Source organism: Tinamus guttatus, unplaced genomic scaffold (assembly GCF_059628265.1).
Source record: "Tinamus guttatus ecotype Peru unplaced genomic scaffold, ASM5962826v1 Tinamus_guttatus_pri_ptg000903l, whole genome shotgun sequence".
Taxonomy (NCBI): Eukaryota; Metazoa; Chordata; class Aves; order Tinamiformes; family Tinamidae; genus Tinamus; species Tinamus guttatus.
Window position 1 is genome coordinate 14,846 of NW_028289437.1, and position 70,149 is coordinate 84,994.

The following is a 70,149-nucleotide window of genomic DNA, read 5'->3' on the forward strand; positions in this document are numbered from 1 at the left end:
AAAAACCCAGCCCCACCATGGGGCAGCTCTCAACTCTCCGGGTGCTGCACACAACATGTCCCCGCAGTGCCCAAGCCACAGGCAAAGGGAAGCTGTCACACCCCAGGGACACGGGGTCTGGAGATGCAGGGACAAACTCCCCAAGCCCCTGGGGGACACAGGGCCCCGCAGGGCTGGGACAGGCTCAGGGACCGCGTCACAGCGTCAGTGTCCCTGGAGGCGGCTGGTGCAGAAATGGGCTGCTGCCAGGAAGGGCCCCGTGCTGGGGACCACGGTGGAGGCTGCTCTGTCCCTCTGCTGTCTGCAGGGCCATCTGCCAGCTGCTCATGGTGACAATTTTGTGCCATGGGAGAAGAGGCCTTACAGCCTGACAAAACCCCACCGCTGCCCTTCCAACATCGCTGCTGCCCTGAGTGCCCACGGAGCCCTCCCCGGTCACACAGTCACACAGTGCTTGACGTTGGAAGGGACCTCTCCACATCATCAGTCCAAGCCGCCCCTGCACAAGCAGGGAACCCTACAGCGTGTTGCACAGGATCACACTCAGGAGGGTTTGGAAGATCTCTAAAGAAGGAGCCTGCATAACCTCGCTGAACACCCGCTTCCAGTGCTCCGTCACCCTAACAGGCAAAAAGCTCTTCCTCATATGCACATTGAAAGTGTGTTGCAATTTGTACACATTGAAACTGTGTTGCAATTTGCACCCTCTAGCCCTTGGGCTGTTGCTGGGCTCCACCAAGAAGAGTTTGGCCCTGTCCTTTTTACATCCTCGCCTCAGCTCCTTGTACCTCTTGATAAGTTTCCCTGTCACTCTTGTCTTCCCCAGGATAAACAGGCCCAGCTTGCTTACTCTTTCCTCATAACATAGATGCTCCAGTTCCTTCATCATCTTTGTGGCAATAAGCTGGTCACTTTCTGCAAGTTCCACAGCCCTCTTGTCCTGTGGAGCCCACAATATTTCTGCCCATAAGAGTTCAGGTGTGGCCTGAGCAGAGCTGAGGAGAGGGGCACGATCAGCCCCCTCCATCTGCTGCCAACACTCCTCCTCATGCAGGCCAGCATCCCTCTGGCCATCCTTGACACAAGGGCACATTGCTGCCTCCTGCTTGACCTGTTGTCAAGCAGACCTCCCAAACCCCTCTCCACAGAGCTGCTTTCCAGCAGCTCCACCCCTAATCTGTACTGGAGCCTCAAGCTATTTCCTCCCCCAGTGCAGGACCCTGCACTTGCCTTTCTTCAGTCTCAGGAGGTTCCTCTCTGCCCAACTCTCCTGCCTCTGCAGCTCCCTCTCAAAGGCAGTGCAGCTCTCAGGAGTGTCGGCCACTGCGGCCAGCTTTGTCTCACGTGCACACTTGCTGAGAGGGCACTCTGTCACCTCCTGCAAGGCACTGAGCAAATAGGTGAATAGCACCGGACCCAGTACTGACCCCCTGGGGAACACCACTAGCCACAGGCCTCCAACTAGACTCAGCACCGATTAGAACAACCCTCTGAGCTCTGCAATCCGCACACTGGATGTGTTCTCCAGCCACACACTGTCCACTCATCTGAAGCACACTTGCTGATCTTCCCGAGGAGGGTTAGGGGCAACCATGGGAATGAGCAGCTTCCTTTAAAGCCCTGCTTTTCCATGCCTGTATTCCTGCCTGCTCAGATAGCAGCAGCTCCTCCAGCACTGGGGAGATCTCCTGCTCCGTCCACCTTACCTTGATCTGAGGGCTGGCAACTCAGCTCCTTTAGCAAGCTCCGCTCAGATTTGGACATGCGTGCACAGACCTTTGTCAGTGATGCTCTGGAAAGTCTGCAGAAGGATTTGGAACAGCAACATCCACTCTTCCAAGGCAAGAGCCTTACAAAACAGCTCAGCAGAAAGCACTGTGGAGAGGGTGCTAGTGCAGCAGCCGGGAGAGCAGCCTGGCCGGCCTCTGACTGCAGCAGCTTCAGCAGAGAACTGTGCAAGTCGGGTGGCAAAAGAGCCCATCCCCAGGGAAGGGAGCAATGCGAGGCAGGACAATGGAAGGCCAGAAGGAAGGACAACTCCTCTGGGAGAATCCAAGCTGAGTAAGTCAAGAACAAAGCTCCCATCTATCATCCTGCCAGGAACTCTCAGACTTTCAGAGCATGGAGAGTAGGTGAAGAAGCAGCAGGGGAAGATTCAGCTCACCTGTTCCTATCCATGCGGCAAAGATCTGAGTAAGATGGGCAGGGCACACCCGAAGGCGTGCAGGAGCCCCTCCATTCACCCCAACCACCTGCAGACAGACCTTGTACTGCAGTGTTGAAAAATTACTCTGAATGGAGGCCGTGGAGCAGGAGAGACCCCTTCCCTTCAGGAGTCAGCAGGATTCCAGGCAGCCTGTCCCTTCAAGCAGCTGCAAAGCACCTTCCCAGAGAGGACTGTCCAAGTGGACCCTGGTGGCCCAGCCATGAGGCAGACGAGCCGCAGCTTCTGTGCAAGCAGCCTGCGTGGGGCAAGGGCTTCCCAGCACCTTTCCTGCCGACGGGGGCACTGCGCACGCCTGGGCTCTGCAGGCGTCACGCGCGCAGGCAAGGGGGCTCCCAGCACTTGCCCTCACAGCCACGGGGCTGAGCTCGCTGCCCAGCCCTCTGCTCGTGCCTCCCTGCAGGGAACACTGCTCTGCTTCGCACTTCCCCTCCAGCATTCCCAGGGCAGCAGACAAATGCCTGCCACCAATTCCCCGTGCCACCAGCCCTGCGGCTGCTTGGGAGCCACCCAGAGCCCTCCGCGCACCTCTGGCGTCAGCCCCTTCCCAGCAGCTGCGCTCTGCCTCGCAGGGGCACTGCGGCATGCCAGCAAGCAAGCTTGGCCAGCACCAAGATTCTCCTTTGGGCTGCAGCACTTTGGTGGCAGGGGTTGCACTGCTTGCTTTTGGAGGGTTTCCATCAATGGGAGGGCTACACCTGGCAGCACCTTGCCCAAAGGCACCTAGCGTGTCCTTTCCCAAAGGCTGGGAATTCACCTCTGTTAGGAAGTGACTCTTTTACCCCAGTGCTGGGCAGAGATGCAGCAGCTGCAGGTCCCTGCTGTGGCTGAGGGCACATTTGTGCCTGCTCTGCCCTCTGCAGCCCTAGGAAGCCGTGGCAGGGCAACCAGTGCAGATGCCGCACCAAGGCTGCTCTCAGCCACAGCACATGGCGCCTGCAAGGTGCGCGGCAGGACAAGAGAAGGAGCCCAGCAGCGCACCTGGGGCTCCCAGGACACCACCAACTCGCAAGGGCTCTGCTGAGGACATGCACACCTGGCCCCGGGGCACAACGGCCCTTTGCGCTCATTGCGCTACCAAGGAACACGTCTCAACCATGGAAAACAAAACTTTCTCTAGTTCGTGGGGCTGTAAGGGCAGGAGTGGAGCAGGGAAGAAAGAGCAAGGCGTTCAAGGCTGCTTGCAGGGGTGGAAGCAGAACCCCAAGTGGAGCCTGGCCTCTGGGCAGGCAGCCGCCAGCAGCACCATGGGGCTGCGTGAGGAGCCCTCCTTGGCACCCAGCAAGCCCAAGGCCACGCACTGCTCTCTGCCGCCAGGCTCAGCAGTGCCAGGGGGAGTCCAGCACACGCAGACCCTTCCTCACGGCAGCCCCCCTGGCCCCTGCCGCTGCACTCCTCCCCCCACGCAGCAGTGGAACATCCCGGAGGGGCAGTTATCGCCATGGGAACACGGATGCTTCCCAGGGCTGCGCCTCACAGTGGCCCCAGTGCTAGCCACGCAGCAGCAAGGCCAGGTGAGCAGCAGGGCCGCGCAGCACCAGGGGCCACCCGTGGTGCCCACAAGATGCAGGGGAGCTGCGGGGCTGCAGGGCAGCCTGCGCGATGCCTCCCAGGGGAGGCCACAAAGCCACCGCGCGACACTTGGTGCTCATGGCTGCAAACGTAAACAATTCCATTCTGTTGCAGACTCAGGACATTGAAAAAAATGAATAAATGTGAAGTTGAAGAAATGGAATGGGAGAGCTCAGTGCAGGTACTGTGCGTGCAGGCAGAGGCTGCGCGGGGACGGCTGGCGCTTGGCTCTGCGAGAGCAGCCGCAGGGCTGGTGGCAGAGGTGGCAGGGAGCTCTGGCAGGCCTGGGTGCTGGGGCAGAGCTGTGCCAGGGCCAGGAGTGGCCTAGGCCTCGGGGGCTGCTGCCTGAGCCTGGCGCCCTGGCTCTGCGCACCGCCTGTCCCGTGCACGCAGGGGACACGAGGCCCCGCGCACAGAGCCAGCGCTGCCACCATGACCGTCCCCACAAGCTCTCCTGCTCTCTTCCAGAGTTGGGGCACCCTCAATCGTGTCGGCTGCAATGACGAGGAGCCCATGGAATGGGAGAGTTCAACCTGCACCCTCCAGGTATTGCCCATGCTGCCAGCTGTGCAGGGAAAACTGGGGCTCAACCTGGCCCCTTTCCACTTTCCTGCTTCCCGCTGCAAGAGGAACTGTGGGGCCAGAGCCCCCCACCTCTGTGATCTGTCCTGCAAATGCTTCCTTCTCTCTTACAGGCTCCACATATGGATGGGGCGCTGTCAGGGAACGAGTCGGAGCCAATGGAGTGGCTCAGTTATGGCAGCAGCCAGGTACAGTCATTGCAGCCACTGGACGCCCTATCCTTCCTCTTCCCCACGCACCATCCCCACCAAGGTCTCCTGCTCTCTTCCAGATGATGGGGAACAATGGCCTGGTTGGCTGCAGTGCAGACGAGTCCATGGACTGGGAGAGCTCTGTGTGCAGCCCCCAGGTATGGCCCCTGCTGCCGGCTGCACGGGCAGAGCTGGGGCTGTGCCCGGCCCCTTGGCGCTGCTCCGCGCTGCCTTTGGGGAGCAGCCGCGCGGGAGCCTGGCCCAGGTGTGCGGGCGCTCTGGCGGGCTGCGGCGCCGGGGCAGAGCTGCACAGGGCGCAGGAGCGCCCAAGGCCTGGGCACCTGCTGCCTCAGCCCCTCTGCCAGCGTCTGGGCTGCGCTGGCCACGCCAAGCCTCTGCCAGGGCACCAATGACGGCAGCGCTGCTGCCAAAGAGCCCGCGCAGCCGCCAAAGAGCCTCTGCTCCACGGGAGCCCCCGAGCCGCTCCTCGGCCCTGCTCACGCCTCCTTTTCCCTTGCAGGCCAAGCTCCCCTTCACCCTGGCTGCTGCTGGGAAGCGCTGGGCACGAGGACTCCGTCCCTAGACTATTGCATTTTTTTCTTTGTAGTGTCACAGTAGTTCTTAGATGTTGATATTGTTGATACTGTTTTTCATATTGTTGTTGTTACTGTTATTGTTGTTGTAGTTGTTATTGTTGTCGTTATTTTTGTTATTGTTATTCTTTTTTGTTGTTGTTTAAATATATATTCCTGTATCATTGTTCATATGTTGCGTATTTTTTCCAAGTGAGCTCAGGCACAAAAGGCATCCCCACCACAGGTCTGTGTGTGGAGCCCTGTGTGCACCAGGGGCAGGGGAGCAAAAAGTTCCTTCTGGGACTTCCTTTCACGTGTGGCGGTGGGGATGCCCAAAGGGGAATAAAACCCAGCCCCACCATGGGGCAGCTCTCAACTCTCCGGGTGCTGCACACAACATGTCCCCGCAGTGCCCAAGCCACAGGCAAAGGGAAGCTGTCACACCCCAGGGACACGGGGTCTGGAGATGCAGGGACAAACTCCCCAAGCCCCTGGGGGACACAGGGCCCCGCAGGGCTGGGACAGGCTCAGGGACCGTGTCACAGGGTCAGTGTCCCTGGAGGCGGCTGGTGCAGAAATGGGCTGCTGCCAGGAAGGGCCCCGTGCTGGGGACCACGGTGGAGGCTGCTCTGTCCCTCTGCTGTCTGCAGGGCCATCTGCCAGCTGCTCATGGTGACAATTTTGTGCCATGGGAGAAGAGGCCTTACAGCCTGACAAAACCCCACCGCTGCCCTTCCAACATCGCTGCTGCCCTGAGTACCCACGGAGCCCTCCCCGGTCACACAGTCACACAGTGCTTGACGTTGGAAGGGACCTCTCCACATCATCAGTCCAAGCCGCCCCTGCACAAGCAGGGAACCCTACAGCGTGTTGCACAGGATCACACTCAGGAGGGTTTGGAAGATGTCTAAAGAAGGAGCCTGCATAACCTCGCTGAACTCCCGCTTCCAGTGCTCCGTCACCCTAACAGGCAAAAAGCTCTTCCTCATATGCACATTGAAAGTGTCTTGCAATTTGTACACATTGAAACTGTGTTGCAATTTGCACCCTCTAGCCCTTGGGCTGTTGCTGGGCTCCACCAAGAAGAGTTTGGCCCTGTCCTTTTTACATCCTCGCCTCAGCTCCTTGTACCTCTTGATAAGTTTCCCTGTCACTCTTGTCTTCCCCAGGATAAACAGGCCCAGCTTGCTTACTCTTTCCTCATAAGATAGATGCTCCAGTTCCTTCATCATGCCTGCCACCAATTCCCCGTGCCACCAGCCCTGCGGCTGCTTGGGAGCCACCCAGAGCCCTCCGCGCACCTCTGGCGTCAGCCCCTTCCCAGCAGCTGCGCTCTGCCTCGCAGGGGCACTGCGGCATGCCAGCAAGCAAGCTTGGCCAGCACCAAGATTCTCCTTTGGGCTGCAGCACTTTGGTGGCAGGGGTTGCACTGCTTGCTTTTGGAGGGTTTCCATCAATGGGAGGGCTACACCTGGCAGCACCTTGCCCAAAGGCACCTAGCGTGTCCTTTCCCAAAGGCTGGGAATTCACCTCTGTTAGGAAGTGACTCTTTTACCCCAGTGCTGGGCAGAGATGCAGCAGCTGCAGGTCCCTGCTGTGGCTGAGGGCACATTTGTGCCTGCTCTGCCCTCTGCAGCCCTAGGAAGCCGTGGCAGGGCAACCAGTGCAGATGCCGCACCAAGGCTGCTCTCAGCCACAGCACATGGCGCCTGCAAGGTGCGCGGCAGGACAAGAGAAGGAGCCCAGCAGCGCACCTGGGGCTCCCAGGACACCACCAACTCGCAAGGGCTCTGCTGAGGACATGCACACCTGGCCCCGGGACACAACGGCCCTTTGCGCTCATTGCGCTACCAAGGAACACGTCTCAACCATGGAAAACAAAACTTTCTCTAGTTCGTGGGGCTGTAAGGGCAGGAGTGGAGCAGGGAAGAAAGAGCAAGGCGTTCAAGGCTGCTTGCAGGGGTGGAAGCAGAGCCCCAAGTGGAGCCCGGCCTCTGGGCAGGCAGCCGCCAGCAGCACCATGGGGCTGCGTGAGGAGACCTCCTTGGCACCCAGCAAGCCCAAGGCCACGCACTGCTCTCTGTCGCCAGGCTCAGCAGTGCCAGGGGGAGTCCAGCACACGCAGACCCTTCCTCACGGCAGCCCCCCTGGACCCTGCCGCTGCCCTCCTCCCCCCACGCAGCAGTGGAACATCCCAGAGGGGCAGTTATCGCCACGGGAACACGGATGCTTCCCAGGGCTGCGCCTCACAGTGGCCCCAGTGCTGGCCACGCAGCAGCAAGGCCAGGTGAGCAGCAGGGCCGCGCAGCACCAGGGGCCACCCGTGGTGCCCACAAGATGCAGGGGAGCTGCGGGGCTGCAGGGCAGCCTGCGCGATGCCTCCCAGGGGAGGCCACAAAGCCACCGCGCGACACTTGGTGCTCATGGCTGCAAATGTAAACAATTCCATTCTGTTGCAGACTCAGGACATTGAAAAAAAATGAATAAATGTGAAGTCGAAGAAATGGAATGGGAGAGCTCAGTGCAGGTACTGTGCGTGCAGGCAGAGGCTGCGCGGGGACGGCTGGCGCTTGGCTCTGCGAGAGCAGCCGCAGGGCTGGTGGCAGAGGTGGCAGGGAGCTCTGGCAGGCCTGGGTGCTGGGGCAGAGCTGTGCCAGGGCCAGGAGTGGCCTAGGCCTCGGGGGCTGCTGCCTGAGCCTGGCGCCCTGGCTCTGTGCACCGCCTGACCCGTGCACGCAGGGGACACGAGGCCCCGCACACAGAGCCAGCGCTGCCACCATGACCGTCCCCACAAGCTCTCCTGCTCTCTTCCAGAATTGGGGCACCCTCAATCATGTCGCCTGCAATGACGAGGAGCCCATGGAATGGGAGAGTTCAACCTGCACCCTCCAGGTATTGCCCATGCTGCCAGCTGTGCAGGGAAAACTGGGGCTCAACCTGGCCCCTTTCCACTTTCCTGGTTCCCGCTGTAAGAGGAACCGTGGGGCCAGAGCCCCCCACCTCTGTGATCTGTCCTGCAAATGCTTCCTTCTCTCTTACAGGCTCCACATATGGATGGGGCGCTGTCAGGGAACGAGTCGGAGCCAATGGAGTGGCTCAGTTATGGCAGCAGCCAGGTACAGTCATTGCAGCCACTGGACGCCCTATCCTTCCTCTTCCCCACGCACCATCCCCACCAAGGTCTCCTGCTCTCTTCCAGATGATGGGGAACAATGGCCTGGTTGGCTGCAGTGCAGACGAGTCCATGGACTGGGAGAGCTCTGTGTGCAGCCCCCAGGTATGGCCCCTGCTGCCGGCTGCACGGGCAGAGCTGGGGCTGTGCCCGGCCCCTTGGCGCTGCTCCGCGCTGCCTTTGGGGAGCAGCCGCGCGGGAGCCTGGCCCAGGTGTGCGGGCGCTCTGGCGGGCTGCGGCGCCGGGGCAGAGCTGCACAGGGCGCAGGAGCGCCCAAGGCCTGGGCACCTGCTGCCTCAGCCCCTCTGCCGGCCTCTGGGCTGCGCTGGCCACACCAAGCCTCTGCCAGGGCACCAATGACGGCAGCGCTGCTGCCAAAGAGCCCGCGCAGCCGCCAAAGAGCCTCTGCTCCACGGGAGCCCCCGAGATGCTCCTCGGCCCTGCTCACGCCTCCTTTTCCCTTGCAGGCCAAGCTCCCCTTCACCCTGGCTGCTGCCGGCAAGTTCTCGGCACAGAGACACCAGCACTAACTTCTTCTTTGTATTTTTCTCTATACACTTTGATATTAGCATTTATTGTTGTTAATATTTTTGTTGGTTTTATTGTTGTTATGGTTTACTATATTGTTGTTATTTTTCTTGTTATTGTTTATTATATTGTTATTTTTGTTGTTGTTTAAATATATATTCCTGTATCATTGCTTAAGCATTGCGTCTTGTTTCCAAGTGAGCACAGGCACAAAAATCACCCCCACTGCAGTTTTGTGTGTATGTATCCCAAAGATTGGAGACCCTAGGGACAAGAGAGGGCCAGCAAAACATCCATCTATGACTTCTCTTCACACATGGCCCAGGGATTACCACATTCCCTTTCCCATCTTCGTCTTTTACTTCCTGTTTTTCTTTTTTCTCGTCTTTATGCTTTTATTTTCCTTCTCCTTTTTTATTCCTTTTTGTTCTTCTTTCTCTTCTTTGTTGTTTCTTTCTGCTTCTTCTTTTTTTCCTCTTCTGTTTCATTTCTTTCTCTTTTTTCTTTTTTCTCTTTCTTTTTCTTTCATTCTTTTCCTTTCTCTTTTTCTTTTCCTGTGTCTGTTTCTGTTTGTGCTTCATTGTTATCTGTTTCTCTTTCTCTTTTCCTTTTTCCTGTTTTTTTTTTTCTTATTTACCCCTTCCTTTCCTTATTTTTCCTTTCACTGTTTAGTTTCTTTTTTTCCCTTGCCTTGCCTTTTCCTTTTCCTTTCATTTATTTGTATTCTTTTTTTCTCCTTCTTTATTTTTCCTTTATTTCCTTCAAAGTGTATCTGTGAGAGAAAATTATGGCAGAGAAAAAGAGTGTGGGACATCACGGAGCCAAAGAGCGTTCCCCACAGGCAGCAGGGACCGCAGCTCTGCTCCACACTCAGGTGCTCCCCTTCTAAATGCCTGCACTCAAGCAGTGCCAGGAGAGGACAAGCTCATCCTCAGGAGAGCAGGCATTGTTCTCTGGAAAGGAAGGGAGCTCCAAGGCCAAGCCTGCAAAGGAATGACGGTTCTTTTCCAGCAATGTGTATCCATGTTCGCCTAGTCCTGCTTCACTGCTTTAGCCCTCTCCTCAGCTTCTCCCAAAGAAGATGCCCTGCTTCTGCTGCATCTCTGCATGGCTCTTGCTTCGGTAGCAAGGCCAAGAGGGCAGCCTCAGATCCTGAAGGAACAATGAGTGTCCAGAGCGAGGCATGATGTCCACTCCTTCCAGCAGCCTGGAACACAGGGATACACCGCGCTCGCACCCGGCACCAAGCAGGCCTGACGCACAGTGCGAGCAGGCTCCTGCCGGCCTCCTGGTGCAGCTTGCTGAGCACACCTCTGTGCTCACACACCTCCTGCTCAGCAAGCATTTGCACCTGGCTCCTCACACCACCTGCCCCAAGGGAAAGAGCCCATGCTGAGCCATTCCTCTGGCCATTCCTTCCAAAGGGGGCCCATGCCTTTGTAGCAACTGCCAGCTGCAGCTGCGCACACCCAAAGCAAGTGGAGCTCTCGGGCTCTCCACACACGACAAGCTGCTCCACACAGCAACAACATGCTTTTCTCCTCAGGCCTAGAGTAATCCACTCCCACTACTCATCTCTCCCCCTCCACCAATACATATGGAATGGGTGAGTAAAGTGTTAACATCTGAAACAGGCACAAACCGGCGCTGATGCCGCACAAATATGTGTTAGAAATCGCAGATACTTTTCAAGGGCTGCTCAAATAGGGAACGGAAAAGTCTTGTAGAGGCACCCACTGACAGGGCACAACTCGACTCACTCATGGTGCAAAGCCCAGAGAATCTTACTCAACTTGCCTGCAGATTCTGGAAGGATCACCTTATGAGGATGACCATATCATGGCCGTGTCTTCTTCCTCCTAATGCTATAAATGACAGGGCCTAGCACTCATAAGCTGAGTAGGGGCCGGGAATGACACCTGAACAACTCCTGAGGCTGGGCCGTGAGAATTCCTCACCTCCCCTTAACCTGGCACCCTGCGCTAAGGAAACTCCTTGCATGGAGGAGAAACCCCTGCACATTCAGGAAGAAATGTGCTAGCATTAACCAGGTATAAGCAGTGTGTCCTGTTTAAGTGCCTCTCTCGCATATAGTATTTGCACTTTCGTGTTAACAGATGAGTTTCATTCTAAACTTACATGGACAGGAACCAGGTCGCCCAGGAAGATCCACCTGCTTCTTGGGAGACTGGCGTTTCCTGTGCAGGGGGCATTTGCTCTGCTGGAATTGAGTGACGCTCGTGTCCTCTGGCTGTCCACCCAAGCCTTTCCCGTCCCTTGCAGCACCCTGGCTCCTGCTCCTCCTGCCTCCCGGCTGCTGCTGCCTCTCGCTGCCTCTGCAGCCCACGCCTCTGCCCTGGGCCGCCTGCCATTTCCTCTCCAAAGCGCTCCAGGAAGGCCCACGCTGACAGAATCATGAAATTATAGAAGTGTTGAGACGGGAAGGCATCTCTGGAGATCACCTACTCCAAACTCAATCACGTTGCATAGGATCATATCCAGGAGGGTTTGGAAAGTCTCCAGAGAAGGAGAGTCCACAACCCCCTGGGCAACCTTTGCTGATGATGTGTCACCCTCGCCGCCAGCCGCTCTTTCCTGCTATTCAGAGGGACCTTCCTGTGCACCAGCTTGCGGCTCTTGCCCCTTCAGCTAGCATGGGCCAGCAATAAAATGAGTCTGGAGTCCTCCTCTTGACACCCTCCCTTAAAGGCATTTTTACTGCTTAATAACATCCCTCTCGGCCTTCTCTCCTCCAGGCTGAACGGACCCAGCTCTCACAGTCTCTCCCCACAGTAAAGATGCTCCAGTCCCCTCATCGTCTCCAGAGCCCTATGCTGCACTCTCTCCAGTAGCTCCATGTACCTCCTGTCCCGGGGAACAAACAGCTGGACGCAGCCCTGCACATGTGGTGTCCCCAGGGCCTGAGGAGATGGGCAGGATCCCCTCCTTCGACCTGCTCCCAACGCTCTTCCTACTGCAGTACAGGGCAGCAAGGGCTGCCTCAGCCACAAGGGCACATTGCTGGCTCTTGGTCAGCTTGTTGTGCACCCCAGGTCCTTCTCTGTGCTCTCTGGCCACAGCCTGCACCATGGGGCGAGAGGAGCTGGGGCTGCAAAGGGGCCTTGGAGCCTCCAGGGTTTCCTGTGCGGGGCCCATTTTGAGAGCGCCTCTCGGCTCTGTGAAATGGAGGCCGAGCGGCGGGTGCTCCAAGCCCTGCTCAGCCAAGCACGGGCAGCGGGAGCCACGAGTCCCTCCCCCATGCAGGGAGAGGAGTCTGCAGAGAAGCAGAGAGCGCCTTTTTCACAGGCCCCTTTTGGCACTCTCCTTGCTGGGGCCTTCCCAGAGCCCTCGTGGGAGCTGCTCTGCAGGAAGGCTCTGCAGCCTGCGCTCCAAAGGCCCAGGAGCGCCTCTGTCTTGGAGCCAGCACGCAGCAGGCAGCAACTCAGGGAAATTCGACTGAGCTGCTGAACTTGCCGCGTGAGGTCAAGATCCCTTTGGAGCCAAGCTGCAGCCTTGTCTTCTACAAGACTAAGCTGGGGGAAGAGGTAAAAGCAGTCAAAAAGGGCTAGAAAAGTTCCCTCTTCTTCTTCCTTTCCTTGTCCTGACACACCGAGCATCCTGCAAGAGGGACATTACGAGAGCAAAGCAGTGGGACATCCTGCTGTCAGCGGGAGCTGCAGTCCTCAGTGGGACAGGGGCTGGTGCATGCGCTGCGAGGAGGCAGGAGGTGGCAGGAGCAGGAGCCAGGTGGTGTCCAGGAGTGGGAGAGCAGGTCCCAGCACAGCTCTGTTCCGGGGCAGAAGCTTTTTTTCTCTATACACTTTGATATTAGCATTTATTAGCATTTATTGTTGTTAATATTGTTGTTGGTTTTATTGTTGTTATTGTTTACTATATTGTTGTTATTTTTCTTGTTATTGTTTATTATATTGTTATTTTTGTTATTGTTTAAATATATATTCCTGTATCATTACTTAAGCATTGCGTCTAAGCACTAAGCGACTAAGCACTGCATTCCTTTGGCTTTTCAAGTGCACCTAGAAACCGCGGGTGCTTTGCCCCTATCCTCTCAAAGGAAGGGAAGGGAAGCACCAGCAGATTTCCAGATTTCCAGATTTCACCTGCAGCCCCTGGAGGAAACTGCACCATGGACCACGTGGCTGGAGATTCGCATTCAGTGCCCAGCTCAGCCCTTCCTTTACCAGAGAGGTTTGCATATGCCATGGCATCCAAGACAAGACAAATTCACTTCCCACTGCAGCTATGAGCAGCCATGCAGTTTGCTCTCACGCAGAACCCCCTTCAAGTTGGACACATGCAATGAGAAGCGAGTGATTTTTGGAAGTACGAGCTTGCCTGAACTTCCCTACATTCACTGCCATTCTCTAATCAGAGCCATGACACTGTGCATAGACGCGCAACACTCCTGTTTGGTGGTAGCTGAGGGTGATGGGAGCCAGTGCTGCCCCGGTTTCTTTCCTTTTTTGTGTGCGTGTGTCTTGTTTTCTTTGCCTTTGATTATCACAGTATTAATAGACAGTAGCAATGCTGTTCCTGCCATACATCATGCTGCCTCACAGTGACAAAAAGCATCCTCACTTGAGATGCCCCTGAGACTACTGAGAGCAGATTGCAGTGCTCTCTCCGCTCCAATATGATCAAGCTTCTGCTCAGTTCCTCCAAGCATTTGAAGGGGAGCTAGATGGTCTGCAAGGGTCTTTTTCCCCAGCACTAGCCCAAGAGAGGCAAACACGTCAGTCACTATTGACAGAAGAAAACAAAGAATTAGTTTATGCAGGTCCAAAGATTACCTCCCTGAATATTTCAGGAGCCCTTTGTAGCCCAACTGTTGGCCATTCAAGAAGGCTGGAGGACCCTGTTGCCTGGTGAGCCAATGTCCCAGCTCCCTTACCCAGAGCTCAACCAGAAGGACACACTGACACGCTGGACACACTGGTGCGCCATTACACCAAACTGGAGGAATGGATTTTCTTTGGCTCTGAGCTGAAAGACTTGCATATGCCAAGACCCTTCCTCCTTTTGCTCCTCTGTGTTCAATGAGTCCCGAAAAAGAGCAAAGGGAAAATAGGGGCCCTGCAAACCTTCACTCCATTCAATCCTGTCAGACTGCTAACCACAGCCGTAACCCTGGTGAGTAACTGACGGAGTGATGAGAGCAGGGGGAATGTTTTCTGGAGTATTTCTAGAAAGGCCTAGAATGGAGAAAAACAGCTTTGTTCCACAGGGAATCGGCTGAGCCCATCCCTGCAGAGGGGAGCTCTGGGCAGCTCATGGGGATGGCCTTACTGCTCTCTCATTAAGGCCAGTGAGAAGGTACCAGCTGCACTGGAAGGAACCCCAACAGTGCTTTTGTGCTCCATCTTCTTGAGAAAAGAATATCATTGCTGATTATGTTTCAACACCTTCTTGTAGCTGAGCTGAAGAGCAGCTCAAAGGAGACGCTCTTGATTTAGAGCAAACTTCTCCACCCATAGCTGTCTGATCTGCTCTGCGTGGGAAAAGCTACTTTGAGACAGTATTGCTCTGGCAATGCCTGTTTCCCCAAAACACAAACGAGAAACAGGAAACGGCTGAGCAGTTTCCTTCTGGAAGTGCTTTTGTGGCGGCCTCCCGTTCCCAAGCAGGGGACTTGTTGATGCAGGTTTGAAAGCGGCGTTTGGAAGTGCCTGTTGGTGGCCTGGGGGTTTTATTTCACCCTGTGCTCTGCAGTGATGTGCCTGCCTGTGAATAGGCCACCTCTGACTGCTGTGTAATGGCGCATGAGCGACAACAGCCAGTTGCTGCTGGGCCTTCCAGTCCCACCGTGGGTTGTGGGAACTTGTGGGCGCAGAGAATGTCCTTGGCAAGTGCTTTGAGGAAAGCTGGGGCAGGCTGGGTGGGTTTGTTTCCATTCTGGCAATGATGCAGCCTCCTGGTGCCGCAGAGGGGCTGCGCAGCTCTGCCCACGCGCTGCTGGCACCGACAAACCGTGCGGCAGGGGCTTCTCCCTCGTGCCTGCAGCTGTGCCAGGCCAGCAGTGCAGCAGAGCAGGGCTGCAGGGCAGCAGATCCGCTCATGCGCTGCCATGGGCTGCTGCCAGGGGAGAGCGGAGCTGGCTTTGCTTTGGGATCCTTCACTAGTACCCCCCAGGTTCTTCCCAGTGCTCCCAGTGACCCTGGTGTCCCGAGGCACCTGGCAGTGACCCACTAAGCTCAGTGCCTGCAAACCCCTTCCCTCCAGTCCCTGTGCTCTCCACTGTCCCCAGTCAGCACCACGCAGGGCCCACATCCCCAGGGAGGCAGGACCAGGGTTGTTGCCACACCGCACACAGCCCCACATGGACAGACAGTGCCTCCCCGCAGGGACAGAGATTTATTTCCCTCCTGCTCTGTGCTGCTGGCCTCCCCCCGCGCAGAGCTCTGCAGCTACTTCCCGTTGAGCACGGGGCTCCTCTACGTGCTCCGGCCTCCAGTAAGCTGCAAAGACACTGACGTTGAGTGGAGCAGCGTGGGAACAAGGCCCTGATGCCCGTGGTGCCCAGATGGGGCAGCTTGGCCAGGAGCAGTGCCTCAGCACCCCGCTGCTACTCACCCAGGACATGGATGGCTGCCGCCTGTGGCGCCTGGTGGCTTCCCAAGCAGCAGCTCCAAGATGTGCTCAGGAGCTGCTCGAACAGCATGGGGCAGTCTTGGGCCTGCGACAACACACAGTGCAGGCAGCGGGAGCTCATCCCCATCTCCAACAGCCCCCTTTGCTCCCCTCTGCCCAATCGCCTGCCCACCCATGGCCAGCACCGGGACGACCCCGTGATGTGGGAGTCACGGGGTGGGCGGCCAGCACAGGGACACAGCCCCAGCACACAGCTCACTCACCAGGTGTCTGCAGACCTCGTCCTGCATCTCCTCTGCACTCAGCCCAATGCTCATGTTGAGACGCCTCCGCAGCCTCTTCGACTCCAGAAACGGGGCGCACAGACGCAGGACCACCTTGCACACCTACAAAAGAGCCCCGGGCCCTGTCATGGGGATGCTCTGCACCTGCTCGGGCACTGAGGAAGGAACCTTGCCAGCAGGGCAGCATCACCCAGGGCCCATGGACACTCCGGCAGCCTCATGCAGAAGGGAGCGAGTGCCCCCATGGCTCAGCCAGCTCCACGGGGCTTTCTGTGGGGTGCCTGGGGCTCTTACATTGCACACAGCTGGGGACGGGTCCCGAAGGTGCAGCACTAGGCTGGGAAAGGCCTCCTCCACCTCCCTGCCGAAAAACAACCTCCTCCCCGACGCAGAGGAGGCCACGGCGCTGCAGAAGCCGAAGGCCGAGCAGCGCAGCTCCTCTTCCTCCTGTGATGAGAAAGACTGTTGGGCAGGCTGCTAGCACACAGTGCTCGGCACCCGCGCGGTGCTGCCCACAGGGCTGGCGGCGGCTGCCCCCTGCCAACAGCAGCCCACGGGGGACGGCAACCCGTGTGGGCTCCCGCCTGCCCACAGAGAGCCAGCGGCTCCACTTACCACCCCCCAGAGTGTCCGGCAGCTCCTGGCCACCTCTCCAAAGGCAGAGCCCACGGCCCTCGCCTCCAGCCATCCCAGCACCTTGGTCAGTGCCACCAGGCTCTCCGTAGCCACCTCCGGGCTGCCCACGTCCTCCAGGCCCCTGAGCAGCGCTCTCACCGCGGTGGCCCAGTGTCTCTGCAGCTGCAGAGCGACACGCACATGAGCTCTTGTCTCTCAGCGCTACTCTTCGCTGTGGTGCCAGAGGCAGCGCTTTCCAGAGCAAGCCCAGGGGAGAGCCCTGATGCCAGGGCATTGCCTCAGCACAGCCCTGCACCTGCCTCGCCTCCTCGAGCACCTCCGCGCTCCTTCCCAACTCAGCTTGCGCTCAAAGCCCATCAGAGGCTGCCTCACCTTGGTGGGTGCTCCTGTGGCCACGTTGCCGAGGTCCCTCATGGCCATTCGACTCACGCTGCTGACAGGGTCGCGCGATCGCTCTGCCAGCGTCTCTAGGAGGGGCGTCACGATCTTCTTCTCCCTCACTAGCTGGTCCTTCATGAGCTGCAATCAAGACATGTGAGTGCTAGCATGGAGCACCCCTCACCCTGGGTGAGATGCAGGAAGCTCTGCGAGCCCCCTCGCTCCACGGCTGCCTCACCTCGGCACAGAACGCGGTGGCTGTGAGCCGCAGGTTCGCCGAGCGGGAACGCGGCCAGCGGAAGAACCGCTGCACCAGGCGCTGCGGGACCTGCTCCGTGCGCAGCAGCACACTGCGCACAGAGCACCAACAGCCTTGTAGCACGTGCTCACACAGCACAGCCCCGCGGCACCGCTCCCAGCTGCGCCCACCCCGGTGCAGACACCGCTCGCACTGGAGCAGAGTTCGGGGCAGGCCCCAGATCCCGGCAGCCCTTCCTCCAGCACAGCCCCCGCCAGGGGCTCGCACCTCGCCAGGAGACACACGCTGGCCTGGGATGCTGTCAACAACGCCCACGCTCCCTGCTCCCACAGCAGCCGCAGCCACCGGTGCTCCAGGCTCTTGGTCGGCACCAGCTCCAGCGCCTCCACAAACAGGCTGCAGGGAGAGAGACCAAGGAAAGCTCCAGGTACAATAATTTGTGGGAAGCTGCTCTTCAGCACAGCCCCATGATGGATCCAGCCGCAACACTCAGCTGAGGTGCAGAAATGGTCCAACGCCCAGTGCGCTGCCCTACAGAGCCCAGTCCCACCTACCACGGAGGCAGCCCAGCTCCAGGGCAATAGGCAGGTGCTCCTGCAAGGCCATGGGCTGCACACACAGATTCTGCCCCTGCCGCTCCTCACCTGCCCGGTGGGTCACTCCTCATCAGTTCTCCAAGGGACACTTCCATTTCCTCCCCCAGCGTCACACTGAGCTGCTCCAGGAGGTTTGGAAGCAGCTGAGGAAGCAGGCGCCGAACCAGGGTGTCGCTTCTCAGCGCTGACACCACCTCACAGAGGGCGCGAGTGATCTACAGAGAAATTCAACCAAGAACCGCCTGGTAAAACAAGGCCATTGCCCACAGACCACATCCCCCTGACGGTCAGGGGCTTTTACTCACTCCAACTCTCACTGCAGGAAGAGCCTTTCAGCCTGGCAGCCACAAGCTGTCCCAGCTCCCCACGCTGCTACCACACCAGCTCAGCACCCCACAAGGCTCCACGGGCCCTCACAAAGGGCAGGAAACCCTCAAGCATCACACTCAAGCACTGCTTCGAAAGCACACGCAAAGAAGCACGGTCGCCAGGGCTGCTGACCTTACCATGCGAGGCTCCAGGGCAGCCTGGCTGCTGCCCAGCTCCCCAAAGCAGCAGTTGCTCCCACGGCTCTTTCCAGCTGCCCCCAACTTCTGTGTTAAGTGCACCAGGATTGGGCAGCCCACGGCGCTTCTCCCCAGGCTCCTCCACACCTCTGCTGTGTTGCTGCAAAGGAACACACGCCAGCACGTGAGCCGGCATCCCTGGCTACCCAAGGTACCTCCGGAGAAGCCATACACCCTCCTTGTGCGCACGGGGACTGCCAGTGCCCAGGTCCCAACAGGGACACGAGCTGCAGCGCTCAGCCTTGCGCGGGGCAAAAGCACTGGCTGCCGAGAGGGCCGCCCACGCAGACGAGCCCCGCAGCTGGCTCTGACGGCAGCGGGAAGGGCGGCTGCACAGACCTGTCCATGGGCAGCAGTGTCTGCAGGAGGCTGCCCAGCACCGGCTCTTGGTGAGAGCAGCACAGCAGGACCATCGTTCGCAGTACCACGCACTGGGGAGTGCTCTGCTGGGTGCTCCACAGGCACGTGCAAGGGATAGACATGCGCTCAAGCACCTGAAAGGAGATGGGCGAGAAAGAAAGGCTCGGTGCGTCCTTTCACCGTGGTGCCTCGGGGCCAACACACTACCTCAGAGAACAGCCAAAGGCAAACCTAAAAAATGTCTCTCTCACCTCCTCCTGGAATATCTTCTCAACACAATCCCCCAGGAAGGCGAGTGTCCATGGACTCACAGCCCACATGCACATGGGCCTGTCGCACAGCAGGTTCTCCACAATGCTGTTCATGAAGCCTGTGGCCTGGCCTTGTGGGAAATGTTTGCACACAAGCTGGGGAGAAATCAGAAACACAAGTGAGTGCACCACAGGAGTTGCTCAGATGCAAAACATGTGTCCTGAGAGCAGCACTCCCACACACACGTGCACACAAACATATCATGGTCCCTGTCCTGCTTGCCGAGGGCCAGGTACCTTGGCAATGTTGGTGGAGGTTGCCAGCAGAGACCCAGAGGTGACAGTGCTGAGCCTCTTGGACAGACATGTGACCTGGGTCCATGGCGCCATGTCCATGTTTTTGGCTGGAACTATCAGAAAGGGGAGTGACGTTCATGGGGAGGCAACCTACGGATCCCTGGGTGCTGAGCGAGGACATGAGGGAGGCCAGCAAAGGCCACACAAAGCCAGGGTCCCCCAAGGCAACACAGTATCTTTGCAAGCTGGACAAGGTGCTACGGCACAGGGGGACAGGGCCTGGTGCTGGGCTCCTTCCTCCAGGCAGCAGCAGGGGCAGCCCTGCCTATTCCTCTCACCAGCTCTCTGGAGAAGGCGGCAGACGCAGGTCACTGCCCGCCGATGGGCTGCGGCTGACTCCTCGCACGCCAGAGGCCCCAGCAGTCCCACCAAGGAGCCAAAGTCTTGGAAGACGCCGCCTCGCGGCAGGAGCAAGACACAGGCACAAGGTCACCGGCATCGCCACGGCCGCTGGCCCTCTCCCGACTGCAGGGCCTCGAGCCTTGGCAAAGCCGGGCAGGAACAAGGGGCCACCCACAGCCCTGGGATACCCAGAACCCGCCGCCTGCCCATGCAGAGCTCCTGGCACAGGGTCCCCGCTCACCCTCTGCTTGCGCCTCTCTTTGCAGGTGCCCAGGAACCGCTCAACAGATGACAAGGCCAGCTGAAAGTGCCTCTCAGCACAGCGGGGCACAACTGAAACCATTCCCTACAACGCAGCAAAAATGGGGAGTCACTCTCACCACAGTGACCAGCCCTGGCCAGCTCCACTGGCCAGGCAGCTTTCCTGAGGTAATGGTAGTGAACAGAAATGCAGCAGGGCCAGAGCAGGGCACACAGAGCCCCTGAGCCCCAGGACACGCAGCACAACACGAGGAACCCTCACCTGCGCCTCCCACAGCTCCAGGAAGTTTGCACTTTGCAGGTGCCCCAGGGTCTGCTCTTGTACGAAGCGGGGACTCCCGCAAGCTGCCAGGGCTGTGCCGAGCGCCTTGTACAGGAACCTCTGCAAGAGAAGAGGCCAGGCCCCAGCTGCAGTGACAGCCCAGCCTGCAGGACAGGGCCAGCCCATGGCAGCCCCACGGTGCCAGCACACACCAAGGCACCCGCAGCACCAACAGCAGCCGCTGGCCAGACTGGCCTCAGGACCAGCTTAGAATGGAGGGGGCACAAGCCCCTTCCTGGGCAAAGAGAGAGGGCAGGGGCAAAACCAGGCACGGAGCAGAGCAGCATCGCCGACCCGAGTCCTGTCCGGCGCCCCCCAGGGTTTTGTCACCGCAGCCGTCGGGGTACGTGAACAGCAGCAACACTGCACAGGGAACAAACCTTTTCCCAGGACAGGCGCGGAGAGCAGCCCAGCTGATGGCTCATTTCCCTGCTAAGGTCAATAATACAGACATCGTTCACAACAACGTCCAGTGAGGTTCGCAAGAACTAGGGTGAAGCGGGAGATGAAGTAAATGCCCCCCTGTTCCTGGCCAGGACCTTTTGCATACCCCAGGGACCCTGGAGATGGCCGGGGCAGAGCACCCTCTCGCGACTGCCCCTCTGCCCACCGGCCCCTCCTGTAACTGCCTCTCGCTCTTCCCCCTCAGGAGCCACTCAAGCCCTTGGGCGCTGCACATGTCAGGAGCAGGCAGTGCCACGGCACAGGCCCCCGAGGAGGAGGCTTCTGCCCTGGCCTTCAGCTGCCTTTATGCCCAGTCATTCTGCACGTGCTGAGAGCAGCTCTTCCAAGCAGGCAGCCTGCATGGCCAAGGAAGGCACTGGGGTCTTGGGACCTGCTTGTGCCACTCAGTGCCTCAACAGGGAGTTCCAGGGTTCCTCCTTGCCCTTTTCCTGGGCCTGCTTACCCCATCCATGTGTGCCCCCACAGGGATGCTGTACCTGCAGCAGAAGGCTCTCCCATTCCACCATGTCCAGGTTTCTCGCAGTTCTTCCTGCAAAGCCAGAGAAATCAGAAGCTCTTGCTGCTATTCCAGCATCGTGTCTCCTGTCCCAAAGCCTCAGGCCATTGGCCTGATAAGTTCTGGCAAACATGACTGCACCCTCTCCACCAGACTCAGTGCTGCCCTCTCCGCATGCAGCCTCTCCCTCTGTGGACACTTTACCTGCCAGGTGCTGCAGCAGCACGGGGATCTCTGCAGCCCAGCTTGCCCCCACGCTCCCGTGGATCATGCTGGGAAGCGCCTGCAGCAGGTACAGGCCTGCAGTGCCACAGCCAGTGCCTGCGTGGGGAGTCACCGCGGCCACCACCTAGGGCAGAAGACGGATGGCCTCGTGCAAGCCGCAGGAGCCGTGGCCACCCCGCAGGCAGGCGAGCAGGGAGGCTGGCATTGCCCTGGACGCCAGGAGGCAGCTGACAGCCTTGCCTGAGCGCTGCCACCCTCTGGGAGGAGCAGGAGCTCCCGACGGGCAGGGGCTGCCCATGCACCCTCTGACATCCTCCTGCCTCCTCCCAGGGTGCCCTGCACTGGCCGTGGCACCATCTCTTCTGCGTCTCCCCTCTCTGCAGCCATGAAAGCTCTTTCCTGGGGCCTTGTTACTCACCAACAGGCAAACCAGCAGGGCCTGGGGCGCTGGCAGAGCAGCTGTGGGCACAAAGAAAAGCCACGTGAGACGCCCAGCCCCACCAGGCCCTGCCCACACCATGTCCTGCAGCCCCATGCACAGCTGAAGGGGACCCCAGCTGCGCTGCCTGCGCCTTCGCTTCCCACCTTGCTCCTCAGACTCCAGGAGCTCGTGTGCTGCCTCCTCTTCATGGCAGTCTGCTCTCTCCCGCCTCCTGGTCAGTGCACACAGGCAGCGGCAGAGCGGGACCAGCATGCCCGTGTACTGGGCCGGCACCACGTACTGCAGCAGTTTGGGCCACAGGAGCTGCAGGCAAGAACCGGGCCACTGGGCACGCCGCTATTTCCACCTCTCCCTCCCAGGCCTCCTGTTATTGATGCTTCTGCGGCACCAGCCCAGCCCCTGGGCCTCACTCCTTCCCTCAGCCTCACTCTGGCTTCCTCCTCCACCTTCTCTCCCTCTCGCCCACCTGGCTTTGTGCACCTTTTCCCTCACTTTGGCTGCCTGCTTGCTGAGAGCAGCCGCCACAACTCACCCCCGGGGACAGCTCGCCTCCCTGCTGCAAGGGGATGCCCTATGGTCCCCCCAGTTCCTATGTCTCATTTACAGAAGGCAGCCAAGACATGCCCAGCTGTGCTCCTTTCAGCCACAGCATGCGCTGAACGAGCAAGGGCAGCCCTAGCTCTTCTTGGCTGCTTTAGGGGCTAAGATGGGCAGTGTCAACACACCGGGGAAAGACAGAAAGTAACAGCGTCCAGCAGCAGACAACTCACTTTGGCCACTGCTCTGGTGGAGACATCCATCGTGCCCAGGATGTGCCTGCACAGGCGCTGAATGGCCTTTTCTTCCTGGGCTTCCATCTCAGAAAGAGTTCCTGATGTCTGCGAGACAAAGGTGGGAAACACCCGTGGATGCCCATTCCCAGCCCTTTCAGTGCACGGTGATGGGAGGCTGCTCCCACTGCGGCACCAGCGTCATTGATCCTGCTCACCAGGCAGAACACCCAATGCTAAGGATGCCCATGGCACCGCTGCGGCACGGGACACAGACCAGCGCCACCCTCTGCCCTTACCAGTTTGCGTGAGGAGCGGCTGAACTCAGTGAAGATGTGCCCCACCACGTCCCCATGCCGAGCAGCCCAGGGTGCTGGAGTGCAGCAGCTCCCCGGTGAAATGCAGGACGGCTGCTCTTACCTGGTGGAGAGGCTGCAGTCACAACCCACACCAAACGCTTGGGTTTGACGGCCTTCACAGAGCTGCAGCCCCTCTGGCCAGGCCGAGACAATGAGGGAGCAGCCCTTGCCCTGCAGCTGCCACCAGACTCCGACCCCAGGCCCTGTCTCCCACTGGGCACCCACAGAATTGCGGAGCATCAGGCTGGGAACTCGACCGTAGCGGGCAGCCACATTGCGCAGGATGACGAGCACCACCTCCGCCGACACCTCCTGCAGGCTCCTCAGGTGGCCTTGCAGTGCTGACACCACCTCGCGCCGGTGGGAGCGGGCCAGGGCCACCAGGACGTCGCTCGCTGCCGTCCTCACAGCGGGCGTCACACCCTGGAACACAACAGTTCCTGCATGGTGGGAGCACGACCGGCTGTCCCCCACGCTCAGCCTCCAGGCACCACATAGATCCCGTGATGTGATTCCCATTGCCCCTTTCTCACAAACAGCCCATGACCCCCTCTCTGCACAGCTCCAGGTACCTCCCTAAGCCCCACAAACAAGGACACGTCCCGAAGACTCTCCGTAGCCAGAGATGGGCACCAGCATCCGGAGTCTCCCTAAGAGAGAACAAACTCACCTGGGCTGCTTGCAGGTCTGCAGACACCGTTGCTATTACTCTGTCTACAACAGAGCTCTGCAGACAGCTCTGAGAGCCGCACAAGATGCTCTCCAGCTGGCGGTAGGTCTCTTCTCGGCCGCCCTGACACATCACACACTGTGTGGTGGGACATGCAGCCCTACAGCATCTCCGGGATGATGAGGCTGTGATCAAACTGTCGGCACCGCTCAGCACAGCTGTTAGGAGCGGCCGAGACTCCTGTGCTGGGATTTCCTGACGCAAACCCAAGCCCCAAGTCCGGCACCACCACCACGAAAGAAGGGTACGTGGGAGCGACTGCCCAACACCATGGCAGGATCAGCGTTTGCAGTGAGACATGGCAGGAGGGCAGAGGTGCCATGGAGCCAGGACTTCCATGGCATCAGTGAAGCTGGGGCACTGTGGGCAACCCTCCAGCCCCATGGGACAGTCCGAACTCACAGTGGCATCTTGCAGACCGTCCAATAGAAAAATCACCATGGCAGCAAAGGTCGTGATGGCCACAGGGACAGACCCAGCCACACTCCCGCCATCCTCCTCACGCACAGATCCGCTCCGGGGACCTGCACGAGTGAAGAAACCTGGAAGGAAAAGCGGAGGGTTGCATCACTGCAGCAGCTGTGGGGAGGGTGCCGAGGCCTCAGCTCTGCTCTATTATCCCCAGCTGCCTTCACCTGGCTCCAGCTCCCCTCCAGGCACCCGCAGGCCCTGCCCTTGCCCTGCCCGGTCGAACCAGAGCTGCCCTTCGTGGCCACCGCCGGCCGCTCCCGTGTCCGCCCTTCGCCGCTCAGGGCACTCGCTCCCCCTCCGCTCCCCCTCACGCATGTCAGCGCCTCCTCTCCTCCCCTCGCGCCCGCTCTGGGCACCCTTAGGGCAGGAAGGCCTCGCGCTTTGCTCCATTCTCCCGGGTCTCCGTCTTCTTCCCGACACTACGGGGGAAAGATGAAGCCGCTCAGTCGTTGGTGCCGGCAGCAGCAGGGCGCAGAGCCCCTGCAGAGCTCGCCCATCTCTGCAGCCACCGCTCCGCAGGCCACAGCGCCCACAGCCAAGTGCAGCATTTCCTCCAGCACCACCAGCAGGACAAGCGAAGCAGCCCCGCAGGAGAGAGGCGCCCGCATTGGCACGCATTTACCAGAGGAAGGGCTGCTGGCCCATTCTCCACAGCCCTTGGGCCTGCAGCCAGCTCGACTCCTCCCGGCAGGCTTCACAGGGCTGTGCCCGCTACAGACCCCGCAGGGCTCGCGCTGGCAGCACGCTGCAAGGGCAGGGAGGAAATGCACACTGGCTGCCGCCCAGCCTGCCCTTGCGCGCCCGCAGCCCCTGCACTCGCGCTCCCGCTGCCACCTGCCAGGCCCTGCAGTCAGCACCAGCCCCACGCGCTCCCTGGGGCTAAGCCCGGCCACCCTGGAGCCGGGCAAAGCGGCACCTGGCACATCCTCCCCGGGCAGCAGGAGCCTTCGCGCACCCCACGCTGCTCCTGGGCGCTCAGCAACGCCAGGCCGTGCTGGGACACGCCACACACTTACTCTTGCCGTGGCATCTCTGGGCCTGGCGACTCTTTCTTCTCTGATATAGATGGAAGGCCAGGAGAAACCACCGCTCCTGCAGGACGTGCTCCAGTTTCCTTCCTCTTGTGGCCCTGCTGGAAGGCACCGCAGTGCTGTGGCTGCTGCTGCTCTGCTTCAGGTTGCAGCTATTGCGCCAGACAAGCAGACAGGAGCCTTTTCAGATGGCAGGAGGTGAGGAGAGAAAAACCGTGGGCTCAGAACGATCCAATGTGAATCAACATGAGAAAAAAAAAACAGTTTTTTGAAAAAAAGCCATCCCTTATATACCAGTTCCTTTCCCGCTCTGTGCATAACTCCCCACTGCTGGTGGCAGCACACTGCAAAAGCACCACACACACCCAGAGCTCCCATGAGGAGCAGGTTCTGCAGCTTGTGCTCACAAAGCAACCCAATGCGAGCACAGGCTTCCCCAAGCTATCGCTCCAGGAGCCTCACCTCACTGCTCCCATTGCGCACCCTGCTTTGGGCAGCATTGCTCCCATCACCCCTGCATGCCTGGGGCGCACAGATGAAGTCCCTGAAGTGTGTCCCTAAAGTGTGGGACAAATGTACTAAGGCGTTAGCCGAGGAGACGATGTCTTCAGGTTGTGGGAAAAACCTTAAGGCTTGGGGAAAAGCTGTACAAGCCTTGCAGAAAGCTATAAAAGAGCAGGAGACCTGGGTGGTGGTAAAGGACTGTTTGTTGGCCACCCCGAAAATGGGAGTCGGGGCAACCGCACAGACTTTGCACCCCCCAGATGATGGTGATTCTGCTGAGGCTAAAGATCTGCAAGAGGGCGATACATCCCCTCCATCCCCGAACCCCGTCCCGCTTACAGAGGAGCAGAAACAGCCGAAATCTGTTTGGGGCGAGCTAGCCAAGGAAGCTAGGAACATTGAAAAGAAGTCAGAGCTTGGGGACGTCTGGGCCAGGCCACCACCCTATGCCCCCCAAAATGGCACCGAGCCGCAAGGGGAAGGGCCAGGCGAGGGTGCCCCCGGCGGGAACAGGGAGGAACCGTTAGAACTAACAAGCGCGAGTGAGGGGCCGAGAACCAATGACCCTGACCGGACCGGTGAGGGAGGCCCCAGGGAGGCGCTGAGAACCAATGACCCTGACCGGACCGGTGAGGGAGGCCCCAGGGAGGCGCTGGGAACCAATGACCCTGACCGGACCGGTGAGGGAGGCCCCAGGGAGGCGCTGAGAACCAGAGCGGCCATTTCACAAAAGGCGCCTCCGCGAGTAGAAGGCGGGGCGAGCCAAGAGGGGGGAACAGCCCGCCCGGAACGGAAGTGGGCGGGACGGAAGTAGGCGGGGCCGGAGCCCAACGAAAAAGTACCGGAGCCCGGAAGTGACCAGTCAGTCGAGTTCCGGTTCCGGATCAGACACTAGTCAGGACGAGTGGCTCACAACTGATTCAAACTTAAGGAAGGAGAAAAAGAAGGTAAACAGAACTAAGGGCCAAAATATTCCCGTCTGAATTAAAGAAAAACCGCGAAGGGGAGAAACCCCTCTCACGGACTGGAAGGAAATAAAGATCGCATGTGCCGACTGGGCCCCATCAGCCGCGCTAGCGTTCCCGGTCCGGGTGACGGAGGGGGGACAGAGGGTCCACTCGCCGATAAAATCTAAGGGCGTACAAGCGATTGTTAAAGCAATTGCAGATAAAGGGATTAATTCTGCCATGGTCTCAACCCTCATAGATGGTATCTTCGGGGGGGACGATATGCTCCCGTTCGATATAAAACAAACTTGTAGGATGATCTTTGATGCAGCAGGGATGATTGTTTTCAAACAAGAATGGGAAGACAACTGTGCGAGGTATTTAGCCCTAGTAACTGGGGCAGATCACCCATTACACGGCTCCAGCCTGCAGCGGTTAATGGGTACAGATCCAACAATGATCACACCCCAGGCGCAGGCCCAGGGCCTGCGAGCCCATGAAGTTAGGACAACTACTCGTGCGGCCAGGGAAGCCATTCGCACGGCCTGTAGAGCTGTTGCCAAACCATCGCCATGGTCCACAATAAAGCAAAGTGAAAGTGAGAGCTTTACACAATTTGTAGATCGTCTCCAAGCAGCGGTCGACTCTTCGTCCCTGCCCACGGAGACAAAAGGCCCGATTGTAGCGGAATGTTTACGCCAACAATGCAATTCGGCAACCAAAGAAATCCTGCGATTATTGCCGGTGGGGTCAAGTATCGCAGACATGATTAAGCATGTTGCAAAGGAAGAGCATCTGACCCCAATTCAGGTGGCTGTTCATGCCGCAGTAGCCAACGTAATGGCAGGTTCTAAATGTGGCCAGGCAGGCCACGTTGCAGTAAACTGCCCTTGGCTGGGGGACTCGCTGGCAGCGCTCCCCCCACGCCAAGATCGACCCAAAGGTCACTGACAGGAAAGATGGCAGAGTCAAGTGGTGCCCGCTTAAGTCTATTAAACCAGACCTTCAAGACAAAACTAATGAAAATTGTGAGTTTCTGTTCACAGGACCGGATCATCGGACGCCCCCGTAACCCGAACGCCCCGGTGACAAGCGTCCCGCCTGAGCCTGTGAGTTCCACACCGACCGAATCCAGAAAACAACAAAACAGCCTCTGCAAGAGGGGGCCGCGATGCCTTTGCGTTATCTTAATTTTGCAGCTTGTCACTATAGGACAGGTAGAGTCACACCAGCCCTTTAAATGGGTACTTGAACAGATCGAACAATCTCGAGCAATTAGTACAAAAATAACTACAGGGCCACCAGTTTTCAGTGCCATGCCTTGCCAACCAGCACCCATTGAACCCTGTTCCAAATGCAGCTGGTACGAAAATTTGTTCAGCGGTTCACCGTGGTTAACCACCCTGATATCCACCTTGATAGGGCCGATCACAATGATCATGATGACACTGATCTTTGGACCCTGTATATTGAATAAGCTCATGCCGTTTGTCAAGAATCGGCTAGAGAAGGTTAACATCATATTAGTAGAACACCGACAACTGCTTTAAGAATATATCCACTCAGTATTACCCCCAAAGTTATCCCAAGGTACACCCTATTCCTACACCTCGGTATTACCTGTCATCCACTACCTTCTACGCGCCTTCTTCCTTGTGCCTTATGTTTTATGTCAAGTTTATGATATATAATTTTAAGATTGGTATAACTATAAGAAGAGAATAAGATAGTAATAAGAATAAGTAAGAATAAGATAGTTGTATTTTAGCTAGTTTTGTTATGCATAGGGAGGGGGGAAGTTGTTGCAGATAGTTAGAGTCCGGCAGCTGGAAGATATCGCGCTGTATGGAAAGATAGGACCCCTAATAGCCAATAGTGTTTAGTTTATGATGTGAGCAGATGGATGTGACGTTGTAAACCTTACCTATATAACACCTTGTTACCCATCAATAAACGCCATTTGCCGTCCACCACATTGGTGTCAGCGAGCTGATGGTCCGAGCGGCCTGGGGGTGGTCGCCGTGCCGTCCCTGAACCAGGTCACCGCGCCGCTTGAACTGCAACACACAGCTCCTGTCCCCTCTGCACCTCCTGCTTCTAGTGACAGTGAAGAGGAGGAGGAATGGGACATTTTGTCCCTTTCAAAACAAGAAAAGGAAGCCAGTAGTACAAGGTGCCAAAAGCCCCAAAGCCAAATAGCAGGTTCCACTGTGAGGCCAGGATCGGCGGGGGCATGGTTTGGATTTGGATTTGTAATCGTGCCACTGACCACCCAAGATAGAAGGGGATTAAAGAAAGAACTACCCCCTTATTTAGATGATCCTATAGGAATTGGGGAAATGATAACTGAATATCTAAGAAATGCAGATTATACTTGGCAGGTTTGGGATTTTCTTTTAGGAATCCTTTTTGGATCCCAGGGAAAGAGGATAATCTTGCAAAAAGCTTGTCAATTATAGGAGGATGAGCACACACAGGCAGGCCAAAATGCAGTTTAGTCTGCCCTAAGCAGAGAGGAAGGACATTGGAGGAGGGAATGCCCACAGAGGCCAAGATATGGGTTGGTAGAGGCATATGGGTTGGTAGAGGCAGTAGATTCAGAGGCACTCATTTTACAGGAAAGGTCCTTCAAGGTGTCATGACTGCCCTGGGGATTCAGTGGGACTTGCATACCCCTTGGCATCCCCAGAGCTCGGGCAGAGTGGAAAGGATGAATGGGAACATTAAAAAGCATCTTTTGAAATTGGTGTTAGAAACTAAGATGCTGTGGACACGACTTCTACCATTAGCTTTAGCAAAAAGAAGAGCAAAACGTAGGGGAGACATTCAACTGTCCCCCTTTGAAATCATGTTTGGGATTTCCTACACTGCTAACACCCAACCTGGCAGAGAGGTAGAGATAAGTGATATATATTTAAAACAATATGTGGCCAGAATACTTTCTCTTATGAAGTCTCTCTGACAGAAGGCCAGCTCGCACAGACCTTCCCCTTGGATTTTGCAGTCCATGATATCCAACCAGGGGATTGAGTCTTGGTCAAAGCATGGAAAGAAGCACTGCTGCTGGCAAAGTGGCGTGGACCTGATCAGGTATTGCTAACCACAGAAATATCAATCAAGACAGCTGAGCATGGATGGACTCATCATACCAGAGTTAAGATTTCCAGGAGCCCAGAAATCTGGACTTCTCGGTTGAAGGAAGAGGATGGAAAGCCCCGGCTAACTCTCCATAGATCTGTACCGCCGCTGGCTGGGACTGGGTCCGCAGAATAAATGCTGGGTTGCTGGATCTGTGGGAGTCCAGGAGTATATGAATACTACCCATAGATACTAGACCTATCGAACATAAATTATTAGTTAGTTCTAGCAGCACATAGAAATCGTTTACTTTGTACTTAATTATGTCATCCATTTGCATAGCCCAAAATGGTTAAAGTTTTTTTTTTCTTCTTCTTCTTTAACAACCTAAGGGCAAAACCTTGGTAATCACCAGCTTGCGTGGTTCATACAGCAGAACTAGAGGGTTTTTAGTTGCTTAGATTGGCTGTGTGTTGATAAATAAACCCCTCCTTTAAATGTTGCTCCTTGTTTGGAAGTTTGTCAGGAGTGGTGGAACCTGGTGGCCCTATGGAGGTGCTGAAGTTTTTTCCTTGGCTCTGTTTTGAAGCCAAGCAGGTTTTCATGCATCCAGACAATGTGTCTATGTGTGTATATGTGTATATACCTCTAGATCAAACAGACGTGCACTCTGGGTCCCTGTGCTCTGGCCTTGGACACTCAGCTTTGGACGGCTCAGACCCCGGGTCTCCGCAGTTCCGGATAGAATTTGAATTTCCTTCTTTTCTTAGGAACCTTCTTCAAGACGTTAGTTCAACGAAGACAATTCAATGTCAGCTGGAGAAATGATTCCACCACCTTCAGATGTGTCATCGTCCACAGATGTGCTTCCATCCTTTTCATTAGACAGGGAATTTAACTTTTCCAGGAAATATATTCCTATGTTTCCTATGTCTGGTCAATTAATACCTTTAAAAAGGAAGTGTAATAGCATATACAGTGAATGGTGCTGTGCTAAATCTGCAGCTAAAACTCTACAAAGGAACCATGATTACATTAACTTTCATGTCAGCACCCTAGAAGTGCAATGACCTTGACTTTTCCAGAGAAGATCTTCTGCTCTTATAAAAATCCTACCTCTTTCCCGACCTGTCTTGGGATCCCTCTTTCTATTGATTGCTGAGATCTTATCTGCACGCTAGTGCATTTGCAGTGATAAACTACTCTTCACAAACTAATGCAGAGATTCTTTTCTCCCTTCTCTGCCCATCCTCTTTCTTTATGGATGCAATCCCCAGACCTGACAGCAGATGAGGACAAAAGCAATGAGGAAGCGGAAGAAGGTGAGTAACAGCAACCCCGAAGGATCTCCAGGTTCTCGGTTGAGGCTGGCTTCTAGATGAGGGTCGCACTTGGTCAACCCTTGCCCTTCTATTGCACTTAGCCCCCAAAGTTTGGAATTCACTGGCCAAAGTCAGCTGAAGCTGTTGTGAGAATAGATTGTTAAATGAAACGTGGGAGTTTAGCAGGTTTCACTGATTTTCAGTGGTTTAACTTGGAACAAAATTACAGAGCTGAGTAAATTTTTGTTACAATGTAAAAACTGAAAGGGAAGGATATTAAAACTGAATGCGTTATAAGAACCTTCCTATGTAAATAAACACTAGTAAGATCAATTTTATAGCAGTGGAATAAGAACTTCATTCATAACACAAGTATTCCCACAAGTATTCTCCAAGGGTGGTGGAAATTTCATCTTAGAAAATGTGAAGCTGCAGTGAAATGCCACCATGTACATCTTACACCATGCTTCCTGAATTGCTTTTTAGTGATTTTTGAATGGACAAACTGTTTACAGACTTACTAGGACTTGGGTATTCACTTCAAAACTTACTGAAAATTGTGACTGGGGATTAAAGAGGCAAACAGACTGCCCGATGCCTCTCATCACATAGGCACGACCAAGCTGTCTGTCCCTTCAGCCTTCGTTCCCAAGTTAAGTTTCTGATCATGGGGGGGAAAAAGAAAAGTTTGGAAAGCTCAGTTAAGTTACAGCCTATAAAATGCACTGTAGAATGCCTCCGTGTGTTTGTCAGTGTGACGTGACTCAAACTTTGATTCCTCATGACCTGTATTTTTTTCTTAAAATCTCCTCACTTTACAAAGAATGTCCTGTATAGTGTAGTTTAGTCAGCTGTGAAAGGCAAATGTAGCATGTAAGCATTTTCTTAAGTCGACTTAAAGCCCATTTTAGAATATTCACTGATTAAAAGCCATTTCCAGAGTTACCTTTTTAGGGTTTTGAAGCCTTCTAATTTCTAAACCACATTTCCTGGTGGCTGCTTTCTGTGTATTTGTTGCTGTGCCTGCATTGCACGTCATCTTAAGTAGTCTTGTGCCCCTGGAGGAGCTGCTGTTGAAGCACACAGCAATCCTTATTGCCTCCTTTTGCTGGTAACTGGAATTCTTCATTTGGGATGCTGAACACTTTATTTTGTGAGCAGGCTAGAAAGTTGCCTTCGTAGCTTCCTGCTTAGGTCCAAATTCCTTTCTTTTCAAAGTAGAGCAGAAAAATTGGATCTTTTGTGTATATGCAGTGCCTTGATAAAGTTTCTATACAGGCACAAAGTACGTGCATGTCAGGTGCTCTGCATATTTGTGACTGATTTTCTTGGTTCTTTTAAGCAGGGAAACTTGATGCATGCTTCCAAGAAGAATGAAGCTGCTGAAAAAGCTTATGCAACTCAGGTGATAGGTTAATTCTAGCTTTAAATTATCTTTACTGCTCACAGAAGTGAGCTAACTACTGGATAATTTCCATGTGTGCATAATTCTCTATTGCCATCGGGGTTACAAGCCAGAGGGATGGATGTCAGGGCTGGGCTGAGCTCGGGACAGATGCTCAGAAAAATAAAGGAACACATTCACAACATGCTCACAACCAAACACAAATAAAAGGCAACAGATGCCACAGACAGGTGGGAAGTCAAGTAAATGGGCAGTATTACTCAGCATGGGAAACAGTGCTCTTGCTACAGCAATAGTGGGGCAGTTTTCCTGGTTTTGTGCAGCACAGCAGGAATTTTCAGGAAGAGATGTGCATGAGAGCTCCTCTGAAGTGTATCCTCCTGCTGCGGTTACAGAATCATCATCATCGTCAGAAGCAGCTGATGTTCGTGATGCTGAGGAAGGTGAGGATCCTCAGAAGCGTTACGGCCTCAGGCAGAGGAAAACTGTCATATGCTACCAAGCTCCTTTGGAAAGTAGGTTATGTGCACAGGTACTCTCCAGGAATAAATGATTGCATATAAATGAGATACAATTTTTTGAATATATTTATATACACACACACACTCAGGTTTGATTTAAATTTCTTCTGCAAGTGCATTTTGCTGCATTTATTGCATGCATGTAACCTGTGTACATTGCATTTCTTTGCCACTTCAGCTGCTCATTGCCATTTCTGTCAATGCCCCATTACAAATGGGCTGCTAAAGGGTCACTTCAGAAGGTCTACTTTTTATAAATCTGTTTCTACTTGTAGTTTAGACTTTTTTGTTTCATTGCACTGTTTTATCAAAAACTTAACCTTTAAGTTTTGTTATTTCCATATCCAAACTTACTGATTTTAATTTAAAGGTCTCCACTGAGAAGTATAAAAAGATATATGTACATATCCTTCAAAGAAAAGTCATAAACCCAACATGGTACTCTTACCCTCTTGTCACTTTGTGTCCCGAAAAAAGCTACTGTGTGTGTTTCCCTTGTACTATGCATTGAGAAAAGACACTTGAAACTGCTTTCTGGAGTTATAAACAGGTGAAACATCACTTTCTGCCATTTTATTTCTTTTTATAGAATCATCATCGTCAGAAGAAGCTGAGGTTTGTGATGCTGAGGGAGGTGAGGATCCTCGGATGTGTCACGAATTCAGGCAGAGGAAAACTGTCGTATGCTACGAAGTTCCTTTGGAAAGTAGGTTATAAGCACTGTAGAGTACTTGATGGGCCAATGGTCTTCAGCCGAAGGCTGAAGGGTTGGTATAAATACCCAACCAGGGTTGAGTATATAGCCTTCACACATCTTAACCCACCAATCCTGGAGCGTCAGCATCCCAGTGACCAATCCTGGATCTCCTCTGCTTCACCAGCAGTTCCTCAGTCCTAGTTTTGCAATCTTCAACAGGTTCCCTTCATGAACCTTTTATCCTATATATTCCCACACCCAAAGTCTTAGGTGAATTCTATGCCCGTGTCCCCTCGAGGTCCTGCTGTGTTCCTAATGTCCTGCGTTCTTCATGCCACGCATGTCCTCAGTTCTCTATGTTTCCCTCCCCTGTCCTCTGTATCCCTAATCCCACATGGCCCCTGTGTCCCTGATCCCATCTGTGCCCAATCTTCCATGTGTCCCTCATGCCCCATGTGTCCACCCAATATCCCGTGGCCCCCAATGCCTTGTGTCCCCCCGCGTCCCTGCACTGTCCCCGACCAAGGTGACGCACCTGCAGCACGAGGAGGCAGCGCAGACGGCCCGGCCACTCGGCACGGCGGGTGCCCAGCAGCAGCCGCCGCAGGAAACAAGGGAACAGGGGGCTGTGCCCCCCTGTGCACCCACCACCACCACCTCCACCGCCTGGAACACCTCTGTCCTGCGCTGGCAGCTCTGGGGCAACGAGGGCACCACTCAGGACACGCAGGGGACGCTCGGGGTCCCCTTTGGGCCCAGAGCAGGGTCACGGGGGAACCCAGTGGTTCTCATGTTGGGTTGGGAGTGGGCACCCAAAGTGGCTCCCACTGTGTGCAGGGGGGTACCAGGTTGGGGGGACCCACTGGGGATCCCATGGAGCGTTGGGGCATGTTGGGGTGGGTGGGGTCACCCAATGGGGTCATGGGAACCATGGGCACCCAAAACATGGCACAGGGGGGACATGGGGACCAGGAGCACCCCAACGATGACATGGAGGGGACATGGGCAACATGGGCACCCCAAGCCTGGCACAGAGGAGACATGGAAATTATTGAGGGTGACTGGAGTAATCCTGGGGACCCAGCGGTGACACTCACTGGTGCTGGATGCGGGTGAGGACGTCCGAGAGCTCGGCCTGCAGCTTGACAGCAGCCACCAGTGGCTTCTTCTGCTCCTGCAGCAGGTCCCCAACAAGCTGGGGACAGACAGGGGTGGTTGTGCAGAGGGGTCAGCACGTGCCCGGCAGGGTCCCTGTGTCCCCCCGCTCCCAGCAGGACCCGGGGGTGCCCCGACGCTCACCTGGCCCTGCCGCTCGGCCGTCTCTACCACAACGATGCTCTCGGGAAGGGCTGTCTCACACCCAGAGCTGCTTGAGCTGCTCAGGGAGCACCTGGCGGGAGCCCTGTGGGGACCCCAACATGCTCAACACCTGCGGGGGCACCCAGGGGGACGAGGACAACCGGGAAGCCAGTGCTGGTGGCCCCCAGAGTGTCCCCACACTGTGCCTACACTAGTGTCACCACCCCACGGACCACCATAGTGCCCATGGCAGGGACGGGGGAAACTCTGCCTGTCCCTGTCTTATCACTGCCCCAATGCCCCCAACCCTGCTGTGACGTCCTGCATCCCTGGGGTGTCCCCTTCCCCTGGCAGGCCCCTCAATGTCCTATGTGTCCTTAATATCCCGTGTCCCTTATGCATCATATGCCCACCCAGTGCTCCATATGCCCCCTGATGTCCTCTGTGACCCTTCAGTGGTGTGCTCTGATACTCCATGTGTCTCCAGTGCCCCATGTCTCCCCAAAGACTTCTTTGCACTCAATGCCCTGCGTGTTCCCTGATCTCCTGCATCTCCTCCCATTCCACATGTTTCTCCAGTGTCCTGTGTGTCCTTTATGCCTCAAATTCCCCCTCTTTCCTGTGTGTCCCTAATGTGCTCTGTGCCTCATGTCCATATGTCCTTAATTCTCTGTGTCCCCTGATGTCCTGGTCCTGACAATGTGTCCCTGCATGTCCTGTGTCCCCCAATGTCCTGTAATCTCCATTTCCTTCTGCATCCCCCAATGCCCTGCGTGTTCCCAGATCTCCTGTAACCCCTCTGATTCCCCATGTTTCTCCAATGCCCCATGTGTCCCCAAAGTCTTGTGTGCCTTCTATGCCCTTGGCCCCTCGAGGTCCTGATGTATTCCTAATGTCCTGCGTTCTTCATGCCACGCATGTCCTCGGTTCTCTATGTTTCCCTCCCCTGTCCTCTGTATCCCTAATCCCACATGCCCCCTGTGTCCCTGATCCCATCTGTGCCCAATCTCCCATGTGTCTCTCATCCCCCAGGTGTCCACCCAATATCCCGTGGCCCCCAATGCCTTGTGTCCCCCCGCGTCCCTGCACTGTCCCCGACCAAGGTGACGCACCTGCAGCACGAGGAGGCAGCGCAGACGGCCCGGCCACTCGGCACGGCGGGTGCCCAGCAGCAGCCACCGCAGGAAACAAGGGAACAGGGGGCTGTGCCCCCCTGTGCACCCACCACCACCACCTCCACCGCCTGGAGCACCTCTGTCCTGCGCTGGCAGCTCTGGGGCAACGAGGGCACCACTCAGGACACGCAGGGGCCTGAGATGACCCCTGTCCTGAGATGCAAAATCCCCCCAACCCCACAGATCCCTTCTTGCTTCCTCGACAGGGACCCCCAAGCCCTCTTGGGAACCCAGTTTCCTCCCTTTCTCCTGCACTCCAAAATCCCTCATCCACTCGGGGACCCCAAATCTCACTTTAGGGGCCCCAAATTCCTCCTGCAACCCCAATGTTCCCACACCTCAGGAGCCAAGGACCCCAACTCAACCCATATCCCCCACCTCTACCCCAAACCCCAGCCTCGGTTGCCTGGCACCCTCCACCCCAGCTTGCCCCTTACCTGGCTGATGTCAGCTCCTCTTGGCTGCTTTTCACTTGGGGCTTCAACTTTTTGGGGATTCCTCCAGAATCCATGAGCTTTTTATGGTCCTCCTCCTGCAGCCTGTGCAGGGAAAGGTCACTGGGGGGGTTAGGGCAGTCAGTTGGGGCACCCCAATATGGGGGGGAAATTACGCATACCCATTTGGGGAGAAAAGGGAGCTGGGGGTACCCAAACCTGGGGTGGTGAGTCCAGAATACCCCAATATTATGGATGAAATTCTCTATGGCACCCCAATATTGTTTGTTTGTTTGTTTTGAGAGAGAAATATTGGGTAGGGTCTCAAAAAACTAGGAGCGACTCCAATATGTTGAGGGGGGGGAATTTGAGGCACCCACATACTTGGGAAAAGGGTCAGGGCACCCCAACTTTTGAGTGAAGGCAGCTGGGAGCATCCCCAATACTGGGGGATTCCAGGGGACCCCAATACTGGCAGCCAGGGGTGCTTTGGGCATCCCAATGTTGGGGGGATCTGGGGCACCCCAGTATTTTGGGTGAAGGGAGCTGTGGGCACCTGCACTACAGGGAGGGGTCTGAGAGATGTCGGGGGCACCTCAGTATTGGCCGTGCAAGTAGCTGGGGCCCAACAATACCTGAGCTGAAGGGAGTCTGGGGCACCCCCAATACTGGGGAGGGCTCTGGGACACCCCAATATCCAGTGTAAATGGAGCAGGGGGCAGATCCATATTAGGAGGAGCCTGGCAGAAGTTGGGGACACCCTAACACTAGGGGTGTACAGAGTGGGGGGGGGGATCACCAATGCTGGGGGGGTCTGTGGCACCCCACAACTGAGGGGAAAGGGACCTGGGGGCACCCTCCAAACTGGAGGGCTCTGCGGTAACCCAGGACAGAGGTGAAAAGAGTTGAGGGAACCACCAGGACTGGGGGGGTCTGGCAACAATATTGGGGTCTCTGGGGACTCCTAATATTAGGGATGAAGGTTTCTGGTGGCATCCCATTGCAGAGGTGGCCCAAGGTAGCCCAAAATTGTGGATGAAGGGATTTGGGAGCAACCCAAACCTGAGTGGGAAGTGGGGCAATTCCCTCCCATATCAGGAGATGGAACCTGGGGAACTCCATTATGGGAGGGTCTCACCCTTCTATTGGGTTAAAGGGAGCTGGGGGAACCCCGATACTGGGGGAGTCTGAGCTACCCCAATATGGGAGGAAGGCATTAGAGGGCAGCCCAGCACTTAGAAGATCCTGGGGCACCCCAGTACTGGGGGGAGGCAGATGGGAGGCACCTCAATAGTGAGGGGAGTCTGGGGTACCCCAGAATGTTGGATAAAGGGGAACCTCATATTGGGGGGGAGATGAGCATCCCAATATCCATATTAAAAGGTGCTGGGGGTCCTAGGGCACCCAATATTAGATGTGAAGGGATTGGGGCACCTCAGTATTGGGGGTTGAAGGGATTTGGGGGCACTGCAATCCTGGGGAGGAACTGGGACACCCCAATATTGGCTGAAAATGTAGCTTGGGGCACCCCAATCCTGGGCAGGGTCTGGGAAAGGTTGGGGGAAACCAAATACTGTGGGGGTGAAGGGAGGTGGATTCACCCCAATACCAGGGGTGTCTGGGAGAGGTTGGGGACACCTCAATATTGGGAGTAGAGCTGGGGGGTGTTTGGGACCATCTGCAGAGCCCTATTTTCCACAGGGAGCCTGGGGTCCTAGGGCCACCCATGGGTGCCTGGGGGAACACCCTACCTCACCCAACACTTTGAAGTGTCTCAGCAAGGCCAACAATTTCTGCTTGATGTTGGGCTGCTGTTGCGGATAGGGGGTAGGTCAGGGCAGAGGCAGGGGCAGCCTGGGGACCCAGCACCGCTGGGGACATCCTGGGGACAACTCTAGGACCTGGCACCCTGGCACGTGGGGGAGCATCCTGGGTACTGCCCCCAGCTCCTCCTGCAGCACCCACAACACCCAAGGCTGCAGCAGGACCCCCCGGGCACCCTGTCACCTCCACCCTGGAGAGGCACCTGCTCACCTGGGTCCAAGCAGAGCCTGGGAGCGTCCTCCTCCTCTTCGTCACTTTCTGCAGCTCCTCTTTCTTGTAGAAAAGGTCCTGGGGAACAGTGTGACAGGGTGGCACCATCGGGGGCACCTGTGGGTGCCGTGCAGGCAGTGGGACACCCGTCAAGCACCCACCTGCCGTGCAGAGCATCGTCGCTGCCCTCCTGCTCCAAGTAGATGCTCTCCTCCTCTGAACAGTTGTCCATGTCAGCAGAGCAGTCTTAGGGCACCCATGGGTGAGCACCTGGCTGGGCTGCCCACCCCGGGGATGCTCCCGTGCCCCTTTTCGGCGGGTGCTGCCCCTGCTAGGGGAGCTGCCCTGTGCCCTTGGCCGTCCCCATTCCTTGCTCTTCCCCTCTGACTCCAGCGGTGTCAGCAGGGACTCGGGGCACCCGTGGGTGCCTCGGGGGCCTCACCTGGCATCCTGCTCTTGTCCTTGTTGTCCATGCGCCGCTTGACACTTCATCCGAAGCTCGGTGAGGGGCACTGCCACGTTCTGCGCGAGCACCTGCAAACCTTGGGCGCTGGGCACCCAGGAGCTCCACGCTCGCCTCCGGCCTCCCGCATGCACCACAGACCTGGGTGTCTGCGAGCTCGCTGCTCGCTCTGGACACCCGCAGGCACCCGAGGACCCTGGCATCGGGGTGCCCCCCAGCAGGCACCCACACGCACCCGAGGGCCCAGGCGTCCGGGCGCCCGCATGAACCCAAGGGCCCAGGCTTGCAGGTACCGGCCTGCAGGCACATTAGGGACAGGCACCCCCACGCACCCAGGTGTCCCGGCACCCACACGCACCCCAGCACCCAGGCACCGGGGCACCTGCCTGAGGGCACCCGAGGGGCGCACGCGCTGGGGCAGCCGGCAGGCACCCGCCGGCATGTGGGCACCCAGGGGTGCAGGGCACTCGGGACACACGGCCCCGCAGGGACAATGTGGGCACCCCTGCCCTGAAGGCTGCAGGGGCTCGGGCACGAGCTCTGGGCATCCAGGCTGCACGGGGGAGGCTGCTGTGGGTGAAGGGGCCAGGGGAAGGGCGGCTGGAGGGGCCCGGGCGCCTGTGGCAGGAGGGATCGGGGGCTGTTGCGGGGAGCGAGGGGCGCTGGGGGCAGGAGCTGTGCGGGTGAAGGGTGCTGGGGTGAGGGCCAGGCGGGGAAGGGTCCTGGGCACCGGAGTCTGTGGGTGAAGGGGGCTGGGGGCAGCTCAAGGGGGAGGGGTCCTGGACGGGGGCTGGGAGGGAAGTGTCCTGGGGGTGGGGGGTCCTGGCAACAGGGCCCTGCAGCTGCTGGGGGGAGGATCAGGCTGGGGAAAGGGAACCCAAGGGTCAACGGTCCTGGGGGTGGGGGCACAAGGGGGATGGCTCATAGGGCCTATGGATCAACCGAGCAGATGGGGACCCCCTGGCTGAAGTGTTCAGGGGGTCGGGGCCCTATGGAAGAAGGGTCCAGGGAGCCGGGACCCACGGGGAAAGTGCTCGGGAGGTGGGGGCCCATGGGCGAAGGGGCCGCGAGGTTGGGCTCCACGGGTAAAGGGTCCAGGAAAGCGGGGCCCATGGATAAAGGGTCCAGGGAAGTGGGGTCCACGGATAAAAGGTCTAGGGAAGCGGGGTCCATGGATAAAGGATCTAGGTAAGCGGGGTCCATGGATAAAGGGTCCAGGGAAGGGGGGTCCAAGGATAAAGGGTATAGGGAAACGGGGCCCATGGGTAAAGGGTCCAGGGAAGGGGGGTCCACGGGCAAAGTGTTGGGGATGTGGAGGTCCGTGAGTGAAGGGCCCAGGGTAGGGGGCCCTACGGATGAAGGACCCAGGGGATGGGGGCCCATGGATGAAGTGTTCAGGGCCTGGGGCCCTACGGATAAAAGGTGGAGGGGCTTGGGGTCTTCGTGTCCTGTATCCACAAGGTGGGGGCCCATGGGGGAAGGGTCCAGAGGTTTGGGCCCTTTGGAAGGGTTCAGGGAACCGGGACCCAGGGGTGAATGCTTCAGGAGGCGGAGGTCTACGAATGAAGGGGTCCGGGAACCGGGACCCAGGGGTGAAGGCTTCAGGAGGAGGGGGTCTACGAATGAAGGGGTCCGGGAACCGGGACCCAGGGGTGACGGGCTCCATAGGCGGGGGTCGATGGATAAAGGGACGTGGAGGTGGGAGCCCATGGGGGAAGGGTCCAGGTGATGGGGCCCTATGGGAGAAGCGTGCAGGGGATCGGGGCCCATGGGGAAAGTGCTCAGGAGGTGGGGGTTGATGGGGGAAGGGGTCAGGAGGTGGAGGCCCATGGGTGAAGGGTTCAGGGGAGGGGACCCTTCCGAGGACGGGTGCAGGGAAGAAGGGTCCAGGGACAACGGGTTCGAGAGTTGGGGGTCTACGAACGAAGGGGTCAGGGAACCAGGGACCACGGGTCATGGGTTCAGGGAAACGGGGCCCACGGGGGAAGTATTTGGGAGGTGGAGGCCCACGGGGTAAGGGTGCAGATGGGGGGGGACCCTTAGTGATGGGTACGGGAGTTTTGCGCCCGTGAGAATTGGGTCCTGTAGGTTGGGGAACACTGGTTCTGGGGTCTGGGATCTGGGGTCCACGGGGGATGGTTACTGGGGGCGGGGGTCCACGGGTGAAGGGTCCAGGGCCGGGGGCACTACGGAAGGAGGACCCAGGGAAGCAGGACCCATGGGAGAAGGGTTTGACAGTTGGGGGCCCATGGGGAAAGGGGCCGGGAGGTGGGGGTCCACGAATGAAGGGTCGAGGGGAACAGGGTCTTCGGGTAAAGCATCCTGCAGGTTGGGGCCTTCGGGTGAAGGGTTCAGGGGAGGGGACCCTTCCGAGGACGGGTGTAGGGAAGAAGGGTCCAGGGACGACGTGTTCAAGAGTTGGGGGTCTACGAATGAAGGGGTCAGGGAACCAGGGACCACGGGTCATGGGTTCAGGGAAACGGGGCCCACGGGGGAAGTATTTGGGAGGCGGGGGCCCACGGGGTAAGGGTGCTGATGGCGGTGGACCCTTGCTGATGGGTGCTGTAGTTTTGCACCCGTGAGAATTGGGTCCGGCAGGTTGAGGAACACCGGTTGTGGGGTCTGGGATCTGGGGTCCACGGGGGATCGTTACTGGGGGCGGGGGTCCACGGGTGAAGGGTCCAGGGCCGGGGGCACTACGGAAGGAGGGCCCAGGGAAGCAGGACCCATGGGAGAAGGGTTTGACAGTTGGGAGCCCATGGGGGAAGGGGCCGGGAGGTGGGGGTCCAGAAATGAAGGGTGCCGGGTACCAGGGCCCACGGGTGATGTGTTGCATAGGTCGATGGGCTCCTGGGAATGGGGGTCCATGTGTGAAATGGTACTGGGGGAGACGTCCCATGGATGAAGGGTCCCCTGGGCCTAGCCGTGGGCCTGAAGCAGCCTGATGTTTAGAGCAGGCGGCTGAGGGATCCTGGGGACTTGTTCCCACGGGTGAATGTTTACTGGGACATTGGCCTGGGGTGGGGGGTCTTGTGGGTGGGGGTTCTATAACTATGCAGACGTGGTCGGGAGTTTTGGGGATGAAGGGGCCTGGGGTTGGGTGCCCGAGGTTGAGGTGCCCAGGTGGGACGTGTCCCTGAGTGGGGGGCCCTGGTGTTGAGGGCCCGAAGGTGACGGGTCCTGCTGGTTGGGACCCAGCAGGGAGGGCTCCTGGTGCAGGTGGCCCCACAGCGAGGGCTCCTCGTGCTGGGACCCCCAGGGTGGCAGGTCCCGGTGGCAGCGCCCCAGGGGCACTGGGTGCCAGGGGCCGCAGGGCGAGGGGCGCCGCGCGCGGGGGCACCTGTGCGGGGGCTCGCGGGGCCGCGGGCCCCGTCTGCAGCTGCAGCTCCGGCACGGGGTGGGCGCTGGGCCCCACGGCCCCCTCCAGCTCCTTGGAGCGCAGCACCCGCGGGGAGCCCTGTGCCGGGCTCGGTGTCACCAGGAGGCACCCAGCAGTGCAGGGGGGCAGGGCCCCCTTCCCCCTGGAGCCTCAGCTACTCCATGGAGTTTCCCTCCTGCCCCAGGAGCCCCTGGCAGCTCTCCAGACCCACTGGAACCCCCAGCTGCACCACAGGGCACTTATGGGATCCCCTCCAGACCCACGTCTGCACCCCAGGGCAACCACTGGAGCCCCAGATGCCTTGGGACCCGCCTGCACCCTGGAGCAGCCTGGGAACCCCACAGACCCACTGGGATCCCCCCGTTGCACCTTAGGGAACCCTTGGTCTTGCCCAGATTTCTTGGTACCCCCACCTGCTCCTGGGGCTCCATGGGACTCCCAGACCCCTTCAGACCCACTGTGGCACCACAGGACACTCTGGGGATCCCCAAAACCTTGCAACCCACTGCCTGCACCCTGGGGCACCCAGGGGACTCCACCAGATCCTTTGGGCCCCGCTGTGCAGCACAAGGCACCTTTGCCCCCCTGCAGCCCTCTTGTCACCCCCAGGCCTGCACCCTGAGACACCCTTGTTGCCCTCCAGACCCACTGGGACCCCCCACCAGGTACCCTGGGACTCCCTTGCTCACCCAGACCCTTTGGGACTCCCCTGCTGCACCCTGGGGCACCCATGGAACCCCCAGAGACTCATCAGAACCCCCTGCCTGAACCTTGCGGTACTCATGCGACCCCAACAAACCCCTTGGGATTCCCCTCTTGTACCACAGGGCACCTTTGGAACCCTCCCCCTGCTACAGATGCCTCGTAACCCCCTGCCTACACACTGGGCACCCTTGACCTGCCCCCCCTGCCCCACACACACCCACTGGGACCCACTCTTGCACCCTGGGCACGCTTGGAACCTCCCAGACACACTGAGATCCCCCCACCTGCACCCTGGGCATCATTCCCCACCCCCAATCCATTGGGACAGCCTCTGTTGCACCCTGGGGCACCTATGGGACCCTCCAACCCCTTGGGACCCCCCCTGCCTGTGTCCTGGGCCACCATTACCCATTGGGATCCCCATGTTGCACCATGGCAACCCCAGGCCCCTTGGAACCCCCATGTTGGACCCTGGGACACTCATGGGATCCCCAGATCCCTTGAAATCCCTGTATCGTAAACTGGGGTACCCACGGGACACTGCTGACCCCTTGGGACACCCCAGCCTACACCCCGAGGCACCCATGGGCCCCACCAGACCCTTTGCAGCTCCCCTGTTTCACCCTGGGGCATCCTTGGGGCTCCCAGACCCCTTGGGTCCATCCTGCCCATGCTCTAGGGTACCACTGTGCCCCTCAAGACCTGTTGGGACCCCCTGTGTGCACCCTGGAGGACCCGTGGTCCCTTCGGACCCTTTGGGACCCCCCCATTGCACCATAGGGAACCACTGAACCCCCACTCCCACCCCAGACCACTTGGGACACCCCTGTTGCACCCTGGGATCTCCCCAGACACATTTAAACCCCCATGTGGTACCCTGGGGCACCCACGGGACACCATCCCCCCAACTCCTTGTGACACCCACGTTGCACCCTTGGAATCCCCTTGGGACCCTCCTGCCTGCAGCCTGGGGCACCCCTGGGCCCCTCCAGGCCCCTCGGAATCCCCCTCTTGCACCATAGGGCGTCTTGGGAAGCCCCTGGAACCATTTCCCAACCCCTGCCTGCACCCCGGGACAGGACCCTTGTGCCCTTTGGACCCCGCAGTGCTCTGGGACCCTCACCAAAAGCCCCGATGATCCATCCCATTGGTACCCCCTCCCGCCAGCTCTGCCCTGCGACAGCGACGGGACCCCCCAGACCTCAAGTGCCAGGGGCCCCTTCGGCACCTTCCCCACAGACCTCTTTGAGCCCCCCAGATCCCCTGGTGTCCCCCCCGGGGGAAGGAACCCTTCGGTCCTGGCTCTCCCACCCACGGGACCCCCTTGGGTCTCACCTGGGGCTCGGCAGTGGTGGCGTCGGGGTTCTTGACCACTTTGCGCACAATGCGCAGCCTCTTCAGGAAGGCTCTGAAGAACCTGGGGAGGATGGGGGGGCAGTCAACGGACAGAGCGGGGGCCCCGAAGCCTGGGCCCATTCCCATAATCCCAGCAGGAGACATGGGGACCCCGGGCAGGGTGCGCACGAGCACACGTGTGTGCTGCAAGCAGGTGTCATGGGCATGTGCACGAGCACCAGCGTGTCTCACACACGGGTGACGTGACGGTGATCACAGGCACCCACGTGTCACACACGGGTGACGTGACCATATGCATGAGAACACGTGTCCTGCACACGCAGGATGCGAGTGTGCTGACGAGCACACACGTGTCACAGGAGGCACTGGGGGGAAGGGGCACCCGGGGTGTCTGTCACCCAATGCAGGGGGGCACCCGGCCCCAAGGGGGCGGCTCTGGGGGTGCCACGGGGGACGGCAGCACCCAGGGGGGCCCAGCGGGGCCGGCACCCACGGGGCGGCTCCCGCCGCCGCTCACCTCGGCACGCAGCCGGCCGAGCTCCGCTTCCCCATGGCGGCCGCGCGCAGCTCCCGGGCCCCGCCGCCTGCCGCGCGCTCCCGCACAGCCCAACGGCCGCTGCCCACAACAGCCAGCAACGGCCCCAGCCTCCGGCTGCGAGGCCGCGGGGCCCCGGCCGCCCCCTCGCGCCTCGGGCCACCTCCAGCCGCCGCCTCCCGCGGTCCCGAGCGCCTCTGGCCGCACGGGGATCGCGCAGGGATCGGTCGTGCGGGACTCGCGCCACCCGCAGCCGCCGCCGCCCGCCGCGCAGCTCGCTGCGGCCCCGGGGCCGCCGCCGCCTGCAGCCGCCGCTGCCCAACGGCCGCGTCACGTGCTGGCCCCGCCCACGGCACGCGCCGCCACGCCCCCAGCCTCCCGCCACGCGCTCATTGGCTGCTTCTGCTGCTGCCCCGCCCACCTGCCAGCGGCTCTCAGTACCTGCCCCGCCCCCGGGCCCCGCCGCCGCCACCTGATTGGCTGCCGATTAATGAATATTCGATAACATCGGTAACATTGGAGCCCAGCGCTGCGACTGGTGCCAGCAGGGGACGATCATCTGTGGGCTGGAAATGTCCCACTGCAGAAGCCTCTGCTCCCTCCATGGAAGAGGACAGGACACCTGCCCAGGAGCAGGAAGTTGGTTCGTTTCCTCCTGCTGCACGGGCTCTTCACGGGGAGTTAATCCATGCACCAAATGCCCATGGAGAAGCTCCTGGGATGCAGCGGGGTTCAGTTCCCTCTTCTGTGCTCCACAAGTTCACAGGAGGTTTCCCCTTGACTAAATTTTATGTCTCTCTCATAGGAGCTTCCTGTCTAAGCTCGTAATCCATAGGGATGGAGAGAGGGTGGCAGCTGGACACACACAGACACCTTTGGACTTTTGAAGGGACAGAGTGGTGGTGGGGTTGTGTTTCCATGTGTTTCCTAAGTAAAGCAGGACAAGGCAATGGGCAGCCTTACGCCAGACTTAGCCTCCAGAATAACATTAATTTTGTGTCTTTCTTCTGAAGCTGAGGTCAACAGTACACCAACGCACCCAAGGGATTGCAGCATGAAAGGGCCTCTGCTCTGCCTGTGCGCTCTGTGGGCTCCAGGGGAGGAGGTCAGAGGCCCAGCGTGGTCTTTCAGGGACCAAGGGCTGCATTCGGGGTTCATGTCCCTGGGAGCACTGCCATGGGAGGTGCAGAATGGTCTCTGCATTGCATGCCTGGGGCTGTCGCACAGGTGACAGTGCTGATGACAGATGCCCATCCTTGTGGAAGGGAACCTGAGGCTCCAGGAGAGCTCAGGGGAACCCCGGGGATGCCTAGGGGTGGCAGTGAGTGCAGTCTCACCAAACATGGGGCAGCCCATGGTAGAGTCCCCCAAAGACCATGCAGCAAATGCAGGCATGCCTGGGGAAAGGAGGGCTCGGCAGTCCCTGGAGAAGCAGGGGGGACCCAGGAGGCGCAGGGAAGGAGAACTGGAGAGTGATTCATGCACTTGCAGTGAAACACCACAGGCCGGCACAAATGAAAACATCTCCTGCTCTTGCAAGAGCCCTGGGGTCACCCTGAGAACCATAGACACATGCGAGCTGTGTCAGTCGAGAGCAGACCTGTTTGGCCAGGTCTGCCGCCCAAGCCACCCACCAAGGCCAGTGCGGAGTCAGGAGTCACCCATGGCCTTAGGGCCCCACAGCCCCACTAGTCTTTCCATGGAGATTTTCTGAAAGCAACTGACACGGAGAGAAAAAACTTCCAAGAGTTTTATTTGGAGCCAGCGATGGCTGTTTCCACCTAGCGCTCGTGTGGGCACATGGCTGCTCTGGGACACGATGCAGCAGCCTCTCTGTAGCCCCCAGGACACAGTGTCCATCACTCTGCGCCAGCCCCGCTCTCGGGGCCCTGCCGGGCTCTTTCACCTGCGCCGCTCCTCTCGCTGCCCCGCGAAGCAGCGGCAGCAGAACGCTCTGCGCAGAGCCCGAAGCGCCGTCCTGAGCCGCGAGCCCCATCGCCGGGGAGCTGCAACGTCCGGGAGGGCAGCGATGCCTGTGGTGGGAAGCAGAGCTGTGGGCAATGGGCTGCAGGGCGCAGGGCTGCACCTGCCTGTCCCTGCCACCAAGGGCTTCCCGAGGGGTTCTGTCCTCGGCACAGCAACTCCCGAGCGCTTCCTGCTGCCGGCCTCGGTGCCACCCCCTGTGCCAGGACAGGCCACTGTCCCCAGCAGGGCTCTCCACGTGGGTACGTACCTGGCTCAACGTCGGGTGTGGGGCTGCAGGAGGAGGGCTTCTCCTCCTCCTCTTGGGGCTCCAAGGCCACCTGCATGGGCAGAGCAAGAACACGCACCCGTCAGCCATCAGCTGGCCCTGCTGAGGGTCCCAGTGCCCCAGGTTGCACAATGGCAAAGGGTTTGGGGATGGGGAAGGCTGTCCATGGATGCACATCCCAAGGGAAGGGACCTGCGGCTGGCACGGCAATGGGACAAGGCTCGTTGTGGGGCCGTAGCAGCAGGGCTGGGCAGGGGGAATGGAGGCAGCTGGGGGCGTGTGTGGCACAAGGGGGCTCGTGCCCTGGTGTGGAGGGGGCTGCTGCTGGGGCTGCCCCTTCCCTCCTCGCTCGGCATCCAGACCCCAGGGCTGAATGTGACGTGAGCTGGAGCAGACTTCCTCCTTGTGCCTTTGGCACAGGGAAACGGAGAGGAGCCGGCATCTCCCCATGGAGACATGGCAGAGGGCAAATGCCTGGGGTGACAGTGGAATGCCATGGGCAGGGGGGCTCCGAGGAAATGGGGAAACTCTGGGCGCCCCCCACACAGCTCCCACAGCAGCTCCCAAGGATGGTGGGGACAGGGGAGGTGCTGCTTGCTCACCTGGGGAGCAGGGCCTGCAGCCGGGGGAGAAGCTGCTGCTGTTGTTTCCTGCAGCAGCATTTCCTTGGGAGATGGGCTGCTGCTCATCTCATCCCAAGGGTTTTCAGCCAAAGGAGAGGCCTCTGGTGCAGTTTCTGTAGGAACTGATGGGGACGGAGGAGCATTTTCCCCTGCATGCTGGATGCAGTCGCTGGATGCAGGGGAGGCCTCTGGTTCTGCTCCTGCACTTGCTGCTGGTGGGACAGACACGCTGTCCTCTGTGTGCAGAAAGCTGCTGGCCAAAGCAGGTGCTCCTGTCTCGCTGCCTCTGGGCACTGCTGGCTCCAGAGAGGGGCTCTCCACATGGCCAGGTGCCTTGCTCACAGCCTCTGTGCTGCTGACATGGGGCGAGCTGGACACCTTCTCGTGCTCCGTGTCCTTGTCCACAACCGGGCTGCAGAGGCTGGCTCTGACCCAGGGCAAGGAGTTAATTTCCTCCACCTCCTCCCCTTGCACGAGCTCTTCCCCAGCCTCCTCCTCCTCATCAGTGTCCTCTGCTCTCTCCTCCTGCAGTGCTCCCAGGCCTCTCTTGCCTCTCGGCACCTCCCGTGTTGGGGCATGAGCATAGAGCTGCTCCAGGACCTCCCACTTGCAGCTTGCTCCTTTGAGGAGCTCCACTCGCGTGATCTCTGGTCTCCAGAGGTCATAGAAGGAGTTTCTGGCGAGGAGCTAGAAGGAGAGAGGGAGGTTTGTGAAGGGAGGAAAGGCCTCGTGGGGCTCCGCCAGTGCTTTGACAAGCTGGCTGTCCCGCACGGCGCGGCACAACTGCTGGCCACAGCACTGGGAGGGCTCCCCCGTGGCCCAGCACTCCTTGCACTCACCTCCTTGGGTCTGGCATTGAGTGATCCTGCCAGCGTCAGGGACAAACGGTTGCCACGGCCCTCCTCCTGCTCACCCTGGCTCTCTCTCAGGTTCTGCTCCCTCCTTGGAAAAGCTCCTTCTCGGAGCTGGGCCAAGCCCTGTCCAGTGCGCTGCAGGCAGCTCCTCTCCAGCTCCTCCAGCGGCTCTGTTCTGATGCTGAGCACAGCCAGGTAGCGCGCAGTGTTGTCTTTGTGCACGTGCACTGGCCTTCCTTGGAGGTAGCACGTGATCTCCAAGGGCTGCTGCCGTGCCTGTGCTGTCCGTGCTCTCACTGGCCCAGTTGGACAGCTCAGTCCACTAGGCCAGCTCGGCCAGCTAGGAATGCTGCACTGGAATTCTCCCCGACGGCTGTAGGGATCGGGCCCTGTCTGAGGTGCAGAGGATGATGTGCTGGGGCGCCACTCTATGCTCTGGAGCTGCCATGATCTGGCCCGTGCACCTTGATCGATGGCGCGTGCCAGTGCATGTGGTGGCACAGGTACAGCGAGCTCCATCCGAGCACCACCGGCATCAGGCTGTGCTGGCTCCCGTGGAGAGGGCGATGGCATTTCCTGAGGCCTGGCCAGGCTGGTGGAGGGCTGCGGCTCTTGCACTGTGGAGGGGACATCGCTGGCCTTCTCCTCCACAACCTGCAATGAAGGCCACCACAAAGGCAGTCCTTACTGCCGTCCTTGGTCCCTCCCTCCATCCTTCCCAACGGGAAACCTCCTGCAGCCTCTGACCCCCTTGACAATGGCTCTGCCATGCAGGTGGCTGCTGCCCTGCTCCCAAAGGCTGCCTGGGGAGAGGGCTCGTGCCTATGGGCAAGCCTTGGGCAAAGGCAGCTCCTCGGAGAGCCCGAGGCGGGTGCGTGCAGGCTGCCGTGCAGAGCAGCGCTCGGCCTGCCGGGCACAGAGACCTCCTGGTGTCTCCCAGCAGGTCCCGCCTGCTTCTCGGCCCCATGGGGAGTCAGGCAGAGGCTCGGCCGCCACCGCCGCTCAGCTCTGTACCTGTGCGATGCCGTGTTCAGAGGTGCATGAGCCCTGAGGGTTGGGCAGTGGTGACAGCCGGTCCCTTTGGTGGGACGAAGCCGGGCTCCCGCTGCGCTGCACTGCTGCGGGCAGCTCCTGCTGGCCCACCTGTGGGGAGAAGGAGGCCCGTGATGGGGGCACTTGTGTTGGTACGAGCAGCTCCTAAGCACAGGAAACCCCAGCCTTGTGTCGAAGAGAAGGTTGTGTCAAGCATGGCCTGTCCACGTGTGGCCTGCACTTGCTCTCTGTCCTCTGCCCAGAACTTGCAGGGTCTGTGTGGGCCTTGGTACATGCAGGTGGGGCTGCTTTGTCTAAGAAGAAATGCTTCGCGCTCCACAGGCCTTGCAGATGCTGCTTCTCGTCCGGCGCTCCATAGCAGACACCCACCACGAGGACACCCTGTTGCTCTGCCCACCATCCTCATCCCTGTGCTCTCAGTTTGCTCTTGAAAATGAAAAGGAGAAGAAAAAGGAGAAGAAAAAGAAAAAGGAGAAGAAAAAGAAAGAGGAGAAGAAAAAAAGAAAAAGGAAAAGGAAAAGGAAAAAGAAAAGGAAAAGAAAAAGGAAAAAGAAAAAGAAAAAGAAGGAAAAGAAAAAGGAGATGAAAAAGAAGAAGAAAAAAAGAGAAGAAAAATTAAAAGGAGAAGAAATGAAGAAAAGAGACGTTAAGAAGAGGAAGAAGAGAGAGAAAAAAAAAGAATTAAAAAGGAAAAGGAAAAGAGAAAGAGAAAAAGTAGAGTAAGTAAAAAGGAAAAGAATAAGAAAAAGAAAAAAGATGACAAAGGGACTGTGGCATCCACAGGGCTACATGTGAGGGAAGCCCTAGAGAGACTTTTCCTGGCCCTCACTAGCCCCTAGGGTCTGGAATAAAGTGCCACAAACATACATCTTCAGTGGGGATGATTTTTGTGCCTGAGATGTTGGAAACAAAATGCAACAGTTAAGCAATGATACAGGAATATATATTTAAACAACAACAACAAAAATAACAATATAATAAGCAATAACAAGAAGAAAAATTACAACAATATAATTGACAGTAACAACAACAACATCGACAGCAACATTAACAACAACAAATGCTACTACAAGAGTCTATAGACAAAAATCCACAAAGCCGGTTATCGGTAGCATCCCTGGGCCCAGCTCTTCCTGGCAGCAGCCAGGGTGAAGGGGAGCTTGTCCTGCAAGGGAAAAGGAGGCGTGAGCAGGGCCGAGGAGCGGCTCGGGGGCTCCCGTGGAGCAGAGGCTCTTTGGCGGCTGCGCGGGCTCTTTGGCAGCAGCGCTGCCGTCATTGGTGCCCTGGCAGAGGCTTGGCGTGGCCAGCGCAGCCCAGAGGCCGGCAGAGGGGCTGAGGCAGCAGGTGCCCAGGCCTTGGGCGCTCCTGCGCCCTGTGCAGCTCTGCCCCGGCGCCGCGGCCCGCCAGAGCGCCCGCACACCTGGGCCAGGCTCCCGCGCGGCTGCTCCCCAAAGGCAGCGCGGAGCAGCGCCAAGGGGCCGGGCACAGCCCCAGCTCTGCCCGTGCAGCCGGCAGCAGGGGCCAGACCTGGGGGCTGCAGCCGGAGCTCTCCCACTCCATGGGCTCCTCTGTGCTGCAGCCGACCAGGCCATTGGTGTCCCCAGCCTGGAAGAGAGCAGGAGACCTTGGTAGGGGCACTGCGTGGAGAGGAGGAAGCACAAGCTCATCGGGTGGCTGCTGTACCTGGCTGCTGCCAGAACTGAGCCACTCCATGGGCTCCCGTTCATTCAGTGCAGGGCACCGATCTATGTGCACATCCTACGAGAGAGAAGGAAGCGTTTGCAGGACAGGTGCCAGAGCAAGGTAAGGGTGGCCCCAGGGTCCATCTTCCTGCAGCGGGAAGCAGCAGGGAAGAGGAAAGAGAAGAGGCAAGGACCTGCCCCACGTCTCCCCGTGCAGCCGGGGCACTACCTGGACGCTGCAGGTCGAACTCTCCCATTCCATGGGCTCCTAGATGCTGCAGCCATCCAGGCTCCATGTGCCAGGACTCTGGAAGAGAGCAGGAGAGCTTGTGGGGACGGTCATGGTGGCAGCGCTGGCTCTGTGCGTGGGACCTCGTGTACCCCGCATGTGCGGGGCAGGTGGTGCAAAGAGCCAGGGCGCCAGGCTCAGGCAGCAGCCCCCAGGGCCTTGGCCGCTCCTGGCCCTGGTGCAGCTCTGCCCCAGCACCCAGGCCTGCCAGAGCTCCCTGCCACCTCTGCCACCAGCCCTGCGGCTGCTCTCGCAGAGCCAAACGCCAGCCGTCCCCGCGCAGCCTCTGCCTGTGCGCACAGTACCTGCACTGAGCTTTCCCACTCCATGGCTTCGACTTCAGCGTTAGTAATTTTTTTCACTCTCCTGACTCTGCAATAGAATGGGATTGTTTACATTTGCAGCCATGAGCACCAAGTGCCGCGCGGTGGCTTTGGGGCCTCCCCTGGGAGGCATCGCGCAGGCTGCCCTGCAGCCCCGCAGCTCCCCTGCATCTCATGGGCACCACGGGTGGCCCCTGGTGCTGCGCAGCCCTGCTGCTCACCTGGCCTTGCTGCTGCGTGGCCAGCGCTGGGGCCACTGTGAGGCGCAGCCCTGGGAAGCATCCGTGTTCCCGTGGCGATAACTGCCCCTCTGGGATGTTCCACTGCTCCATGGGGGGAGAAGGGCAGCGGCAGGGGCCAGGGGGGCCGCCGTGAGGAAGGGTCTGCGTGTGCTGGACTCCCCCTGGCACTGCTGAGCCTGGTGGCAGAGAGCAGTGCGTGGCCTTGGGCTTGCTGGGTGCCAAGGAGGGCTCCTCACGCAGCCCCATGGCGCTGCTGGCGGCTGCCTGCCCAGAGGCCGGGCTCCCCTTGGGGCTCTGCTTCCACCCCTGCAAGCAGCCTTGAACACCTTGATCTTTCTTCCCTGCTCCACTCCTGCCCATACAGCCCGGTGGACTGGAGGAAGTTCTGTTTTCCACGGCTGAGACGTGTTCCTCGCTAGTGCAATGAGCATGAAGGGCAGTTGTGCCCTGGGGCCAGGTGTGCATGTCCTCAGCAGAGCCCTTGTGAGTTGGTGGTGGCCTGGTGCGCTGCTGGGCTCCTTCTCTTGTCCTGCCGCACACCTTGCAGGCGCCATGTGCTGTGGCTGAGAGCAGCCTTGGTGCGGCTCCTGCACTGCTGCCCCTGCCATGGCTTCCTAGGGCTGCAGAGGGCAGAGCAGGCACAAATGTGCCCTCAGCAGCAGCAGGGACCTGCAGGTGATGCAGCTCTGCCCAGCAGTGGGCTACAATGCTCACTTGCTAAGGGAAAGAATTCCCGACTTTCAGGGTAGGACATGAAAGCCAAGGGCTGGTGGTGTGAGGAATTGCCGGCAGGCATTTGGCTACTGCCCTGGGAATGCTGGAGGGGAAGTGTGAAGCAGAGCAGTGTTCCCTGCAGGGAGGCGCGAGCAGAGGGCTGGGCAGCGAGCTCAGCCCCGTGGCTGTGAGGGCCAGTGCTGGGAGCCCCCTTGCCTGCGCGCGTGACGCCTGCAGAGCCCAGGCGTGCGCAGTGCCCCCGCCGGCAGGAAAGGCGCTGGGAAGCCCTTGCCCCATGCAGGCTGCTTGCAGCTCGTCTGCCTCGTGACACGGGTCCAAGGGGCCTTGTGAGAAACGTGTTTATTCTCTGATCAGGCACTGCCCTCACTCAGCACCCGCCTTGCTCTGGCTTGTCCGTCAGCAGCTTTACACATGTGGGTCTCCACTCGGCCCCTCTCTGGAAAGCGGTGTTTGGAGGTGCAGGAGAGACGAGCTGCCTGGAATCATGCTGAGCCATGGAGAGGAAGAGTCTTGCCTGCTTCCTCTTTTTGCCTTAGACAAAGTCGAGGATATACGGAGAAGATGACTTTCACAGTGCTGGAGAAGCTGCTATTGACTGCAGTGATGAACTGAAATTCTTAAAAACAGCCAGGAATACTTGTTTGTAAAAGCTGGCCCATGAAACAAGCTTCTCGTTCCCATCATCTCCTGTAACATCCTTCTAGGGATGCTGGGAAGCTCAGGCAGTTTGGTGTAGTTAAGTGCAGAGCATGTGGATCAAGAACTAGCTGGATGGCCAAGCTTCAAGAGTTGTTATCAATGGTGCTGAATCTAGTTGCAGGCCTGTGGCCAGTGGTATTTCACCAGGAAGAGTGGAATTAAAGGCAAGGCAATCAGAGGATGAGATCTAAGTGCTATCATTCAAAGAGTGTTTGACATATATCTTGTTGTACCTAATCTGTATACTCTTAAAATCAAAATTGTGTTAAGCCTCTCTCTTACACTTTTGGATTTAAAAGACACTTTCTTTTGTATCCTATGGGAAGAGCAAAGTCATAAGCTGCTCGCTTTTGAATGGGGAAGGCCCACAACAGGGCGCAAATGCACCAAAATGAATGTAAAATCTACAAAAAGCTCCATGTTGTGAACAAAGAACAAAGAACCAAGGACCATGAACTGTAAATACATCACCTCAGAAAGCGGATTTGCTTGCTTTCACACAGACTCTGGAGTTACCTGGAGGAAAGTGGGCCAATATCTATGTGACTTGAAATATACCTTTGGGGTAATACATGCACTTGTGGCCATTTAGAAGGAAAGGAGCAATGTAACCAGAGGAAATCAGAAAGTGGATGAAGCTGCAAAAAGAGGTCCCAGGCCACCACCAACTCACAAGGACTCTGCTGAGGACATGCACACCTGGCCCCAGGGCACAACTGCCCTTGGCGCTCATTGCGCTATCAAGGAACACGTCTCAATCATGGAAGACAAAACTGTCTTGAGTCCATCGGGCTGTAAGGGCAGGAGTGGAGCAGGGAAGAAAGAGCAAGGCATTCAAGGCTGCTTGCAGGGGTGGGAGCAGAGCCCCAAGTGCAGCCCGGCCTCTGGGCAGGCAGCCGCCAGCAGCGCCATGGGGCTGCGTGAGGAGCCCTCCTTGGCACCCAGCAAGCCCAAGGCCACGCACTGCTCTCTGCCGCCAGGCTCAGCAGTGCCACGGGGAGTCCAGCACACGCAGACCCTTCCTCACGGCAGCCCCCCTGGCCCCTGCTGCTGCCCTCCTCCCCCCACGCAGCAGTGGAACATCCCAGAGGGGCAGTTATCGCCACGGGAACACGGATGCTTCCCAGGGCTGCGCCTCACAGTGGCCCCAGTGCTGGCCACGCAGCAGCAAGGCCAGGTGAGCAGCAGGGCCGCGCAGCACCAGGGGCCACCCGTGGTGCCCATGAGATGCAGGGGAGCTGCGGGGCTGCAGGGCAGCCTGCGCGATGCCTCCCAGGGGAGGCCCCAAAGCCACCGCGCGACACTAGGTGCTCATGGCTGCAAATGTAAACAATTCCATTCCGTTGCAGACTCAGGACAGTGAAAAATATGGATAACTCTGAAGTAGAGGATATGGACTGGGAGAGCTCGGGGTGCAGCAGACAGGTACTGTGCGCGTAGGCAGAGGCTGCGCGGGGACGGCTGGCGCTTGGCTCTGCGAGAGCAGCCGCAGGGCTGGTGGCAGAGATGCCAGGGAGCTCTGGCAGGCCTGGGTGCTGGGGCAGAGCTGCGCCAGGGCCAGGAGCGGCCAAGGCCTCGGGGGCTGCTGCCTGAGCCTGGCGCCCTGGCTCTGTGCACCGCCTGCCCCGCGCACACAGGGGACACGAGGCCCCGCGCACAGAGCCAGCGCTGCCACCATGACCATCCCCACAAGCTCTCCTGCTCTCTTTCAGGCTACCGGCATCCATAGCCAGGTCGGCTGCACCAGCGAGGAGGAACCTATGGAGTGGGAGAGCTCCTTCTGCGGCCTGCAGGTATTGTCCCTGCTGCAGGTTGCATGGGTAGACCTGGGGCTGGATCTGGCCCCTTCCCTGTTTCCTGCTTCCCATGGCTGGAGGACGGACCTTGAGACTAGGACTTCCTGCCTGTGGAACCTCCCCTGCAAACACCTACTTCAATCTTGCAGATTCCGTGCATTGATGGGACTGCCGAAAATGATCTTAAGCCTATGGAGTGGCTCAGTTCTGGCAGCAGCCAGGTACAGCCCTTGCAGTCCCTGGACGTGCGTGTCCTTCCTCTTCCCCAAGCACCGTCCCCACCAAGGTCTCCTGCTCTCTTCCAGATGGTGGGGAACAACGGCTTGGTCGGCTGCAGCACGGAGGAGCCCATGCAGTGGGAGAGCTTCGGCTGCAGCCCCCAGGTATGGCCCCTGCTGCCGGCTGCACGGGCAGAGCTGGGGCTGTGCCCGGCCCCTTGGCGCTGCTCCGCGCTGCCTTTGGGGAGCAGCCGCGCGGGAGCCTGGCCCAGGTGTGCGGGCGCTCTGGCGGGCCGCGGCGCCGGGGCAGAGCTGCACAGGGCGCAGGAGCGCCCAAGGCCTGGGCACCTGCTGCCTCAGCCCCTCTGCCGGCCTCTGGGCTGCGCTGGCCACGCCAAGCCTCTGCCAGGGCACCAATGACGGCAGCGCTGCTGCCAAAGAGCCCGCGCAGCCGCCAAAGAGCCTCTGCTCCACGGGAGCCCCCGAGCCGCTCCTCGGCCCTGCTCACGCCTCCTTTTCCCTTGCAGACCAACATCCCCTTCACCCTGGCTGCTGCTGGGAAGCGCTGGGCTCAGGGACACCAGCAATGACTTCTTATGTGGATTTTTCTTTGGAGACTTTTATAATAATATTTGTTATTGTTGATATTGTTGATATTATTGTTGTTAGTGTTATTGATGTTGTTTTTATTGTTGTTGTTGTTAGTGTTTATTATATTGTTATTTTATTGTTATTGTTTAAATATATATTCCTGTATCATTGCTTAAGTTTTATGTCGTGTTTCCAAGTGAGGTCAAGGACAAAAATCATCCCCATTGCAGATGTGTGTGTGTAGCCCTAAGATTCCATACCCTAGGGGCAAGGGAGGGCCAGCAAAGAGGCCGTTTAGGACTTCCCTTCACACGCGGCCCGGGGAAATCCACAATCCCTTTCCTATCTTTTTGCTTTTTCCTATTCTTTTTCTTTTTTCTTCTTTTTCTCTTTTTTTTCCTCTTTGCCATTTTTATTCCTTTTTGGTCTTTTTCTTCTCCCTCTTCTTCGCTTACTTTTTCTATTTCTTTTTGTTTTTCCTTTTCTTTTCCTGTGTGTTTCTGTTTCTTTTTTAATCTCTTTGTTTCTCTTCTCCTTTTGAATTCTTTCTATCTTATTTTCCTTTTCTTTTATTCCTTTTCCTCTCACTGTTTTTTTAAAATTTCTTTTTCCTTTCTTTTCCTTTCCTTTTCCTTTTATTTACTCTCATACCTTGTTTTCCCCTCTTTATTTTATATTTATTTCGTTCAAGCTGTATCGTGGGAGAAAACTGTGGCAGAGAAAAAGCAGGTACGACATCATGGAGCCAAAGAGCATTCCCACAGGCAGCAGGGACCGTAGCTCCATGCTCAGGTGCTCCCTTTCTAAATGCCTGCACTCCAGCAGTGCCAGGAGAGGACAAGCTCATCCTCAGGAGAGCAGGCATTGCTCTCTGGAAAGGAAGGGAGCCTCCAAGGCCAGGCCTGCAAAGGAGCAATGGTTCTTTTCCAGCGATGTGTATCCATTCCAATGTCAGGCTGTGGGATTTCTTGCTCTCTTACGGAGTTGGGAATGAGTGGATGGTGCCTGGCAAAATGGGACAAGCAAGGAAGAAGGCAAGGAGGTTGTTGGCAGATGAGTTGGAAGGCAGCGCTGCCAGGCCCAGCGGGAGTCGCGTGGCACACGAGGAGCAGCTGAGTGCGCCCAACAGCCTGGCTCACTGCGGCCAATGATCACCTGCAGGGACCAGCCCTCACGCACACGCTCGCCCCAGTCCTGCTTCGCTGCTTTAGCCCTCTCTTCAGCTTCCCCCAAAGAAGATGCCCTGCTTCTGCTGCATCTCAACATGGCTCTTGCTTCAGGAAACAGACCAAAAGGGCAGCCTCAGATCCTGAAGGAACCACAAGTGTCCCATGGTCCTGCTATGCAGGCACCGCATGGGGCAGGGTGCACTCCAGGATGGGGAAAGGTCTCCCCAGTATGGACCCAGCAACAACCCTTGGTGTCTCAGCCCACCACAGCCCTCTTGCTTGGGCAGCCACCCCCAGCAACCTGCCCCTGCTGAGTCCTGCAAATGTCCGATGTTGGACTAGTGCTGGAAATGGCCAAAGTGAGAGACCAATCCGTGACAAATGCCCTGCGGCCCCTTCACAGTCAGGCCATGCAACCAAGGACACCCAGCTCAGCAAACGTCCTTTTCCTCTCCGGACCCTCTCCAGCCCAGCCCAGCCCCTCTCCAGCTCTCCCCATCTGCCCTGCCCTCTCCCAGCCCACCCAGCAGAGCAGACCAGGCTGGGGGTGGCCCCACAGCAGTGCCCCCCGCAGGGCACTCACCCCACAGCCCCAGCCCCACTGTGGGCACAGCAGCTCCAGGGGACAGGGCTGTGTGTGTCAGGTGCCCCATCAGGCTCCAAGCTGGAACTGGCCCCCATACGGACACAGAGGACAGGGACACTCTGTGCCTCTTGTTCCTGTATCCCAGAGCTTCCCTACCCCAGGCTGCCTGCAGCCCCCATGCCAGCCCCTCTCTCTAGCACAGCACAAGGCTCCTGCCCTGGGGCTCTGCTGGCACCTCCTGCTGCCAGGGACACAGCAGCCAGCCCCTAGCTGACATGCACAGAAACATATTTCTTTTCCCCATTTATTCCTCCTTCTAAGAGCACAATTGCTCCTTTTCCCCTTCCCCAGGGATATCCCTGTACTTGGAAAACCCTTCCCCTGCTTAATTCCTTAGTTATGGTCTGCCTGGAAGGTCCTGGAGCCTTCCCGGTGCTCCCTGCAGGACCCCGAGATGCTGGTGCTGCTCTGCAGAGTGAGTGGGCTGTGGTGCTCTGGGGTCACAGGGTGACTCTGCAGTTGTTGTGCTCATGGTTGGACACAGACCCAGCTGGACAGGCATCATTGTACCTGAGAACACCATATCAAGGGGCTTGTATCTGTGAATGATGCTCTGAGCAATCACAGGGCATATAAAATGGCTCAGGCTGTGTTCATGTGTCCCTAGATCCAGACCATGACTTCAGGTATAAGCTGTCACGGGCGGCTCTTGAAGCTCCTTTCCCTGTGCCTGCGACGTCCCCAATGTGGTCATAGGCCACCATACAGGGGACAGTCCCAGGCAGATACTACTTGGCCATTCATCACTATGAGGAGCACCCAGCACTCACAAGTGAGAACTGAATCCAGTCCTTATTCCCTAACATATCCCCCCAGGAGCTCATTGCCTTGGGCCCATGAAGAGCCCCAGAAAAGCAACAAGCATCTTTCAGGCTGAACGTCATGGAGCAATTCTTGGCACCAGCTTTGGAAGAGCCCAGTCCACAAGATCCACTGAAAACATACCCTTTAATTAGGGGAACGACAGCTCTGCCACAATGATAGACACATTTAAAGAAGACCTCTGGGTCAGAAAGACATGGTTAACACCTCTGGAGAAGTGGGATGAATTCAGAAACTTGTGCACAAACCTCAATATTAAAGCAAGAATGCCAAAATCACAGGAGTTGTCTGAAAGAAATTAGATATCACTTGAGTAGAAAGATGGGCACCTTACTGCTGCTGAAATAATACCAATTGAATCATTTTTTTTTCAGTGCATCCCTGAGTTCCTTGTTTCTCATGCTATATATGAGAGGGTTCAGTGCTGGAGGCAGAACTGAGTACAGAACAGCTACAACCAGATCCAGAGCTGGGGTGGAGATGGAGGGAGGCTTCAGGTAGGCAAACATTGCTGTGCTGACAACCATACAGACCACAGCCAGGTGCGGGAGGCACATGGAGAAGGCTTTGTGCCGGCCCTGCTCAGAGGGGATCCTCAGCACAACTCTGAAGATCTGCACATAGGACACCACAATGAAAACAAAACACCCAAAAGCTAAACAAAAACTAACCACAAGAAGCCCAACTTCCCTGAGGTAGGAGTCTGAGCAGGAGAGCTTGAGGATCTGGGGGATCTCACAGAAGAACTGCTCCACCACATTGCCTTGGCAGAGTGGTATGGAAAATGTGTTCCCAGTGTGCAGGAGAGCATTGAGGAAACCACTGGCCCAGGCAGCTGCTGCCATTTTGACACAAGCTCTGCTGTCCATGAGGGTCCCGTAGTGAAGGGGTCTGCAGATGGCAACATAGCGGTCATAGGCCATGACTGTGAGGAGAGAACACTCTGCTGACATGAGAAAGGCAAACATAAAGACCTGTGTAGCACATCCTGAGTAGGAAATGGCTCTGGTGTCCCACAGGGAATTGGCCATGGCTTTTGGGACAGTGCTGGAGATGAAACCGAGGTCAAGGAAGGAAAGGTTGAGGAGGAAGAAGTACATGGGGGTGTGGAGGCGGTGGTCGCAGGCTACGGCTGTGATGATGAGGCCGTTGGCCAGGAGGGCAGCCAGGTAGATGCCCAGGAAGAGCAAGAAGTGCAAGAGCTGCAGCTCCCGCCTGTCTGTGAATGGCAGTAGTAGGAAGTCAGCAGGAGAGCTGTTGTTGGGCATTTTGCTCCCTCGTGTCATTGGGGACTGTCCAAAAAAAAGAGAAGACAGTGAGAAGTTAGTATTAACTTTTCAAGAAAAAAAAAAAAACTCTCTAGTTGCTCATTTTTCATACATCCTCCCCCCATGCACTCTCACACTGCCTCTGTCTTTACTGAGAGGATCTTTTTCTCAGTACTTTGCTTGAGTTCTGCTTTGCACTGGCTGAGTGTGCTGTGAGGAGCAGGGACCTCAGCCCCTGGACTCCAGGGGGTCTGTCCTGCTGTACAGCAGTGGGAATCAAGGAACAGAGGTGACGAGCTTGACCATTCACCATTTCTGTCAGGTGAAGTCCACCCAACACATCAACGAGCCCTTCAGCATCTTCCCTCCCAAATATAAAGAGGGTGGTTTGAGGAACAGAGTTTCATGGAATTGTTCAATATTTTTTTTATTTGATTGGAGCTATGCTTGTCACCCCTGGGGTGTGTTCCTCAAAATAGACCTCTTTGGCATTTCTACTGAGTCCAGAGACGAAATCATCCACTGTTGCTATGTGCAGATTAGGGACATCTCATTTGTCTCTCCTCTACTATCCTAACAGGAGATCAGACCTTGCAGAGGGCAGAGGAGTCCCATTTCACAATGCAGATTTTCAATTTCTCTCGCTTTCCCCATACACCTAAGAGAGTCTCCTCACTCCCCTTCTTGCCAAGAGCACACAGGGCTCTCTTCAGCTGCCCATAGACAGATTCTCCCCAACACCTCCATACCCTCAGCATCTCTGCAGCTTCCTCACGGGTCTCTCTTCGCAGTGAGGATGGGCCCTCCTTAAGGGAGATACAGCTCATTTTCCAGCCCTGTGCACTGCATTTCATGGAGCTGCACAGGACAGAAGGGGGATGGAAAAGCTCCTTCCCTGCAGACCCCTCTGTTCCACAGCTTGCAACATCAGCGCCTGAACTGCAGCGGAAAACACCCAATCCCAGAAAGCTGAGAGCAGGAACAGGAGCATCCTGGACAGGAGGGGAAACAAGGAGCTAGACCATGACACTGCTACCAAGGCAGGCAAGGAGAGGCACAGAGAGACATCCTGGAAAGCCTTCACCATACGCAGCTGGACATGCAACCTCGCAGAGGGTGACAGTACAGAGCAGTGAAGCTGAGCCCCTTGGTGGGGCAGCAGGAAATGGGCCCGTGGCAGGAGAGATGCCCCCGGATATGGATGGAGGTCTGGCTGCAGAGGAGGCAGCTCCTGCCCTGCACTTCCTGCCCCTTCCCTGCCCATCTCTGCTGCCTGGAGCTCTCCCTGCTGGCAGCTCTTCCTCTGTCCCTGTGTCTTGCCCCTGCCACAGCCCACAGATCCCGTATCACCCTCCATGTGTTCAGCTCTGCCCTACAGAAACCTCCTGGCTCTGTGGCCGCAGGTTGTAATGACTAGGTCACATAAAGTCCTCTGAAGCCACAATGATGATGGTGATGCTATCTGTAATCTAAGGTGGGGATGAAGCGGCTTGCTGAGGTTTCTCCAGACCTCTTAATCCCTCACTGCCTTAATCCCTGCCAGGTGTCTCTCCTCTCACGCAGAGCTTCTCCCTGGAGGCCCATGGGGAGCTCCCCAGGCAGGCTGAGCGCTGCCCCTCGCAGGCTGCAGAGTCACTGCCCCGGGCACACAGCAGGCGCAGGGACACTGCTCTGAAGAACAGACCTGGCTGCACTCCCTGCCGTCACCCCCTGCAACGTCCCTGCGAGAAGGAAGCAGGATGCTCTGTCCCTGTGACAGTGGCAGGGAACGCCTGCCCTGCAGCATCTCCTCAGCCTGCTATGCCCTCAATAATCCAGGAGAGAGACTATTAAAAACCCAGTGCAAATGACATGGACTGAGAGCAGAAGTCCCCTCCAGAAAGCTCAACAGCATTGCCCTGCAGCCAGACACTCACTGTGAAGATTTTCATTTGCACTGAGTTCTGCTCTGTTCCCCTTGCTCTAAATCACCGTTCATCCCTCGCTGCCTTCTCTCCTCTGCTGTCCGCAGCAGCAGGCAGTGCCCGCAGCCCTGCTGCTCTTGGCACAGGAGCTGCTCCTGCACTCGCCTGTCTCTGGGCAGTGCTGCCAGGCTGCCATGAGCTGCCTCCGTCCCAGGAGCCTGGCCCCGCTCAGGAGCAGAGGAACAGCTGAACTCACCAATTTCTCTGTCCCTCGTGCCCCCCCCTCCTGGGGAATGTTCACTTCAATAAACTAAAATAATCACCTGTTGTCCTTTGCTAATGATGGGAGAGAGATTATTCCAACATGGCAATTTATTGCATCAAAGGATGACTATCTATGAAAGTTGGAAATACCCCACTCTGGAAGCCTCATTTCACATCTCTTAACTAGACAGGAGACCAAGGAGTGGACAAATAGGACGCTAATGAACACATAGTTCAGGTGCTGATTCAGAAATATCAATCTGGGCAGTACCTGTCTAGGCCTGGACCTGAACTTGTATTTGGATCCCTCCTCTAAACTCCACAAATACAGCAATGGTGGGATTTCCCTTGCCAAAATTGAAGTTAGCAGAGCACAGAGATCTGCCCACGAGCTCCTTGTCAAAGCTCCACCACAATCACTGGAGATGCAGGGTGGGAGTCAGCAGATCCCACAGAAACACCTGGTGACAGCAGAAGAGACTGAGGAGGTGCAAGGCGTGTGTCAGTGCCTGCTTGCTCTGATGGAGCTACTAGGATACCTGCATGATCCTACAGCACGAGTTGGGGAATTGACCGTCTTGGCCATCTGAAATGACTCCAGATGCCAACTACGACAACAGCGACACTCCCCATGAAGCTGAGGTATGGGAAGATTAAAGGATTACCAACAGCTCTTGCAATTCAATGCAGAGTCTTGATTTGATGTCACAGAAAACTGCTGGCAGGGCCTTGTCTGATGCCTGGCATGTCCAGCACAACCACACGTCTCTAGCAGATACAGCAGGTCACCTACAGGAAAACCATGTCCCTTGGAGTGATTTCTGGATAAGTGCCCCAGGGCATCCTGCATTTCCATCCTGTACCCAACAAAGACATTCCAGCACTGGCTGTAGGGAAAGCCCATCCCGTCTACATCCAGGCTGCTGCATAAATGGGAGGCACCCTGGCCCTGCCTCGTCTCTGCTCCAGGCTCTGCACTCTCAAACCCTTCTAGCTCTCCTCCCCTGAACTCCTCTTCATCCCACCACATGACATGAACAGGCAATGGGCTAATAAGGACCTCTGGGTGGCTGCCTCAAAGGCTGTCAAGGCCCATGGACATCTTCAGTGGCACCTTGTTCTTCCTGAACCAGCGTCAGCTACAGGAGAGAGTGCCCGTTGGGCTGCTTTGTGTGAGAGGAAATGCCCATGGCCAGGAATACGTGTCCCCTCGCTGGAGAAGCTCCTGCCTGGCTGTCTTGGCCCAGGTCTCCTTTCCTACCATCCTCGTGCTCTCCATGCAGGTCCCATCCCTGCCGCCCACCTCTCCTTCCAGCCTCATCGCTCACCTCCCTCATGCGCTCCAGGGATCCCGTCCATGGATGAGGAGCAGCTGTTCACCTGCTGCTCCTTCTCCATTTCCAGGACTCGCTCTGAGGACAGCCCTGCACAGCCAGCGCATTTCCGGCCTGTCCTCTACACAGACAGACGCGTCCTCACAGTCCATGTCACAGCCCTGTCCTCTGATCACTGCTCACACTGAGGGGACCTCACAGGACCTTGGCTGGGGCTGGTCCTGCTGCTGGCCAATCCCGCACAGGGCCAGCAGTGACCTCACAATGTGCCCTGGGACCTTCAGCTGGCTCTGGCCTATCAGCAGCAGGGACAGAGGTGACATCACAAGAAACCTAAGCAACCCAGAGCTTCCTGATAGCATCAGGTCTACAGTGAAGGATGTGACCTCACTGTCACCATCAGAGCCATATCCATGCTTTTGGCCTGTCAGGATCAGGCACAGCAGTTACCTCACTATTAATATCCAGGCCATGTCCCCGCTGCTGTCCTGTCAGGGACTGGCACAGCAGTGACCTCACTAACAAAATTCAGGCCATTTTCCTGCTGCTGGCCTACCAGGTCCCAAGGCAGAAAGGCCAACACAACCAACAACCAAACCATGGGCCTTTTCTGGCTGGTCACCACCAGGCACTGAGGTGACATCACAACAGCCTAAGAGCCCCTTCTGGCCTATCCAGAGCAATAAGTGTCCTCAGAGTCACAAGTTTGAGGGTATCAGCTACTCAGGCAGAAAGGACCTCAGAGTATGAACAGCAGCCATGGCCCTGCTGCTGGCACGTCACGTTCTCACACAGAAGGGACCCTGTCATTGGTCCCAGGGACATGGGCAAGGTTGTTCTCCAGGGTGTGCTTGCTCCTGCAGTGCTTTCCCAGGAGAGGGTCTAGGAAAGAGCAGTGCCCTGGCCCCAGACACAAGTCACCTCCTGTGGAGGTCAACCTAAGGTCAGTAGCAAAGAATGTCCCCTCAGCAGATGGGGAGCTGAGCAGGAGAGGCGGGAGCTGCAGCCACCTGGCCAGCACATGATCAAGGAGCTCACTGGACAGCCTCACGTGTGATCAGCGCGTGATCATCTGGTTGATGGGTCAGTTGGGTTTGGGGCTTAACGTGCTGCCAGGCAGGGCGGGGGCTGTCTCCGGGGTCGGAAGCTCTATAAATTGTGTTTAAATAAAGGTCTTTGGTTTCACAACACCGAAGACCATGATTGCTTCAGACACTGCAAATGTCGCCCCAAGTTGGGGCAAGAACATAGGGGAAGCTCACAAAGCCCGAACCCGGCAGCGTAGCCTAGCCGAACCAGGAACGGAGCAGGAAGAACTCCGGTGTGCACCCATCACCTAATTAGAGGACAGCAGCCTGGGAACCACGGGAGGCGGAATGTCTCACGGGCAGAAACAGAGTCTGGACGCACTGCAGCACATGGTGCACGAAGAGAACCGGCAGGTTTCTGGGAAGGATTTAGTCACTCTACTAGAGTGGATTCGGGAGAAGGTACCTACTTTCCCGAAGGAAGGCACACTCCAGCGAGAGGTGTAGGAAGAACTCGGAAAGCGCCTTAAGGAGGCGATGGCGGATGGTGATACAGCTGCAGTAAAACATGTGAGCACCTGGTGGCAGATCATGGTCACCTTAAAAACGGCCTGGGATCTTCAGGGGGACAAAAGCAATCAGCCACGTGCAGCAGCACCGTCAGCACCACCGTATGCTGGGGCGGCTGATCCTCCGTGCGACCATCCGTTCGACCCAGGCCCCAGGGACCCGGAGAAGGAACATGATTTACACCCTCAGACCCACATAACGAGGTTACAAAAGGGGATCGAGGGTTGAATCACTGGAAATATTTAGCAGAGAGGCAGTTCAGCGGGGGAACTTAGAAATATTAACAGCTATGCCGGTCGTGTATGCGTCGGCGGTGCATTTCACTGAGAAAAACCAAATCCCGCCTTAAAAGGAAGAGGCAGGGAAGTGTTTTCAATGTGGAGAGAATGACCATCTCAAGAAAAACTGCCCCAAAGGCTGGGAGGCGGAGGCAGGCCAGCTCCAGCTCGCTTATTCACCTGCTGTATGGGTCATTGACAGATCCACTTGGAGTGCTGGAGTGGATTTTTTACCTCATGGACAGTCAAAAAGAAATTATCACCATGACAGAAGAATATGCAGTTAATTCAGAGAGCAAGAATGCACTTAAGAATGTTAAACAGCAGCGATCCAAGATTCATTTATCTTCCTGCAACAAAGGAAAATTTGCAATGGTTATTAGCAGAACATTTACCCATGCAGGTGGCTTTAGCAGACTTTGCAGGACAGATGAACATTCACTATCCCCTGCATATGTTGTGGTCAGAACTTCCTAACATTCCCTTATTAGCAAGGTCTCTTTGGCAGCAAACTCCCCTTTCAGGTACTACTGTCTTCACAGATGGATCAGGACAAACTAAAAAGGCTGCCATTGCCTGGAAAACGTCAGCGGACGCAGAGCGGCAACTGAGGTTCAAGTACCAGGCTCCACACAGCTGGTGGACTGGTAGCTGCAACCATGGCTTTTTAAAAATTCACAACTCTAAATCTTAATGTTGGAACAGATTCCTTAAATGTCGAAGGCCTGGTGAAGCGCTTGGAGGGAGCTACGCTTTGAGAGGTTGCCAATCCTTTGCTGATGGCCCAATTGTGAAATTTTTGGACTTTGTTAAATAGCTGAGCCAATCCCTGCTTTATTACTCACGCATGGTCACATACTGGGGAGAAAAGTTGGGATGTGTGTAAGCACTGGTTAAGATGTTTTGCGGTTATGGATGTTCCAAAAACGATAAAATCAGACAACGGGCCTGTGTATGGTGCTATGCAAACCCAGGACTTCTTTAAACAATGGGGCGTTCAACATATCTTCGATATTCCTCATTCTCCTACTGGGCAGGCAGTTATTGAACACTCGCACCAGACCCTAAAAAATATGTTCATTAAACAGAGAGGGGGAGCTCAGAGAGATGGCCCCCAAGAAAGATTGGATAAAGCTTTATATGTATTTAATTTTTTAAATCGTAACATAGCAGGTGAGCAGATGAGCAGGTGAGTTACTCAACACTTTGGCCAACGGTCAGAAAATTTACAGCCAAGATCCCAAGTTACCGTAAAAGATCTAGTTACAGGGAAGTGGGAAGGTCCAAAAGACTTAGTAACTTGGGGAAGGGATTATGCTTGTGTTTTGACAGATGGGAAACTAAGATGAGTCCCTTTGCGATGTGTACGACCCTGGCTTTCCTCAGCAGCTGTGCAGCCTTTGTCCCAGACTGGGTCAAACAGCCAAGAAACGTATGGGTAACGTTAGCCATGTCAACACCAGACAATCCCTTTCAAACATGTTTAATAGGAGTATTTTCTTGGTTAAGACAGTTTGGGCTTTGGAAGACGCAAATTTTAAAGTTTTTGATTATTGAGTTAATTGTATTTTGCTTGTTGTTAATTGTCTACCTTGTCTGTTATCATGTGTAGAATGGTTAATTGATTGATCAATCAATCAAGTGATGACCGCTCAAATAAAAACTAAATAAGGAAGGGGGAGATGTGGAGGTCAGCCTAAGGTCAGTAGCAAAGAATGTCTTGTGGGCAGGTGGGGGGCTGAGCAGGAAAGGCAGGAGCTGCAGCCCCATGGCCAGCACATGATCAAGAAGATCCTTGGACGGCCTCGTGCATGACCAGCGCATGATCATCTGGTTGATTGGTTTGTGGGGTTTCTGGGTTCCACGTGCTGCCAGGCAGGATGGAGGCTGTCTCTGGGGTCAGAAGCTCTATAAGTTGCATTTAACTTAAAGGTCTTTGGTTTCACAACATCGAAGTCTGTGAATCCTTCATACGCTGCAGATTTTCCATTGTCCATCTTTTCTCTGCTGCCTCCCATGCAATTAATCTGGCCTTCCAAGAAAATCCTGCTGGTCTGTGCCCTCCACAAGGTATTTGTGCACAGCATGAAGATCTCTCCTGGCCTTCTCTGGTCTAGGCTGAACAAACATCCCTCTTCCAGGTCTCCTTACCTGCCCCATGCTCCAGCCCCTGACCAACTTGTTGTCCCTGTGCTGAACTCCTTCCTGTTTGTTCATTTCCTTGCAGAACTGGAGAGCCCAAATGGGATCTGGTATAGAGGCATGGTGTCCACTGTGCCAAAAAGAGCGATAGAACACGCGTGTCGCCCCACTGGCTGTGCTCTCCCAAATAAAAATCCGTGAGGATGGCCAAACAATGGCACAGGGACCCAAAAGGCCTCCCCTTGCTGACCACTAAGTCACTGAGATGAGATGTGGGTGCCCTTGGCCACCACCAGGACACACCCCTGGGAGTCTCTATGGCAATGGCCAGGGCTTTGTGATGGGGGTGGCATCATGTCCCCAAGGCCATTGTGATGGGGCAATGCCCATGGCAACCAAGGCTGTGTTGGGCCAGAACACCACCTTCAGGGTCGCACTCTGAGGACAGCAGCTCCAGCAGAAGAATCAAGGTTGGGTTGGGGATAGATTTAGTTTAGTTTTATTTTATTAACCCTCTTGCTGGCTTCTTCCTTGCCTGCTCCACCTCTCCCTTTTCCTCTCCCCTTTATCCTTCTCTGTGCTTTTTCCTCGCCTGCTCCACCTCTTCCTTTAGCTATCCCCCATTGCCTCCTCCTTGCTTCTTCCTCTCCCGCTCCAACTCTTCTTTTAATTCTCACCCTAGCCCCTTTCTGTGCTTCTTCCTCACCTCCTCCACCTCTCCCCTTTCCTCTCTGCCTTTCCCACCTCTGTGCATATACCTCACCCACCTCCCACCTCCTTTTGCCTTGACCCCTTTCTCCCTTTTGTGCTTCTTCCTCTCCCCCTCCACCTCTTCCTTTAGCTCTTCCCCTTTCCCTCCTCTGTGCTTCTTCCTCACCCACTTCACCTCTTCCTTTCATGAAGGAAGCTCCTTTCCTCACATAGATTGACACCATCTCCTGTTACATCCTCATAGGGCAGCTCAGGAAGTGCAGGCTGGATGAGTGGACAATGGGGTGAATTGAGGGCTGGCTGAATGGCAGAGCTCAGAGGGTTGTGATAAATGGGGCCAAGTCTAGTTGGAGGCCTGAGGCCAGTGCTGTCCCCCAGCGGCCCATACTGTGCCCAGTGCTGTTCAACTTGTTCATGACTTGGACGAGGGGACAGAGGGCACCCTCAGCAAGTCTGCAGATGATACCAAACCGGGAGGAGTGGCCAACACTCCAGAGGGCTGTGCTGCATTCAGAGGAACCTGGAGAGGTTGGAGTATTGGGCAGAGAAGAACCTCATGAAATTCAACAAGAACGAGTGCCAGGTCCTGCACCTGAGGAGGAATAACCCCAGGCACCAGGACAGATTAGGGGCTGACCTGCTGGAAAGTGGCTCCGCGGAGAGGGATTTGGAAGTCCTGGTTGACAATAGATTAACTATGAGGCAGCAATGTGCCCTCGGGGCCAAGAAGGCCAATGGGCTCCTGGCTGCATCAGGAGGAGCGTTGCCAGCAGGTTGAGGGAGGTGATCCTGCCGCTCTCTTCAGCTCTGGTGAGGCCGGACCTGGAGTACTGGGTGCAGTTCTGGGCTCCCCAGTACAAGAGGGATGTGGAAATCCTAGAGAGGGTCTAGCATAGAGAGATGAAGATGATTAAGGGACTGGAGTGTCCAACTGCCTGCAGACCCCCATGCCAGCCCCTGTCTCCAGCACAGCACAAGAGTCCCTGCTGCGGGGCTCCTCTGGCAGGGACACAGCAGCCTGCCTTTAGGTGATCTGCCTAGAAGCAGATTTCTCATTCTTGTTTATTCCACTTTGAACTGGCTGAGTTTGCCAAGTTCAGCAGGGACTCCTGCCCATAGCTCTGGAGGAGTTGTTTCTGCTTTGCTGCAGGTGGAAATAGATGCACTAGTCTCAATGAATTCCAGCACTGACTGCAGGGAAATTGTCCCACCTACATGCAGAACTGTCCCACCTACATGCAGAATGCTGCAAAAAGAGGAAGCACATCACTCCCAGCTCTGCGCTCTGGTCTCTGAACTCTCAAACCCTTCCAGCTCCCCTCCCCTGAATTCCTGCTCACCCCACTAGATTATATGAACGGGGACTTCTTCAGTAGCACCTTCACTTCTCTAGAGATTGCTCCAAGAAATCTGTCATCCTGCTCTGTCCCTCAGGCTAAGCAGCTGTGACAGTCACAAGTGCTCCATGTGCCCACCTACAGCACCTGCACACATACACCCATGCTCCCTATGGCACTCGCGTGTTCTTTGGCTGCCTGGCTCCCTTTGAGTATCTCCTTTCTTGTGCTTATTGGCCAGATAGCCCCAGCAAAGGTGCTACTGGTGCTGTCAACAGGCAGAGTGGGCAAAGGCACTTTTGGAGCTTCCTCATAACCTGCTGATCTCTCCATGGGCTTTGGAGTCTTCAGCCAGTTTCTTTGTGGTGGCCTTTGCTCTGGCACAGTGATGCACAGAACATGCCTCCAGCAG

At 57.1% G+C, this 70,149-nt stretch overlaps 1 protein-coding gene across 1 annotated transcript; it reads right to left on the reverse strand.

Annotated features, from left to right (window-relative positions):
* Nucleotides 1-24,381: 24,381 nt before the first annotated feature.
* Nucleotides 24,382-60,169, reverse strand: LOC148591241 (olfactory receptor 14A16-like). The gene is made up of 3 exons (XM_088537936.1): nucleotides 59,268-60,169; nucleotides 50,583-50,645; nucleotides 24,382-24,442 (listed from the first exon to the last, which is right to left on the reverse strand). Exons 1-3 carry the CDS (start codon nucleotides 60,167-60,169, stop codon nucleotides 24,382-24,384), a joined length of 1,026 nt encoding a protein of 341 aa, XP_088394062.1.
* Nucleotides 60,170-70,149: the final 9,980 nt, after the last annotated feature.

Coding starts and splice junctions, on each gene's coding strand:
- LOC148591241 (XM_088537936.1), bottom strand. CDS start 60,169: ATGCCCAACAACAGCTCTCCTGCTGACTTCCTACTACTGCCATTCACA. Junction 50,646..59,267: donor CTCAGGGATGCACTGAAAAA/AAAATGATTCAA, acceptor ATTTTTGTTGTT/GTTGTTTAAATATATATTCC. Junction 24,443..50,582: donor TTTTGTTTCCAACATCTCAG/GCACAAAAATCA, acceptor TTTCCCCCGTAG/TGTCGGGAAGAAGACGGAGA.